This window comes from Papio anubis, chromosome 11 (genome assembly GCF_008728515.1).
Source record: "Papio anubis isolate 15944 chromosome 11, Panubis1.0, whole genome shotgun sequence".
NCBI classification, from domain to species: Eukaryota; Metazoa; Chordata; class Mammalia; order Primates; family Cercopithecidae; genus Papio; species Papio anubis.
Window position 1 is genome coordinate 60077740 of NC_044986.1, and position 72089 is coordinate 60149828.

General features: G+C 40.0%; 1 long non-coding RNA gene across 1 annotated transcript; it reads left to right on the top strand.

The window, feature by feature from the left end:
• The first annotated feature begins 12367 nt into the window (after nucleotides 1–12367).
• LOC110744136 lies at nucleotides 12368–40584 on the top strand. The gene is made up of 3 exons (XR_002524340.2): nucleotides 12368–12637; nucleotides 22682–22807; nucleotides 35943–40584. It is a non-coding gene; the product is annotated as an uncharacterized LOC110744136 (long non-coding RNA).
• The last annotated feature ends 31505 nt before the right edge of the window (nucleotides 40585–72089 follow it).

A 72089-nucleotide genomic window follows, 5' to 3' on the forward strand; every position in this document is an offset into this window, starting at 1 on the left:
AAAAAGTAGAAAGAAGCCAAATGTCCCTCACTTGACGAATGGATAAACAAAGTTTGTTATATCTGTATAATGGTATACTATTCAGGCATTAAAACAAATGAAGTTATAATATATGCCGTAAACATTGATGGACCTTGAAAACATTATGCTAAATGAAATAAGCCAGACACAAGTATTGTGTGATTCCACTTATATGAGGTACCTACAGTAGTCACATTAGTAGAGAAAGTAGAATGGTGGTTGCCTAAGGCTGAGGAAAGGATAGGGTGGGGAATAGTGTTTGACTACTAATGGGTACGAGTTTTATTTTGGGGTGATGGAAATATTGTAAAATGAGATTGTGGTGATTTTACAAGTCCATGAACATATAGGAAACCATTGAAATGTAATTTAAATGAATAAATTTTATGATACGTGAATTATGTCTCAGTAAAGATGTTAAAAATATTAGGGATAGATCAGAGGTTCATAACCCGGGCTGCATATTACAATATTTGGAGAGGCTAAAAAAAATATCAGTTCCCAGGATCCCACTGCAACCACTGAGATCTGAATATCTGAGGGGTGAGGCATGGCCCTGGGCATTTGTGAAGCCAGGATTGAGAGACTCTGTACCAGTTGATTGAGGGATTAGATTTTAACTTTTCTGTCTTTTAAGAACTCGCTGAATAGGCACCCAATTTTGTTGTTTTTAATGGTATAAGGCTGCATGTCCAAATTAATTTCCTTTAGTTTTTCTTGGAGACAGAACAGTGGTTGAACTATATGGTCTTACTAGAAACTTTCCCACTTTAGGATTTTATAATTAAATTCATCTTTTGCAAATGTCATTAAAAGATACAAATATTTGTTCTGGTAAAGCCTGATGCTTTAGTACAACCAGAAACATTCTGTTCATTGACTTTTCTTATTTTTTTCCCACTGGCTTTCTTAAGGTATAACTGACAAATAAAATTATGTGTATTTAAGATATATAATATGATGATTTGATATACATTTATATAATAAAATGATTACCATGTTCAAATGAATTACCACATTCATCACCTCAGAGTTACCATTTTTTTTTTTTGTGATAATACTTAAGATCTACTCTCAGGAAATTGCAAGTATACAATACAGTCATATTGACTATAGTCACAGTGTTGTACACTAGATTCCCAGAACTTCATCTTAGAAATGAAAGTGTGTCCACTTTGACCAACATCTCTTCATTCTGCCCTCTGCACCATGCTTCCCTGCACTACTAGAAGTCACCTTTCCATTCTTTTTTTTAAAAACCTTTATTTTAGGTTTGGGGATACATGTGAAGGTTTGTTACATAGGTAAATATGTGTCATAGGGGTTTGTTGTTCATATTACTTCATCACCTGGGTAGTAAGCCCAGTACCCAATAGTTGCCTTTCCCCTCCTCTCCCTCCTCCCACCTTCCCCCTTCAAGTAGACCCCAGTGTCGCTTGTTATCTTCTTTGTATTCATAAATTCTTACCATTTAGCTCCCACTTATAAGTGAGAACATATGGTATTTGGTTTTCTGTTCCTGCATCACTTTGCTAAGGGTAGTAGTCTCCAGTTCCATTCATGTTTCCACAAAATACACGATCTTGTTCCTTTTTATGGCTGCATAGCATTCCATGGTGTATATGTACCATATTTTCTTTATCCAATCTGTCATTTCTGGGCATTTAGGTTGATTCCACATCTTTGTTATTGTGAGCAGCGCTGCAGTGAACATTCACGTGCATGTATCTTTATGGTAGAGTGATTTATATTCATCTGGGTATATACAAACTAATAGAATTGCTGGGTTGAGTATTTCTGCTTTTAGCTCTTTGAGGAATCTTCATACTGCTTTCCACAATGGTTGAACTAATTTACACTCCCACCCACAGTGTATAAGTGTTCCCTTTTCTCTGCAACCTCAATGGCATCTGTTATTTTCTGACTTTTTAGTAATAGCTATTCTGACTGGTGTGAGATGGTATATCATTTTGGTTTTGATTTGCATTTTTATAATGATCAATCACTATTATATTCTTTGCTTCTATGACTTGAGCTTTTTCAGATTCAACGTATAAGTGAGACAATGCAGTATCTGTCTTTCTGTACCTGGCTTATTTCACATAGCATAATGTCATCCAGGTTCATCCATGTTGTCACAAATGACAAGATTTCTTGTTTTTTTATGACTCTAAAGTATTTCATTGTGCATGTACTACATTTTATATATCTGTTCATCTGTCGACAATTATTTAAGTTGATTCCATATCTTGGTGATGTGAATAAAGCTGCAATGAACATGGAAGTGCAGATACCTCTCTGACATATTGATTTCATTTCCTTTGGATATACAGTTATGCACCAGTTAATGATATTTCACTCAACCATAGACTATAAATATGATGGTGGTCCCTTAAGATTATATCATATTTTTACTGTATCTTTTCTATGTTTAGATATGTTCAGGTATGCAAATACCATTGTGTTACAATTGCTTACGGTATTTGGTACAGTAACATACTGTAGAGGTTTGGAGCCTAGAAGCAACAGGCTATACCATATAGCCTAGGGGTGTAGTATGTTATACCATTTAGATTTGTGGGAGTGTATTCTATGATGTTTGCACAATGTAAAAATTGCCTAATGATGGATTTCTCAGAATGTATCTCTGCTGTTAAGTGACACATGACTGTATACCCAGAAGTGGGGTTACTGGATCATATGTGTGTTATATTTTCAATTGTTTGAGGAACCTCCATACTATTTCCTATAATGGTTGTATCAATGTACATTCCCATCAACAATGTACAAGAGTTTCCTTTTCTTCACACTCTTGCCAACGTTTATCATTTGTCTTTTCGATAACAGCTATCTTAATAGATGTGACACAATGTCCCATTGTAGTTTTGAATTGCATTTCCTTGATGATTTGGGATATTGAGCACATTTCCATATCCCTGTTGGACATTTGTATGTCTTTGGAAAAATATCTATTCAGATGCTTCCACTTTTTTTTTTTTTTTCTCTCTTGGGTTGTTTGAGTTTCTTGTATGTTTTTGACATTTATCCCTTATCAGATATATGATTTGCAAATATTTTCTCCAATTCCACAGGTTGCCTTTTCATTTTGTTACTTGTTCCTTTGCTGTATAGAAGCTTTTTAGTTTGATGCAGTCCTATTTCTTTATTTTTGCTTTAGTTGCTTGTGCTTTTGGTGTTATAGCAAAACAAACAAACAAACAAAAAATCATTGCCAAGACCAATGTCGAGGAACTTTCTCTCAATATTTTCTTATAGGAGTTTTATAGTTTCAGTTCCTACAATTAAGTCTTTAATCCATTTTGAGGTAATTTTTTTGGTGGATCATATGTCAGTTTTATTTTTAATTTTTTCAGGAAAAAGGGTGTACAAAAAGGGCTCAATTTCATTCTTTTGCATGAGAATTTCAGTTTTCCCAGCATCATTTATTAAAGAGACTATCTTTATCTTGGCCAGGTGCAGTGGCTCACACCTATAATCCCAGCATTTTGGGAGGCTGAGGCGGGAGGATCACTTGAGGTCAGGAGTTCGAGACCAGCCTTGCCAACATGGTGAAACCCCATCTCTACTAAAAATACAAAAATTAGCTGGGCATGGTGGTGCATGCCTGTAATCCCTGCTATTTGGGAGGCTGAGGCAAGAGAATTGCTTGAACCTGGGAGGCGGAAGTTGCAGTGAGCCAAGATCACACCACTAGCACTCCAGCTGGGTGTGAATCTCAGTCTCAAAAAAAAAAAAAAAAAAAAAGAGTATCTTTTCCTAATTGTGTATTCTTGATGCCTTTGTCAAAGATTAGTTGTATATGCATGGGGTTATTTCTGGGCTGTCTATTCTGTTCCACTGATGAGCTGTGGACTTGTGATATACGGATTTTATTATGTTGAAGCAAATTTTTTCTCCATTTAATTGAGATATTTTATCAGGAAAGGATGTTGAATTTTGTCAAGTGCTTTTTCTGCATTTATTGAGATAATTGTGATTTTTATCCTTCATTCTGATTCTGTTAATGTGGTGTATTATGTTTATTGGTCTGCATATGCTGAACCATCCTTGCATCCCAATTAATGTCTGTTTTTATGACAGTACCATACTGTTTTGATTACTATAGCTTTGTATTATAGTTTAAAATCAAGAAGTGTGATACCTCTGCCTTTTTCTTCTTACTTAAGATTATTTTGGCTATTTGGAGTCTTTTGTGGTTCCATACAAATTTTTGGGTTTTAAAAAACGTTTTTTGTAAAAAATGCTCTTGGAATTTTAAGAGGGATTGCATTGAATTTGTAAATTGTTTTGGGTACTGTGGATATTTTAACAATATAATTCTTCAAATCTATGAACACCAGATATCTTTCCATTTGTTTGTATCTTTTTGGCTTTCTTTTATTGGTGTTTTAGACTGCTTAGTGTACAGATCTTTCACCTCTTCAGTTAAATTTATTCATAAGTGTTTATTTTTTGGTATCTATTATAAATGGGATTGTTTTCCTAATTTTTTTTTTTAGAGAGTGTATAGAAACACAACTGATTTTTGTATGTTACATTTGTATTCTGCAACTTTACTGAAGTCATTTATTATTTATAACAGTTTTCTCGGTGGAGTCTTTAGGATTTTCTATATATAAAATTATGCCGTCTGCAAACAGAGGTTATTTAACTTTTTCCTTTCTGATTTGAATGACTTTTATTTCTTTTAATTGCTTAATTGTCTGGGCTAGTAACTCTAGTAATGTTGAATAGAGGTGATGAGAGTGGGCATTCTTGTCTTTTTCCTGATCTTAGAGGAAAACTTTCAGCTTTTCACCGTTGAGTATAATATTACTTGTGAACTTGTGCTGTGGCCTTTATTATGTTGATGTACCTTGTTTCTCTATTTAATTGAGAGTTTTTATCAGGCAAGGATGTTGAATTTTGTCAAATGCTTTTTCTACATCTATTGAGATAGTATTGATTTTTATCCTTCATTCTGCTAATATGATGTATCATATTTATTGATCAGCATACAACGAACCATCTTTGCATCCAGGGATAAATCCAACTTGATCATGCTGTATGATTCTTTTAATGTTGTATAATTCTGTTGAATTGGTTTGCTGGTGTTTTGTTGAGAATTTTTGCATCTGTATTCATCAGGAATATTGACCTGCCATTTTCTTTTTTTTATAGTGTCCTTGTCTGGCTTTGGTATGACGGTAATGCTGGCTTTGTAATATAAACATGAAAGTGTTCTTTTCTTTCAGTTTTTAAGAAGACTTTGAGAAGGATTAGAATTAATTCTTTAAATGTTTGTTAGAATTCACCCAGGAAGTCATCTAGTCCTGGGCTTTTCTCCGTTGGGAGGTTTTTGATCAGTGCCTCAATCTTTTTACTCACTGTTAGTCTATTCAGATGTTCTGTTTCTTTATTATTCAGTCTTGATACGTTGTCCTTTTCTAGGGATTTATTCATTCTTCTAGGTTGTCCAATTTATTGGATAGTAGTCTCTTATGATCCTTTGTATTTCTATGGTATCAGTTGTAATGTATCCTTTTAAATTTATGATTTTATTCGTTTGAGTCCTCTCTCTTTGTTTCTGGGTTAGTTTAGCTAAAGGTTTGCCAGTTTCATTTCTCTTCAAAAAACCAACTCTTAGAAAATTCTTAGTTTTGTTGATAATTTTCAATTGTCTTTCTAGTCTCTATTTCATGTATTCTTTCTCTAATCTTTATTGTTTCCTTCCTTATGCTAACTTTGGGCTTAACTTGTTCTAGGTTTTTCTAGTTTCTTGAGGTGTAGTGCTAGGTTGTTTATTTAAGATTTTTTTTTTCTTAATGTAGATATTTATCAATGTAAACTTCCCTCTTAGAACTGCTTTTTCTGCTTCCCATAAGTTTTGGAATGTTGTTTCCATTTTTGCCTCAAAATACTTTTTGATTTTCCTTTTGATTTCTTTATTGACACATTGGTTGTTAATGAATGTGTTATTTATTTTCCACATACTTATGAATTTCAAATTTTCTTCCTGATATTGATTTTAAATTTTATACCAGGTGGTTAGAAAAAATACTTAATGTAATTTCAGTCTTCTTAAATTTATTAAGACTTGTTTTGTGGCCTAGCATATGATCTATCCTCAAGAATGTTCTGTATGTGCTTGAGAAGAATGTATATTCTACTGCTGTAGGTGGAATGTTCTCTGTATGTCTATTAGGTCCACTTGGCCTATAGTGCTATTCAAGTCTTCTAGTTCCTTATTGATTTTCTGTCTGGATGATCTACTCATTGTTGAAAGTATTATTCTATTCCCTTCTATTCTCCCTATGCTAGTATTATTATATTCCCTTCTATTTCTCCCGTCAGTTCTGTTAATATTTGCTTTATATATTTAGGTGTTCCAATGTTTGGTGCATATATATTTACAGTTGTTATATTCTCTTGATGAAATTAATGTCTTCATTATTATATAGTGACCTCATTTGTCTCTTGTGACAGATATTGACTAAAAGTCTATTTTGTCTGAGGCAAGTATAGTTAATCTTGCTCTCCCTTGGTTATCATTTGTGTGGAATATCTTTTTCCATCCTTTCACTTTCAGTCTATGTGTGTCCTTAAAGTCTCCTTTGGGCAGCATATTATTGTATCTTGTTTTGTTGTTGCATTCAGCCACTCTGTGTCTTTTGGCTGGAGAATGTAATTGATTTGCATTTAAAATAATTATTGCTAGGTAAGGATTTACTATTACCATTTTATTAATTGTTCTCTGTTTTGTAGTAACTTTTATCCTCTTTCTGTCTTCCTTTGTAATTTGTTGATTTTTTAGTGACATGCTTTGATTCCTTTCTTTTTCTCTTTTGTATGTAGTGGAGGTTTTTCTTTGTGGTTACCATGAGGCTTACATAAAACATCTTATAGTTATAACAGTCTATTTTAGGCTGATAACAACATCAATTGCATATGAAAACTCTATACTTTTACTTTGTTCTCTCCTACCTTTCAGGCTATTTTAGTAAAACTTTACATCTTTTTATATGGTGTATCCATAAATAAATGATTATACCTATAGTTATTTTGAATACTTTTCTCTTTCAACCTTTACACTAGAGTTAAAAGTGATTTATGCACCACCATTACTGTATTAGAGTATTCTGAATTTGACTATATATTTACCTTTACCAGTGAGTTTTATACATTCATATGTTTTTATGTTGTTACTTAGCATCCTTTTGTTTCAACTTGAAGAACTCCCTTTAGTTTTTTTTTTGTAAGACAAGTCTGATAAACCGCCTCAGCTTCTGTTTGTCTGGGAAAGTCTTTTATCGCTCTTTCATTTCTTAAGGACAGCTTTGCCAGGTGTAGTATTATTGGTTGGCAGTTTTTTTCTTTTAGCACTTTGAATATATTAAACTACTCCCTCTTGGCTCCTTCCAGGTCCCATGGTGGATGGTGCTGGTAGCAGAACCAAGGCCAAATTGGGCTGTAAGCAAGTCCACAGGGGGATGGCGCTGTTTCTGCATCTGTAGCTGGGGTCATGGTCAATGAGTGTACCACCTGGGCATAGACCTGCATTCTCAAAATGGCCCTCCTCAGTATTACAGCCTCCTACTTGGACCCCAAAGCTCCCATAAAGGTACTTTTGTCTGTTGATAGCTGACAAATTAATGTTTCTGTGAGGAGATATGAGCAAGGACCTCGTATTCTGCCATCTTGCTGACATTACTACCTCTGTTCATTCAAATTTACTTAATAGAGGTAATGACACGGATACTAATATGAAAATTTTCATGCCAAAATCATACTTTCTATTTAGACAACATAAAATGGTTAATACTGTAATGAAACAAACTTTTGTTTCATTATTGTCTTCATCATTATCACCATGATCCAAAGCAATTAATTGTCAGTTTATTTTCCACACTGGCAGGAGCAAATCACACCTATCTTTTTAGGTGAACCACTGTGTTTCCTGAAGAATGGTAATAAAAGTCCCTGTTAAAGTCTTCATGAAACCCAACCAGCACTTTTTTTTTTTTTGAGGCATAGTCTCTCTCTTTCGCCCAGGTTGAGTACAGTGGCGCGATCTTGGCTCACTGAAACCTCTGCCTCCTGGGTTCAAGTGATTCTCGTGCCTCAGCTTCCCGAGTAACTGGGACTACAGGCACATGCCACCATGCCTGGCTAGTTTTTGTATTTTTAGTAGACACAGGGTTTTGCCATGTTGGCCAGGCTGGTCTCGAAATCCAGGCCTCAAGTAATCCACATGCCTCAGCCTCCCAAAGTGTTGGAATTACAGGCATGAGCCACCGCATCTGGCCCAGAACTTTTAAAAATTGCAATAACTTTTTAAAGAATAGAGGGATTGGCCAGGTGCGGTGACTCATGCCTGTAATCCCAGGACTTTGGGAGGCCAAGTCGGGTGGATTGCCTGAGCTCAAGAGTTCAAGACCAACCTGGCAACACGGTGAAATCCTGTCTCTACTAAAATACAAAACATTAGCCAGATGTGGAAGCAGGCGCCTGTAGTTCCAGTTACTTGGGAGGCTGAGGCGGAGAGTCACTTGAACCCAGGAGGCGGAAGTTGCAGTGAGCCGAGATCATACCACTGCACTCCAGCCTGGGCTACAGAGGGAGACTCCATCTCTAAAAAAAAAAAGAAAAAAAAAGAAGAAAAGGAATAGAGGAGTCACTGATATCTTGAATTTTGCAGTGCAAAAAAAAAAAAAAAAAAAAAAAATTGGAAAGTTTCAATATAAACATATTAGAATAGAAAATGTCATCATATTAAATTGGATTTTGGAGGGGCAACTCTGGTAGCATGAAAGGAGGAAGAAGAAATAAATTTGTATTTATTGAGCTTCTACTGTGACTCAGATTCAAAGCTTAATGCTTTATATAGAGCATATCATTTTATTCCAGCCTCTATCATCTTGGTAGGGAAGCACTGTCTTTTTGTTTGTTTTCAGATGAAGAAATGAGGTCGGGGGGCCACTTAATTTGCCCTAAGTCTCAAGCTTGTAAATGGAGGTCCTGAGATGTGGTCCCGCAGATGTAACTGTGTTGTCCTGTCATTCTGAAGACAGGCCATATTGTGTTTTATAGCTTTGTATAGGAAAAAGCACTAAACATTAGACGACCCCAACTTCAAATTCTCTGTGGTCTTGGGTAAGTCACAACCTTTGCATCCCGTTCTCCTAAGATACGAAGGTGAACGTACTTGTCTCATGGGATCGTTAAGAGGCAAATGAGTTAATGTAGGTAAAAGTCCTCAGCATCTTGCTTGGCATTGCACAGGTGGGACATTACAAATGTCAGTCCAGTAGCTTGGAGTGAATGTGGAGTAGCTGAAGTGGAAAAAGTGGCCCATCTTGGTAAAATCCTCAGCCTCACTCTAATCTTCTTCTTTGAATTCCCTCCGAATGAGGGACAGGCATGAAAGCCCAGGTTGACAAAGGCTCCCAGTTGGTTCTGGCGCCTGGGTAGGTATTTTGGTTTTCAAAGGAATTATTTTCCTGGCTTGAGTTCTTTCAGAAATCCATTAATTTATAAATCAATAGAAATATATCCAGCACCTGCTTTGTGCTAAGTGCCCTGGGGAATGTCTCTGCCTTCAAGGAACTTAATGTATAGTTGCAGGAGGCAAAGCAAACAAACGCAAAACAACAGCAGTACCAAAGAGATGCTATTCATATTTAAAAAATAACTGACATAGTAAAAATTCAAAAGTACTGAAGGTAGAAATTAAGTTCCTCTCCCACCCCTATCCTTCTTTCCCTGGTTCTCTTTCCCTCTAATCAGTTGCTTAGTGCTCTCTGAGAGACTCTTTCTATATAAAGACATATAGGTCCATATAGCACCTTTCCTTTTACTAAAATACCAAATGAGACATACTATAATACTCTTCTGTACTTCGCTTTTTAAAATTCATAAAATATCTCAGATATTGTGCTGTATCAGTACATATTGATCTCCCTCATTCTAATGGAATTCTTTTATATGAATATAGCATGCTTTATTTAATAGCCCCTTATCAATGGTCTTTTAGGTTGTTTCTAGGCTTCTGTTACCTGAACAATGCTGCAATAAATTCTCCTGACAAAGAGCTATAATTAAGGGCTAAATTGTGTGGCTCAGACTGTAAGTGATTCTGATTTCACAGTGTGGGTGCTAATGGCATTTTGGGTGAGACAGTTTGGGTTGTGCAGAACTGTCTTTCCCCTTGCATGATTTTTAGGTCCCCTGCCAAAGTTCCAGCATGCTCTCATTATTACAACCAAAAAAGCCAACCCCTGTCCCCCCAGCTCCCATCTCCAAGTGTTCTCTAGGAGGATGATATTACCAAGACTGAGAACTGCTGCAAGCGTAGGGAGTTAGAGTTGGAAGCCTTCTGGGGAAAAAGGCAGTCTGAGCCTGCTATGATTTCAGTGTTTGTGTCCCTTTCAAAATTCATGTTGAAACACAACGCTAGTGCAACAATATTAAGAGTGAGGCCTTTAGGTGGTGATTAGGTCACGAGGGCTTCACCCTCAAGGATAGGATTAGCACCTCTAAAAGGACATGAGGAAGTGAATTCGCCTCCTTTTGCCCTTTCATCCATCATGCGAGAACACAGCAACAACATATTGGAAGCCAAGAGCAGCCCTCACCAAACGCTGAGCCTGCCAGTGCATTGATCTTGGACCTTCTAGTGTTCAGAACTATGAGAAATAAATTTCTATCGTTTACAAATTACTCAGCTTATGGTATTTTGTTATAGTAGCACAAAAGCCCTAAGACAGAGCAGGACTTTGAGGATTTGTACAGGCTTTGGGACACAGCCTGCAAAGGGTGAGAGTTAGTCGTCTTATTGGGGGATTTCCCTTGTCTGGGTACCTACTCCTTTACTCCCAGAGAGAAGACGCAGTGTTTGTGAAGCCAATTGGCCTGGCAAGTAGTGCTTAGGCTTTAATGTGAGTCCTAGAAAGAGCTGGGACCTTGCTTCAGCTTCTTTGCCCAGGCTGCCATGTCGGCCCTGGGTTTGCCTTTGCTCACAGGTGTGGAGGTGCTGGCCAGGTGACTCTGTTCACTAGTAGAATGAAGAGGGCCATTAACACTGGATGGACTACTGACAGGGCTTGGGACAAATTATGCAATGCTTGAATTTTCACTCTACCGTTTCTGTGCCAGTGAATGACAAAGCCCTAGAAAGTTAAGGCTGACAGGTAATTTTTAGATCATCTAGACCCTCTCAAATAGGAGAGAGGGAGTCAGGCTAATGTGCTTTAGAAGGGAAAATGTCATAGAAGAGCCTGCAAGTAAGGGGTACTATGGACTAAGGGATAAGAATAGAGATGACTGAGTATGATGGACTTCATGCCAAGGGAAAAATGATCTAAATCAGTGGCTTACTAACTGGGTTTGATATCAGTACTGGAAAAGTAATGTAAGGAAGAAACGCAGATTTCTAGGCCCCACCCCAGCCAGAACAAATTAGAATTCTAGGACGAGGATCTGGGAATCTGTATTTTTACAATGATCCTCAGGTGATTTTTGTGCCTAGTACTGGTCTGACAATCAATCTTGGGAAACTCTGATTTAAATAGACTCAATCAAATAATTTCCGTATCACAAATATGAGTGTCAGAGGAGCCTGGGGTGCTGCTTTGCTGGATATCTGTACACTGGGCAAAAGGAGAGAGCAGATAATATGCTGGGTGGTTAATTATGTTGGCATTTATTCATTCTGAAATGTTTACAAAAGTAATTAGAAGCCAGATTAGGTGTGATGTTCACTGACCTTTAAGAAGAGCTTGGCATCAAACAACCAAAAAAAAAAAAAAAAAAAAAAAAAGAGGAAATGCCTATATCAAAGGTTAATCAGAGCAAAACACAGCCTGATTAGCTGGGGATCTCTAGCTTGCAAAAAGAAGGATTTTATTTGGTATTAAGAATAAGAATTAGGAAAAGGAAGATCATTTCTTCTAAGTCATTGTTTTTCTGGATTTGGAATGACTGTTTTCCCAGACCTGAGCCTTTCCTGGCTGGCCTAACAATTTTCTGCCTGACATTGTTGGGAAGATCTTTTGTAAATTTATAGCTCTTGCTCCATGTGGTTATAGCTCTTGCTCCATGTGGTTACATCACTGACTATTCTTTTTTTTATTTTTTTTATTTTTTTTATTTTTTTTTGAGACAGGGTCTCGCTTAGTCGCCCAGGCTGGAGTGCAGTGGCGCGATCTCGGCTCACTGCAAGCTCCGCCTCCCGGGTTCACGCCATTCTCCTGCCTCAGCCTCCCGAGTAGCTGGGACTACAGGCGCCCGCCGCCTCGCCCGGCTAATTTTTTGCATTTTTAGTAGAGACGGGGTTTCACCGTGTTAGCCAGGATGGTCTCGATCTCCTGACCTCGTGATCCGCCCGCCTCGGCCTCCCAAAGTGCTGGGATTACAGGCGTGAGCCACCGCGCCCGGCCATCACTGACTATTCTTACCTCATCTTCTAGAGACTGTATGGAACCTTACAAATGATGATGGCAAATCCTCCAGGACCCTATTGAACGGTTCTCTCCCTTGCCTTTAAGTTCTTCTCCCCAGCTAGGGTTCACAGGGCTACTTTCCTGACAATCGGGTGAAGCTGACTATATGACCTCAGGTAAGTCTCCCAACTCTACCTCACCTTTGCCCTTCCGATCCATTTTCTGCCCTGCTCTGCACCCTGGCGGCCTGCCTCCTGTAGACTATATAATTGGGACTTCTTTGCTAGCTGACTTCCTGCTGGCAGAGGAAGCAGGATTAACCAGCAGGAAGTCCCTGACAGGGGGTGCTAAGGTCTAGCCTAGATTTTCCTTGCCAGGGCCCTAGATGTTCCCATGGCTACAGCTCCCACTGCGCAGACGCACTGCGGCGGCTGGGGGCCCTCGCTGGGCCCCCGTAGAGCTATTTCCTCCCTTTGCACCTTGCCGCCTGCGTGCTGTGTTGGCTCCCTCTGTCGGCGGTCGCTGGATGCTTCATCCATGTGTGGTGGTTTTCTTTCCTCTGCACACCTCAGTACATACTCCAGCAGCTGGGAAAATCTTTTCAGTTGAACACGCTGTTTTTATCCCAGCCTGATAAATTTTTCTTGTAAAGCGGTCAAACAGGAAAACAAACCTTCCTCTGCCTGTCTCAGTGCAACCGTGAAGATCACGCGAGATAGTCCCTGTTGAAGTGTGTGTACTTCAGCAGTGCAGAGCGTTCAACTGTAGGGTGGCATAATAGTTACTGCTCTGGTGATTATTATTAAGGTCTGAGACATCTTTATAACCTTAAAGCATTTTGGACAGCTTTCAATATTTGATATTTGCACAGTAAATACTAATGGATTAATTCAGGGAGCTGGAAGTAGGGAGTACTGACAAGTACATCTACCTACTTTCAAGTGTACAGACTCATTATGTTTCTGGAAGTTACAAGACAGTCTGGTTTTATTTTCTCTGTTATTAATGAAAATTCCTCCCAGATTCTGGGAACAGGTTGATATACAGCCCTAGTTTTCAGTTACATCAGTTTTCATTTCTGTCTGGGTTCCACAAGTATTTTGTGGAGTTGGTGGAAGGTATGTTAGGGTTTACTGGCAAGATTTCAATTTAAACCGGGAAACATTGAATACATAAGTTTTTAAATCACTGCACATACGAGTCATAGTTTATTTAACCATTGCCTCTTTCCAGTTTTGCTCTGATAAAATGATAGAGTGATCATCTTTGCACTCACAGTAGTCTGCACATCATTCAACAGTGCCATCACTGTTCAGATCAGAGGCTGGTGGATACAGCAGTAAACAAGGCAAAGTCATGCTCTTGTGAGTTTATATTCTAGATGGAGAGATGGATAATAAACAAACACAATGAATAAATGGGGTAAAGCAGGGTAGGGGTAGTAGGGAAGAGAGGCAATGGGAGTTGCTATCTCAAATAGGGTAATCACAGAAGCCCCTCTGATGTGGAAACATTTGGGTAGAGATCTGAATGACATGAGGAAGCAAGCCAAATATCTGGGGGAAAGGCATTCTTGGTAGAGGGAACAGCCTTTGCAATGGCCTGAAGACAGGAATGTGCTTAACATATTTGAGGAACAGCAAGGAGGTCAATGGAACTGGAGTGGAATGAGTAGGGGGGATAGCAGTAAGAAGTGAATTAGCAGGAGAAGTGGGGGCAAAATCTTCAAGGGTCTTATAGACCAATATAAAGACTCTGACTGGTCCTTATGGTGATAGAAGACCTTGGTGGGTTTGAAGTAGGAGAGTGACATGAGGAGACTTTCATTTTAAAAGGCTCTCTTTGGCTGCTGTATGAAAATGTTCTGAAGGGGGTGGGGTAGAGTGAGGGTGGCGGGGTGGGAGGCTTTGGGGATAATTCAGGGAGAGATGAGGGTGGCTTGGACCAGAGTTGTCAAAATGAATGTCATGAGAAATGATTGGATTCTGGGTATATTTCAAAGGCAGAGGTGGCTGATTTAAATTATGGATTGGATGCAGGATATGAACGATGGGAGTTGAGGATGACTTGGGTTTTGCCTTGCATAATGCCTATTGAGGGATAAATAAACAAATGTTTAGTCAGGGCAGTGGTTCGTTCTTAAGTTGAGGCGACTTTACTCTCTAGGGGACATTTGGCAATGTATAGAGATAGTTTTGTTTGTTACCCTGGGGTGGGAGATGTGTGCTACAGACTTCTGGTGGGCAGAGGCCACAGATGCTGCTAAACCTCCTACAGTGCACAGGACAGTTCCCTTAACAAAAAATGATCCAGCCCCAAGTGTTGATAATGCTGAGGGTGAGAAATCTAGAGTTCCGGCGATCACTACATTTTTTTTTTTTCTCAACCTCTTTCTTCTCTTGGCTTTGTTCTCTTCTCCACCCCAGATGGGTTTCTTTGTTGCTTCTTATACACGTTAAGAAATGGCTGGCCCAGCTCTTCCCTCTACCCTCCTCCAAACACGACCTTTAAGCTCCCACATCCAAATTCAACTCACTATATATAGTCTCTTTGTTCCAATTCCACATTTTCGGGAGAGAGACATTGATATTCCCAGGTGCTCCTTCCACTTCAATCCGGTGTGTCAGAGGGCGGGTTCACATGGGCTCTTGTTTGCTTAAAAAAGACTGCAGGAAAGATAGTCTGGGAAGGAATGCAGGTCATATGAGAAAATTAACTGGAGTGTCTGTTGTATGAACTTGGAGAATTCAACCTGCAGATCTGACTCCTGGGGTCCTGCTTAACCCATAGAATTGTTCAGGTGTCTGTTCATTCATCCTAGTCGTTTTAAATTATAAGAAAAGGAAATCGTATGTGAGGAAAGACGGCTAAAGATCTCCTGGGCCATATTCAGAATCTGAGTTCCTACTGAGCTGGACATAAGGAGAAAGCTGCTTGCTGTGTTTTTCCTTTCCACTTCTAATTGAATTTGAATCCAGCTTATGTTTGGAGGAAGTCATTTAAAGCAACAAGCGTTCATAACTAGTGACTGGCATGAAAAATAATAGTGGGACAAGAGAGCGAGCATGGAATGCAATGTGCATTTATTGTGACATATGGCTCTCTTTTTGCGTTTCCACTGACTGTATTATCCAGGCAGGAACTTACTTTCAGAGAGAAAGTGGAATTCTGCAGATGGTAGCATATTGGAATCATTGTCAGAAAGAGGAGAGATTATATCAGACTCATATTGAATCAAACATTCATTTAAGAATTAGTCTGAGATAATTTTTCCATGCAGTAATGAGCATTTTAGTATTTCTAGCCTGCTGTTCCACATGACTAGCGCACAAAGGGATGTCTCCGAGGACCTCCAAATAGGGCTAATACAAATTGTCATAGGAACTGACTGACGATGGTGAGGAGAGAGGTAGCCTGCTCAGCCACAGGGAAGTGCCAGTGTGCTCCTGGCATGGGCAAAGCAGGAGACCTTGTGACCAGAATGTCTCCTTTACTCTTTCTGTCTGTTGGAAGTACCTGCATTTCTCAGACCATTGAGGTAAAGTTTTCAAAGTCCCTGCAGATGAGCAGTTATCAGCTAATAATTAAGGCATAAGAGGCAACTTGCACTTTTAAAAAACAGGTTTATTGAGATGTAATTCACGTACAATTCACCCATTTAAAGTGCATAGTTCAATGGCTTTTAGAATATTCACAGAGTTGTGCATCTATCATCATAATCGATTTTAGAACATTTTCATTACTCTCAAAAGAAAACCCATACCCATTTCTCCCAAAACGCCAGCCCTAGGCAACTACTAATTTACTTTCTGTCTCTATGCATCTGCCTATTCTAGAAATTTCATATAAATGGAATCATTTATATGGTCTTTTGTTTCTGGCTTCTTTTACTTAGTGTAATGTTTTCAGGGTTTGCCTATGTCGTAGCATGTATCAATACTTCATTTTTTTAATGGCTGAATAATATTCACTATATGGATATATCACATTTTGTTTATCCATTCATCAGCTGATAGACATTGGGATTGTTTTTATTTTTTGGCTAGTATGAATAATGCTGCTATAAATGTTTGTATACAGCCCATTCGTATTTTAGCATTAATTAGTCAACTCAAAAGTCAACTGCTCTAGGAAGTCTGCCATGATCTGCTCTCCTCCTTCTTTCTCCTTTGTCCCTGTCCCATTTAATTACTCTCCCTTCCCTCGGTATCTTGTATGTCTGTTATTCATACTTACTCTTTAGGGTCATGGTTTATTTATTAACTCACCTGTCACCTCTGTGAAAGCAAGAATTATGTCTTATTTTATCCCTAGCTCCTATTAATATTAAGTTTACAACTAGTTCTATTTCTCAACAAATTGCTGAATTTACATATATGGCCTTTGACAGTGAGTATTTAGATTTCACTCTTTAAGGAATTTCAGGCTCTCAGTTCAGCCTGAAAATTCCACATCTTTTTCTTTAGTCTCCCACTTATCTGTCACTCCCTGTGTCCTTTCTGGTTATGGCCAGGATCCCAAAGTGGCTGGAATCTGTCTGTCCTGGTCATTCATGATGAACCAGAGGGAGGCACCAAGGGGCTTCAGAAAAGTCAGATTTTAAAAAAATCTTACTTTGAAAATGTTAATCTTTTTGCATCTTACCTTTTATTTTTCCTTTTTGAGCTTTAAAGGGAGGGAAACACCCATTGGGGTGCTCCATGGGGGAGTTGATTCAGGGGAGCATTGGGGTAGGTAGAGAAAAACCCTCATAAACGTGTGGGGCTACAGGCAGAGGAGAGGCTTCTTGGACTTGGTAAAAGACAATATTGCTGTTGATGACACAGTTGAGGCTTCTCTTGAGCATCTGCTCAGCTGGAGCTGCCATCTTTTGCATATTTTACAGGGAATTCTCAGAGCTTCCTTTCAGTTTCCAGGCCTCTGTGTGGTCAACATGGCTTTTGAAGCTGCTGCAGCCCTTCACAGCCAAGAGACAAATGTCACATCATCAGGCTGGCTCCTGAGCTGCCATGGCTGGGGCTGCCATTCCTTGCTCTTAGGTTGGCTATGCCCCTCAATACTTTGTCGCCACTGTTGCTTACCATCTCAGAGCAATCACCTTCTGTTTTGGGATTGCTAGTTTGCTGGCTTGTTGCCTCACTAGAATCTCTGGTTTTGGAAAATCAAGACCTTGTTTCAGTTCTGTATTCACAGTGCCAAGCACAGTGCTGGGGACTTTGTAGGTTCTCAGAGACTGTTTTTGAGCATGTCACTTCTTGGCATTCTTTAGGGTCTGGTGAGGAGGTAGATCCAAGAGAGAGGGGTTCTCCAGGTGTGGGAAACAAGTATCTATGAACATAGAATGAGACTGGAGACATTGGCACATTTTTGCTTAGAGAAAGCCAATCTTGGAATTTAAACTTTTGTTCTGGCAAACTTGTCTAAGTGACCTTTTATTTCCTCTAGATGAATGGTATCTCTCTGTCTACTCATGGGGTGCTAGACCTTTGCATAGGGCTTCTGGAATGGTTTCCAGCTCTGAACTTTTAGAAAAGGCATGTGGCTCCAGAATTATCTTCCTTTCTTGATTTGGAATTGCCTCAGCTTGCTGAAGGCATCTTAAAGGACCTGTTTGTTTCCACCCTAAAAATAAATTCCTGGGCATGTGTATGTAGCATTTGGTACATTTTCCAAGAGCTTTTAGAGAATTTTTTCATGGGACCCACACAGCCCCATGGGGCTGGGGCCATGACTTATCCTTCTGTCATCTGGAATGCTGACATGATGCTGCCTACCTGGAAGACACTCAGTACCTCTGGTTTCAGGGAGAATGTGGCAAGGATTTGCCTTTTCTGTTTTTACGGAAAAGGCAATGAGGATGAAAGAGGTAATGGCTATTTAGAGGCAAATATAGTTTTTCTTTGCCTCTTTCACCATAGATTTCCAATCACCTTTTGATAATTAATTTGTGTTGATGGCATATGACTGCTTTAGATAGTTGGTATGTTTTGTTAATAAATTCATTTCTATCTTTTCTCTGGGCTCACTCTTTGGGTTTCCTTTGCCTTTCCATTCTCTTGCCCGTGCTTTGAGAGTGAGTAGCCAGGTCATCAAATCAGTGAGGGTATCCCCACAAAACAAAGCAAAGCACCCAAAATAACAAGGGTGATGTGTATCTGCAGGTTTGGAGAAAATCCAACCATAGTGGTGCTCACATACCAAATAAAATGAAATTCCAAGGCTCAGAAGCCCCATCCTTGTACTGTATAGCAGCACCAAGGGACATTTTCAGCACATAGGACACAAGGGATGACTAACATGGATTTCATCCTCTCATTCAAGTACTCACAAGTGATATTCATTCTGCAGTTAATCAAGTCCTACTTGACAGATTGTGCCATCTTTTCTGATGTATGCTTATTTTCATTGTCTCCAAAGACTGAGCTCTGTGAGGTCATGTCTTCCACGTCTATGCAGCTCTCACAGTGCCTTCCACACACTGAAACCCAATGAAATACTGATTTTGGACATTTGGATCAACTGGATATTTTCATTGGAATATCCCATCTTTAGTTCAAATTCAGTATGAGTTGCGTTAGTCCCCTCTTTGTTCAAAAGCAGTTTAAGTGAGCTTACATGTCATATGACAAGATAACACAAATTAGAGATGGGTGGGGAAAAATAAGAAAAACAAGAATAGGGCCATAGAGTGGATTCCCCAGAGGTACACATGCTGCAGGAGAACCACAGATTTGGCTTTACAAGACTAACAAAGATTAGTTACACAGTTCATTGTCCGTATAATAAAAGTCATCCAGTTTCTCAGAAATAGAACAATCACTGGACCTCAAGAGCCTAAAGGAGTTTCTTGAAGGATGTCCATAAGATTCACAGCTCTCCTCTGGCTTGGGCTATCCAAGAGGTAGATTTTAGAGTATAGAGAGGAATGAATGGACTGCACAGCTTCCAACCAATCCTTCCTGAATTTTATTTCTCCCATATGAGCTTTTGCTCAAATGCAGTTTATTTTTAAGAGAACATACCAATCTTTGTCCCATACTAGCTATTCCTTCTACTTCCCTTTTTCTGAAGGAAAGGAATAACCACACAGCCTCATAAGTCTGTATGACAATAGTTGTATATAGGACTTCTTTGCTCATTTGTTCCCATGTCCAACCAGTCATCAAAATCTGTTCCTTTCTTCCTTTCTCCTCTTCTCCCACCGTCCCTTCCTCCTTCTCTCCCACCCTCCCTTCCTCCTCCTCTTCCTTTCTTTTTCCTTCTCTCTTTCCCTTCCTTCCTTCTTCCCTTCTCCCATCACTTCCTTCTTTCCTTCATCACTTAATATATACCAGGAGCTGGGCTAAACAAAAAGACATGATTTTATGTAACAGTCAGCAAGGAGACTGTCCAATCAGAAATTATATCAGCTTTAGCATAGGAGCAAAATCCTCAAAGCCTTCCCTTGTGCCAGGTGTAAACTCTTCAGTTCTTGGATTTAGAAGAGGCATTGTTTCAGGGAGCTCCAGGAGGGCTAAGGTGGTGGGGCAGGCATGGGTTTGGGTGGGTCATGGTTTCAGGAAAGGGGTGCTTTCAATATTCACAAATATGGAAGCGTTTCAGTGTTTTAACAGCTGATAGAACTGCATTGGCAGATGTTGGCTGCATATCAGTCCTGAGAAAATGGAGTCACAAAGATAACTCAGCTGTGGTTCCTACCCTGGAGGATACTGTAGTTCACCATCTTCAGAATGTGTTTTAAAAACATCCTTTCCTCTCCCTGTTTGTTGCTACGATTGTATTTTAGACACTCACTGTCTCAGGCTTCACTGATTATAATTACCTCTTAATGGGTCTGTTGGATTTTAATTTTTTTCTCCTATTATTTTCCCTCTTTCCAATGTTTCATGTATGTGCTGTCAGAGAAAATTCCCCCAAATATTGCATCGACTATGCTATATTACTTCTACTCCAAAACCGGCCTTTCTGTTTCTTCAGAATGATATTTGAACTCTTTACTTGGGCATCTGAGTCCCTCAATTTTGTACCTGCACCGTTTCATCAAGTGATATGATGTCACCAAAGAAGGATAAGCCATGGTCCCCCCTGTTCTTAAGTACTTACAGTGGGTGATGTGGTATGGAAGAGATGTTTGTAATGATTGTTACACAGTAAAAGCAAATGGGGGAAACAGGTAGGTGATGGTGTGTGGGGTGATGCAGGCTGATGGTGTTGGCAGGGACAGTGAGGAAATAGTCTCTTTGAGTTTGATTTCTCTTGACAAGCTGACAACAATCAGTTCCTAGTCCAAAGGCTCTAATCAGTTCCTAGTCCCAGGTGGTTGAACCTGGGATGGATGAAGGAGGTTTGTCAACCTCAAAATGAAATTTGTTTTTCTTTCTGAGGTACAAACCAAGGATATGAAGGCTTTTCAAACTGTATGAACTCTGAGTAAATTCCAAACCGGGTTAGTACAAGTGACTTTGAAACTCACCATATTCTACCAGCTCCCTCAGCAAGTGAACTGCCAGCTTTGGATGCTTGTATGGCATCCTGAACTGGACTGGATTCACAGGACGAGTCTGCGGGAGAAGTATTTGGAGTCCTTTCTCTGAGCTGCTCTTTAGGAGAAAGCTTGGCTCAGTAGAACCTAAGCTTAGACCAAGAGAGATTGTTCCTACCTCCCATGTACTGAGAACCACTTTACATGGCTACTACAAGTTAGGCATTTTGCTCATATTTTCATACATGCTTTCATTTAATCTTCACTATTATCTTGCAAGCTAGATGTTATATTGAGACCCAAAGACTAATTTATCTGAGATCACCCCATGTCTAAATCCTAGAGTCAGGATTGTAGGATTACCAGAATCTATGCTCTTTCCACTCTCATTGTCTTTCTAGAGCTAATGCTTTTTGGAAGTGTTGGAAAGGCAAGGATTATACTTTTACATGGCACATTGGGAATGAGACTTTTAAGCCTCTAAATCCCACTGCTATTCCCACTTATTGATAAGGGCAGTTGAATGTCCATCTACCCTGGGAAATAAGGATACCCTCCTTTTTAGGCAGAAATTCCCTTATTTCATGGTTGAATGACCTCAGCAAGAACATCTCAGTCCTTCAGTCATATGCCTCTATATTCACTTCAGTGCCTTTTTTGGTTTTTGGCAGTGAAGTTCCTTTCAGACAGAGCATTATGCTCTCACTTGCCAATATCCCTACCATTATCTCTGGCTTGCTTTAATTTATGCTGCTGCTGTTTGGAATTTGATTTGAGTTGTTGTGAGGTTTAAACAGGATCATCCATGTAAAGTGCTTAATGCAGTCACTGGCACATTTTAAGAGCTCAATAAATGGCAGCTACCACAATGGTTTTCACTGAGCGGAGAGTACCTTGTAATCACAAGGTGAGCCCTCACTCTGGACTGCTTCTTCAGATGAGCATGGTTAGTTGGCAAGACTTAGAGGAGATGAGGCACAGGTCAGATGAGTTTTTAAACAGGTATGGTAGTCAGGAAGGGCCTTACATGTGTGATGATGTGCCCCAGAGGATTTCCTGAGCATTCAGGTGGACTCACCGAGACAGAGTTTAGCATATTTTGGCCCACGTCCCAAGTGTGGCCTACTGCCTGTTTCTCCATAACCTATGAGTTAAGAATTTTTTTTTTTTTACAGTTTTAAATGCTTGAACAAATTCTAAAGAAGAATATTTGTGACACATGAAAATTGTGTGAAATTCAGATTTCACATTCTATAAGTAAAGTTTTATTGGTACACAGCCATGCCTATTTTTTTACGTATTGTCAACAGTTGCCTTCACTCTGTGATGGCAGGGTGGTGTAGTAGTGACAAGAGACTATATAGCCTGCAAAGTTGAACATATTTACTATCTGGCCCTTTATAGAAAGGTTTGCTCCAGTGTAAGGTAGAGTGATTTAAGAAAGGGAGATAAGTAAACACTTAAACATATATAACTCAGTTTACAAAGCTTCCAAGGAGAGGCCCTGCTCACTTGGGCCATGAAATTAGATTCTGTCTGGTTTCAGTTCAGTTCAGTAAATAATTACTGAATGCTTCCTATATGACAGAAATATTCTCTGCCCATAGAAACCTCACAATATTATAAATTCATAGACTTATAGGAAGGAATGCAGAACTACCGAGGTTTAAGTTTAAATCCTGGCTCCATCGTTTACGAGTTGTATGTGCTGCTGAATTTCTTCTGTTTGCCTCTCTAGATCTACCCTTCTCTCTTCGATGCCCTGTTCTGGGACTGCAGAGGCTGACTCATGGATTTCACTGATGAGCTGTCTTGCTATTCAGGTTCCAGGTGGATTTGGCTGATGGAAGGAGAGGGAATCAAGGTAGTTATTCTTCCAGTTCTCTCTTTACCTATTCGTTGTGGTTGGCTACATGCCTCTACTAAATGCCACAGCTCCTGATGGAAGGCCTTTTCTTTCGATTTTGGGTACTGGTAACTACTCCCTCCTCTTTCCCTTGGGCTTAGAGTTGTAATAGGCTCTGATAACAATAGTTTTAGGCTGTTACAATAGCTCTTGTTGGTTTTCAAACGTCATTCCAGCATTTATAAACAGTTTGATTGAGCTTCAGTTTCCTCATCTGTAAAATTAGGATACCATGTGAGTCGTGATCACAGCACATATAAACTCCTAGCACAGTGTCTGGTCATGCAATAAGGGCTCAGTAAGTACTATTTGCTTTCTGCTTTTCTTAAGAGCTTCTAATTTCTTAAGAGGAACAAGTCGAATGGCTGCAGAAAAGTTTAAACCAAATTAAGTCAGTGATTTCGGGATTATTAGGAAAGGACACATTTGGGAAATAATTTGTAGGCATTGTAAGCAACACTTGCAGAGTCTGGGTGTACGGGATAAGAGAGAGGGAGGAATCAGGCACAAATTTGATTTTTCTGCATGTATTATTGTGTGGACAGTAGGGAGAGAAAATGCAGGGGAGTTTCTGTATTAGAGAATAAGATGAGTTTCGTCAGAACAAGTAGAATTTGAAATGCCTGTGAGATGACCAGGTGACAATGTTAGGTAGGTGGATGGCTGGGTGGCACTGGAGAAGGGTCTGGGCAGGCGAGGAACATTTGAGAATCATCATTATACTAAGAAATAGATAAGAAAGTAAAAGAGGCTGCTGTGTGTCATGGGTTTGGTGGGAAGACAGATGCTCTAATGCCAAAAGGACTAGACTGCAAGTCAAGTGATTTTACTTCTTTTTTTAAATTTCAATTTTTAATTTTAATTTTTTATAGAGAGAAGGTCTCATTCTGTCATCTAGGCTGGAGTGCAGTGGCACCATCAGAGCTCACTGCAGCCTCCAACTCCTTGGCTCAAGTGATCCTCCCACCACAGCCTCCCAAGTAGCTTGGACTACAGGTGCATGCCACTGCATCCAGCTAATTTCAGTACTTTTTTTTGTAGGGACGGACTCTTATTATGTTGCCCAGGCTGGTCTTGAACTCCTGGCTTCAGGCCATGCTCCCGCATCGACTTCCCAATGTACATAAGATTACAGGCAGGAGCCATTGTGCCCAGCTGGTTTTATTTCTTGATCTGGTTTGCCAGTCACTGGCTGTTTAACCTTGGAGACGTTACTTAGTTGTACTGACAGTCTGTTTTCTCCAGCAAATGTAAAATGAGAAGGTTGGACTATGTGATATCTATGATGCTATAGAACTTCCGATCTAATTGGGAGGCAAATCATAGAATAACTAGAGATTACTGATTGTGTTATCAAGCTCTTGCTGGAGGAAAGCCCCCAGAGACCCATGATCTTCCTAATCAATGGCTCTTGTTTAGTGAGAAGGCAGTACACAAAATCTAAGACTCAGTTTCATGGAATAATGATAGCAACAACAACAATGGCAATATTTATTGTGACTGCTTATTGTGTACCAGTTACTGTTCATGGGTTTTACATCTATTAATATTTAATCTTTGCAATAACCTTATGAAGTAGAGACTATTAGGAACCTCCATTTTACAAAAAACGAGAGCATAAAAAGGTCAAATATCCCACTCAAAGTCATGAAGGAAGTAAGGATTGAAACCCAAGCCACTTGGTTCCTGAGCCCAAGTATTTAATCACAGACTATCTGCTTGTAGGGAAAACCGTGAGCTCTGGGGAAATAAGAGGCAGAGGCATACACATTGGAACTAGTAATGTTTTTAGATTGACCATGGTTTTAAGAGAGGCATGGTCAGGAAGCAGACTCAGTTATGATTATACTTACCAGTTGTAGGAATCTTAGTTGCTGGCTAGTATTTTCACTATACTTGCAGGTAGTATAATAGATACACTTTTAATTGGTGCATTTTGGTAAGAACTAAAAAAAATTACATATTAACACGTGTATAATACATACTGACATATGTTAATATATGCAGATTTAACCTTTTGTGCACTTTCACTCCTCCTCCTCCTACCCCAAGAATTACTTTTTCTGAATTGTGCTTGTCTGTGTTACCATCATCTACAATGAAGGTAGGTGAAAGACAGACGACTCTTATCCTTGTGAGTCTTGTAAGGGTATTATTGAGGTCATTGCTTGCTTACATTCTATAAAGTCTCTCTTATAAGGACTCCGCAGGTGAAATTCCCTTGTGGTCTTGTTAATATTAATTGTGCTTCTTATACCAACCACTTTAGATATTTTTATTAGAGACCCTTTAGACAAACAAATGGCCAAGTTATTCCTTTCACAGTGGTCTCTTGAAAACATAAGAGGCAAATCTGTGGCCAATGGTAGTGTCTGTATTTATGCAGTTTTAACTTTATTCCTGGTCCCAGTTTGTGACCCTTTGTTTGCTTTTCTTTCTTTTTCCACCTGCTTTTCTTTTGTAGCATTTTCTTGTAGTTTATGGAACCATAACCGAGGCAGACTTTAAATCACTATCTGTGTGCATGTAACCCCACCCGCATATTCATGAAATGCATATCCACAGTGCATTTTGGACTCTCTCTCCAGAAGGCTGGCTTGCCAACACAGGGACTATTACGGTTCTATAACTATGCAACATACTTTCTGATAACAAGGAGGTCATCAAAAAGAAACTGATAATTAGGAGGATTATCACAGCCATCAATTTACAATCCCTTTGATGAGTGTTGGTTGCACTTAATGACTCACTGAAGATCAAGTCACACTCCCTTTCAGCAGTGAGCTTAATAAGCATTAGTGTGATGAGGGCAATGAGTAAACAATCATCTTTGTGATGATTACAATTTGGTCTAGGCAGGACGGAAAATATTCTTGACTGGACTTGCTTGACTGTGACAGGAGATGGAGAGGCAGAAGCCCATAGAGGAAAGGAGAGGGCTGGTGGGATTAAAAAATGTCAAGGAAATGAACTTAAGAGACTTGGAGTTGGGGTGGGCAGAGAATGTGTGTGGAGGATTAAAGGAAGTCTTACGGAGCTTGACTCAGAGCGGGAGTGAGAGAAGTAGCACACTGGTGTGTGTAAGAGAGCATGGCTCAGATTACTGGCTCCACTGCTTACTGTGTGACCTTGGGCAAGTCACTTGGCCTCTGAGTTTCACTTTCCTCAGCTGGAAAAGCAGAATCAAAAAGCACCTACCCCATAGAGTTGGTGAGGAATGAAATGGGGATAATTCATGTAAAGTGCTCTGATCAGTGCTTGGTGCATTTATGGGTATCCAATAATTGGTAGTGCTTATGCTGCTGCTGCTACACTGTAGAACAGGGAATGCAAAGGTTCTTAACTCAGGCTTCTGAGAGGATTGTGCAGCATTTTGAAAGTGGAAATGTAATTCTGGGAGCCATCTTACGTTATTTAAGCAACATATAGACTTATTACTTGTATTATGTATTATATGCCACATATTTTGTCTGTCATTTCATTTATACTGTGTTCTTACAATCTCATCTCCCCATATATTTCTGCACATCTACATATAAGCCTGGACACATAGTAGATGCTAAGTAAGGACTCATTGAGTTGATTTGAGGGGTGTACTTAATAAATAATATTTTGGAATAATGTAGACATTTGTGAGCTGGAAATTGCAAATGAAAATGTTATCATGAAAATACCACTAATAATACTAAGCATAAGATTATATAGGGTTTTTGACTTTTCTCCACTTTTCCGTAAACACATTAGTCCTCATAAGCCCAGTGAGGTGGACAACATGCTACCATCAGCTCCGTTTTACAGATGAGGAAATGTGTGTGCCAGTGAGGTTCAATCTTGAGCTTAGATGCCACAGCCAATAGGCGATGGAGCTGGAGTCAGAATTCAGGTCTTCAGACACCTCCAGCAAAGAAATGGTTGTTCATACTGTTTGGAGTCAGGAAACCTGGGATCTGTCATTAACTACCTAGGAACCTGTGTGCAGTTTCTCTTCTTCACCTGTAATGTGAAGGAGTTTACGAACTCAACTTTCACAGGGTCAGATACCTGTGAACTGCAGGTGGATGCAGAGCTAGGGGAGTGGGAAGAACTGTGAGTAATTGCAGATCCCTGCCCTACCTGAAGGGGGCAGCTGCTGGTCAGTTCAGAGATGCCTGGCGTGCAGGAAATGAAGGCCCCCACATGGACAACACTAAAGTTTTTCAAGAAAAGCCCTAAATTTGGCTTTTTATATGAGGTTCCCAATTTTAAGTATCGATAACTAATTCAAATGAAAAGCAGACGCACACATTACAAGGGCCAAATTAAAAAATATGCGGGCCAAATCAGGCCCAAATTACCAGATTGCACCATCTATATGAGATGATTTTCAAGGGCCCTTTGAGCTCTAAGAGGCAATGAAAAAGGCCAATAGCTTCCTGCTGAAAGGCAGGAAATTATTTATCTCTACTCATGGTCAAAACTCATCATCTCTGTTTCCATCAGAGAATATTCCTTGGTACCAGGGGGTGATACCACCCCAAGCCTCCAAGTTCTCACTTGCGCAGAGGAGATGGAATTACCATGCCACACTGCAGTGAGTGACAGATGTAGATGCAGGGGAGAGAAAAGCAGACCTGGGTTTAATTATGTAAATCTATGGCTACGCTTTAATAAAGCACTGCAATAAAACTGTCATAACTGCCAAGTTTGGGAAATAGGATGAGCGAGGTTTTCATTCCCAGCACTATATTTGGGAAGGAAAAAAATAAGAAGAAAAATGCAGAAGCGCTGATTCATCTCTGAAACCCTTCAGAAGCATGTCAGAGATTCCTGGGCTTCTTGCCCCTGCCAAACGACATTTGCAGTGACAACTGGTGCCGAAACCCCAGCAGCCCACACAGAACTCCTTGGGAAAGGAGAAAACTGAAGTTTCAAGGTTGATGTTTTTTAATGAGCTCTCAGAGAGACAAGCTTTCTAGTATTACCTGCCAACTCTTCCTCAAACTAGTCAGCCCTCTCTTTGCCTTACAACCCTGCTTCTGCTGCTTGTTGCTGGAATGTGACAAAAGGTGACTCGGGCTTGCTGTTTTTGAAAGCTGGCGGTAGCGGGCTTGTGAATGTGGTGGTGGGTATTTCTTTCCCCATCGGGTGGTGGGGGCTGGAGTGCTGTTCCCCATGTTTTGACTATCCAAATACATGCTTGTTTGTTTTGATTTCAGTATTTTTAAAAAACCCCATTTTCATATTATAGGGCTAGGAATTTCATGACCAGGACTCTATTGGTCATGAGCAGCAGATGCCCACCCTAAAGAGCTAAGCCACAAGGGCCCACAGGACTGGAATTCCCAGAGTAGATGCTTTGTACTTTATGGACATCCAATTCTATTACCAGGTTAGAGCTTTTGCCAATAAAGAAAACTGAAAGGGCAACCACTCTCTCATTTCTTCAACAAATAAACGAACAACTTGCATGGAAAAAGAGAGAGGGAGAATAAGAGAGAGGGAGAGAAACTATAGATTAAAATGGCGTTCTGGGCCATATGAATCAATGAATTGTTTAGGAACCTTATTTACATCCTAAATTAAACAAACTATTAAAATTTACATGCCAGTTAGGGAACAATGAGGGACTATTAAGGAATCATTATTATTATCACTATTTTAGATAGAGTCTCTCTTTGTCACCCAGACTGGAGAACAGTGGCCTGATCATGGCTCACTACAGCCTTGATCTCCTGGGCCCGAACAATCCTCTTGCTTCAGCCTCTCAAGTCATTGGGACTACAGGCATGTGCCACCACACCTCGCTGATTTTTAGTTTTTATATAGATACATGTTCTCCCTGTGTTGCCCAGGCTGGTCTCAAGTTCCTGGGCTCATGGGATCCTCCTGTCTTGGACTCCCAAAGTGCTGGAATTACAGGCGTGAGCCACCACGCCCAGCCTGAAGTTTTTACAGGTGATAATAATATTGTGGTTCTGTTTTTATCTTTTAGAGATATGCGCTAAAATATTTATGGATAAGTAATGTAATGTCTGGAATTTTAAAAAAAGTAATCTGTGGGGATGGAAGAGTGCAGCGGTGAGGTAGAGCCAGCTTGTACTTGTTGGAAAGAACTGATTGTCAGAATTTCAGGAATTTTGTGAGCTGGTGGTAAAGAGTCACTATTAAAAATTAAATTCTATGAACTTACACTTAAAAAAAATTTAAGAAGGTAATAAATACTCAAAACTTATCACTTGCTAGTTATTTTACTACAATTACTATGATCTGTGCTCTTGAAATTATTGCATTGATTCTATCTATATGGTGAAACTACTATCTAACTGTGCTTCTGCACACCTCTTTCCAACCTTCAGTTGGCACCATCATGTTGGTAACTTGAAGTCAGCCACAGAAATCCACAAACACTACAAATCAGGGGTTTTCTCCAGGGAGAGCTGATGGTTATGCATTTGCCACCACACTGCTGGAGAAGTAGGAAGAGTTCGGGTAATGCAAGGTAGCTCATAATTTGATAATTGTCTTGAAGCAGAGTGAAAGGAACATGGGGGCTCATTACATTATTCTCTCTACTTTTACATATGTTAAACTTGTCTATACTGAAAAGTTTAAAGAAATGTGCTAGTTCAGGCATTCTCTTGGATAGATAAATGTTGCAGTGTTGAGGATTCAGACAGGTAATGAAGACCCTGTGGTGCAAAGGAAAAAGCAATGATCCTAAGGGTAGGGGATTTGGATTCCTTGACTAGTTCTTGATGAGCTGTGGGACTTGAGGAAGTCAGTTAGGATCTCTGTGTCCCATAATTCCTCATACACAGTTTTCCCTTAATAATAAAGGTTTGTGGCATTCATGACAATCAGATAAGTGCAAGGATGAGTTAAAAGTACAGGTGAGATTGTGAAGACATAATGAAAGGTTGCAAAACAAGAGAATTATTCTTCACAACTTATTTCCCGTTTATTCTAGATGAAAACTCTGAGTCATTAAATATCTCCTTGAAACTTTTTCTCTAGAGTAATTTTATCTTCTTGGCTCATGGTGATGGATCTTTCTGGGGAGAGAATTACTTGAGATTAGGGAAATACCTGGAGCATAGAAGTTAAAAGTGCAGGCTGCCAAAAAGGAAATAATCCAAATGTCCATCTCCTGATGAATGGATACACACAATGTGGTATATCCATATAATGGAATACTATTTGGCCATGAAAGGGAATGAAGTACTGATGCATGCTGCAGCATGGATGATCCTTGAAAACCTCATGCTAAGGGAAATAAGCCAGTCACAAAAGGCCTTATTATATGATTTCGTTTATATGAAATGTTCAGAATAGGCTAATCTATAGAGACAGAAAGTTGATTAGCAGTTCTCAGGCCCTAAGGAATGGAGAATTGGGAGATGACAACTAAGGGATAAGGTCTTTCTTTTTGGGGTGATGAAAATTCCTAAAACTGATTGTAGTGATGGTTACAAAACTCTATGAATATACTAAGACCAAGGCCGGGTGCAGTGGCTCATGCTTGTAATCCCAGCACTTTGGGAGGCCGAGGTGGGCGGATCACCCGAGGTCAGGAGTTCAAGACCAGACTGGCCAACATGGTGAAACCCCATCTCTATTAAAAATACAAAAAAATTAGCCAGGCATGTTGGCTCAAGCCTGTAATCCCAGCTACTTGGGAGGCCGAGGCATGAGAATCGCTTAAACCCAGGAGGCGGAGGTTGCAGTGAGCTGAGATCGTGCCACTGCACTTCAGCCTAGGAGACAGAGTGAGATTGTCTCAAAATCAAAACAAAATATATATTTATATATACATACACTAAGACCATAGAATTGTATGTTTAAAATGGTTGAATTATATGGTATACGAATTATATCTCAATAAAGTTGTCAAAAAAGGTGCAAGTTCCCTGGTGTCAAATCCTGGTTTAATTTGCTTATCAGCTAGGGGATACATGGCAAGTTTTCTTAACATTCCTCTGCATATTTTCTCATCTATAAAATGAGGATAAAGGTGGTGCTTACCTCATGGGATTTTTGTGAAGATTAAATTTAATCCTTATGTAGAAAACATAAAAATGCTTACAGTGTGGCCTATACATGGAAAGAGGACAAGAAATGTTAGTTACTATCATATTCTTGTTACGGGGAAGAATAGAAAAGAGGGGGAAAGAGTCTGCTGATGGTATTTATTTACTTATTTATTTATTTATTTTGAGACCGAGTTTCAATCTTATTGCCCAGGCTGGAGTGCAGAGGTGCAATCTCAACTCACCACAACCTCCGCCTCCTGGGTTCAAGTGATTCTCCTGCCTCAGCCTTCCTGAGTAGCTGGAATTACAGGCATGTGGCACCACGCCTAGCTAATTTTGTATTTTTAGTAGAGACGGGGTTTCTCCATGTTGGTTGGCTTGTCTCGAACTCCCGACCTCAGATGATCTGCCCACCTCAGCCTCCCAAAGTGCTGGGATTACAGGTGTCAGCCACTGCGCCTGGCCTGTTTTTTTTTTTTTTTTTTTCCCCCACTATTTAATCATGGCCTGGGGAAGCAAAAATATAATGAAAGAACTTCAGGTAACACCAGCGTAGTGAATTGTAGAGTGACTTCCAGATGTCCTAACCCTTGAAACCTGTGAATATGACCTTATTTGTAAAAATGGTCTTTGCATATGTAATTAAGAATCTTGAGGTGAGATCATCCTGAATAATCCCAATGGGAGTTAAATTCAATAACAGGTGCCCTTATGTAAGAGAAAGCCAGAAGGAGATTAGATACATAGAGAAGAAAGCCATGTGAACATGTTGGCAGAGATTGGAGTTATGCAGCCCAAACCAAGAAGTGCCTGCAGTCAGCAGCAGTGGAGGAGGCAAGGAAGGGTTCTCCCCTAGTGCCTTCAGAGGGAGTACAGCCTGCTGACACCTTGATTTGGGATCTCTGGCCTCCACACTGTGAGAGTTGAATTTGTATTTTTTTTAAAAAACAATGAATTTTATTGTGTATATTCAAGGTTTACAATGACATGATGTTATGGGATACATACAGATAGTAAAATGGTTACTCAATAGCGGAAAAACAAATAACTGCTCTGAATTCCGCCTTCACCCCACAGAAGGAGGACTCTTTGGAGACACTCTCTCCACTGCCTTGAGGATCAATTCAGAGAGAACTCACACACTGTTCTCTGTGTATTGCCAATCTAATCAATAGGCAGTCACAACAAAGAAGATTGATGGAGATTGGAATGGAAAACTGGTGTGAACATTGAGGGGAGGGTTTGGTTGAACCAAATAAGTTAGACTCTCTTCTTCCCCCCCCTTAATCGTGTTAGATTTCCATGTCTTAGGGGAAGCATCACTTTTATTGGCCTTTAAGAGGGAAAGGTTGTATGATCAAATTGCAGATGTAATTGTTAAGCTAAATTAAATTGTCAGGAGCTCAAAGAAGGCTTCTCTGTTGATTGGAGCTCAGTTCACTCGACAAGCAGTGTATGCTTCTGTGATCTTGTCCAGATAGCTGACATGGCCTGTATGGAGGAGGTTAGCCCTCACTTTGGTTTTTTAAAACCTTTTAGAGGACAGGCTGAGTGTCAGGCTATATCTATTTCTTTTGACTCATGGTTTGCAGGGAAACTATTATTGCATAGTTTTTCTGGTCTTGGACAACCATTGTTTTATTAAGTGGCTTCTGAGATCTGGACACCAAAGGGTTAGATGACTGTCAGGAATTCCATAGTAGCAGAAAATAGAAAGCTCTTATTGTTTTCTTTATTTTTTATTGCTAAATTCCATTACACATTGGTAACAACTCTCAGGGCAGAGCACTTCAAGGTTTCATTGTGCTCCCTTAGTTGTTAGCCAACTGATCTTTGGTGCTAAGCCTTCTTGTTGCTCGCAAGTTAGTGTTTGTCATTCCTGGGAGAGGTTCTGTTATTTTCCAATTGAGCTTTCTGAATGCTGCTTTTTTACTTTTCTTTTTCAATATATGTATTTTTTGACCCACAGCAATACTTTTCACCTTTTCCTTCCACAGACCATATTTGAATTTATAGTATTGTGACAGAGGAAATACTACTTTATCTCTTTGCCTATTAAGTGGAACATCTCAGTTTAAACCACTTCACATCTGTATTTTCATCATACTTGATCCTATTATAATGTGTGACATTTCTAGAGGGACTTATGGTGGGCTCTGGCCCCACTTTGAAGCCAGTTCTGCCTATCTGGGTGGCCTTTCCTGGACTCATTCATATGACTGTGTGCAAGTGGGATCTCTCAGGTAAAGTACTTCTTTTTAAAAATACAGGAGCGTTCTTTGAGCTTGGGCCTTATACAAAAGCTAAAATAGTTGAGAATGACTGTATAAAATGAACTTACATTAAAATTTATAATTATGAGAGGTAGAATCTCTATGGAAGCTAAGTCTCCTTGTCCCTTATGATCTACATAAAGTGTGGTTCAAAGCCACATTCCAAGTGCTCTGGAAAAATCTTTCCCATCCTTCAGAGTCCTCTAATTCCTAGGTGCTTTTATTATTTCAGGCACTTTTGTCTCTGGCTTTCTGTCTCTGCAGGATTCCTATTCTTTTTTTGGGGGGGTTTGATGCTTGTCTTTTTTCTCTGACCGAGATGTGAGACTTCCTTACTTTCGCGCTCTTTCTCTCTCTCTCTCTTTCTGTCTGTCTCTCTCTCTCTCTCTCTCTCACACACACACACACACACCACCTGCACAATCTATTCATTCGTGGTCTTTGCATGTGGCAGCTTTTGCTGAAGGTTTGGGGAGACAAGGGAAGGGTTTTGTTGAGATCTATGAAAACAATCTCAGATTGCGTATTAGACATTATTAGCTCTTAAAATTCCTCTAGCGTTTTTGTCATGTTATTTATTTAGCCATCCTTTTCTTTTCCTCTCACTCTCTCCCTACGACATATGCAAATGTCTTGAGACATTTTCTGGTTGTTGAAACTGGGTGTGGGAGGACTGGTGTCTAGCAGGTTGAGGCCAGGGATTCTGTTAAACATCCTAGAACGCACAGGATGGCCTCCACAACAAAGCATGGTCAGGCCAATGTGTCAATAGTGGTGACGTATTTCTTCCATCTTGCTTCTTACCTCTCTTTTCTTCTCTCTTTATGAATTCCTGTTTATTGTGTAATGCAGAACACTTTATCGATCACACTTGTTGCTTTGTCTCTTTGGCTCACCTCACCACTATTGACATATTGGCCTGACCATGCTTTGTTGTGGAGGCTGTCCTGTGCATTCTAGGATGTTTAGCAGCATCCTTGGCCTCAACCTGCTAGACACCAGTCCTCCCACCCCCAGTCTCAACAACCAAAAATGTTTCAAGACATTGGCATATGTCCTGGAGAGGGAGTTGTGGAGGCCATCCTGTGCGTTCTAGGATGTTTAACAGAGGAAAACCATTTCAAACAAGAGTTCCTGCTCTCAGGATTGCATCTTTCACCTTTTTGCATTGTTCTAAATAAAAGCACTGCCTGTTCCTGAAAGGAAATCTGGGACTAGATGTTAGGCTCCTTTTTTTTTTTTTTTTTTTTTTAACCCTCCTGCTTAAGTAATACTTAATGAAGAACACTGTATGCCAGGAACTGAGCTAAGCATTTTATATACATTATGTCACCTAACCACATGCAGTTATCAAGTTATTTTAAGTGTCTACATATACACACATATATTCTTAACTATATGCATTATACATGCATGCATGTACATATATATGTATGCATACATACAAATATATGTTGTCAAATGTTCTCAAATCCTCTGGTCTTGTGATAGAATGGTTTAAGTGATTTATAAATAAACCCCATCCCAAGTACCATGTGGGGTGTCCCAGTACCTTCCCTGGGATAGCAGGTTTGCTGAGGCAGGTTTCCATTTCCTTGTCAGTCTCTGGGGTTGCCTTCCTGTCTGTGGTTACCTGCTATAGTCTGTGCTCCTGGATCCTGCACTCACCGACCTCTTGCCTGGACGCTACCCCTTCCCACCTTTGTCCTTAATTTCTGAAAGCACAATCAACACAAATCTGTTATGAATAGTAGGCTTTTTTTTTTTTTAAGGGTTTGTGGATAATGGAAAAGAAACCCAGCCCAGGGTAGGGAACAACTTAAAGTCCTTTTTCCTTGTCTTGTCATTTCTCTAGAATTTACCCATCTTTATTGAAGACGTTGAATTAAAGTTGAATATCAGACATCACTGATTTTAAAATGGCTCTTGTGCATTCCTTTGAGAATTTCTCACTGTCTGCTATAGGTGAAAAATAACCCCTGTAGGTTTTTAGTTGGAACAGACTCCTGTGACAAAAGGCAGATTAACAAGAGAAAAATAAACAGAAGTTTATTAACATGTATATTTCATATATACATGGGAGACACCCAGAGAATGAGTAATTCTCAAAGAAGTGGCTTTGAATTCCAGTTAATTTAACATCTTCAACAAAGAAGAGTAAATTTTTAGACAAGTGACAAGACAAAGGAAAAGGACTTTGAATCTCTAGGGACAGCATCTTGAGGGAAGGCAGGTTAAAGTTAGCTAGTAAAGATTGTTAATATAGATTCCTCTGGTATCATCTCCAGATGATGTGTACAAAGTAGTCTTCAATGGTTAACCTTTGTTCTCCCTGGTAGAGGAGGGGTGCACAGGATACCTTTTGGGATTGTAAATCTTTGTCCTGCTTTTACACAAATGGAAAGCAGAAAGGTTTTCTGTATCTGCTTCTTCTTAATTGCTCTCAGCTCAACAATCCTTCATATTTTGGGGTGGCGTATTCTGGTCTCCCACACTGCCTTTGTCATCAGTCCTGGGGGTTCTGCCATGTTATTGACCTCCTTTCTTCATCCTCCTCCTTTATCCCACCTTCCAGCCTCAGTCTGTAAGTCACACATTTCCAGCATTCTCTGTCATCCCTGACTCCTGCTGGTCCACACAGAGCACACTGAATGGATTTCTTAATCCTATCAGAGCCTGTATTCTAATTGTAGACAATAATGGCTGTTCTGTCTTTGACTATCTGATATCAGACTTTAGAATATGGTGTTTTCATTCCCCATGTTTCTGTTGCTTTAGCTGTTTCTTCCTAGTGGCTTTCTTCCACTGCAGGAATCCAGCATGAAAACACTGGAACTGGAGGAGGTGGAGCTGGGAAGTGCATGCCTGCAAGGTGTTTCTTGATGATATAGTTTAGTCACCACTGCAGGACCACACGCCAGAGCTTGAAGGAATCTTTAGACCCTTTTGGTTTTGGTGAAAAGAGAACAACATTAAAAAGTCTTGCTTCATAAATCAACAAACAATTGTTCTGGTTTTTTTTTCCTATTACGGTATCAGGCACTCTGGCAGATACAGTGGAATATTTGCTCTTTAAACATTCATTCTGATTCTCAACAATCTTGGGAGATAGATCAAATCATAGTACCATAACTTTACAGAATGAAGAAGAAACAGCAGAAAATAAAATGTCCTGCAATATTCACTGTTTTAATTGCTCCTTCCTCCACACTCTCCCGTCACTTTGTTTTTTCCTCATTGAGCCGCATATTTAATTTTACTTATAGTTAATTATTTACAGCTTATAGATGAAGAAACATTCCTAGTATAATAAAGCAATTTGACTAAAAGGAGATAATAGAATAAGGAAAAACATTTTACAAAGTATGTAAAAGCTTTTCAGTTATAATTCCTAATATCCTCCTGTAATATTTAAGGAAGACCCTTGACAATCAGATTAGATTTAGATGTGGATTTAACAAGCATTTAATTCAGCACTGATGATGAGCCAGGTACTTGGAAGTGCCTGTTAAAGGGATGAATGAATTGTGCCATATTCCTTATGAGTTCCTTAGGAGCTAGTATTTTTCTAGATACAAAGGTGAAGTTCAGAGAAGGAGAGTGACTTGCCCAAGGTCCCACGGCTAGTAATCAGCAGAAGAAGGATTCTAATGCGGATGACTGACTCCAAACCCTTAATTCCTCGGTATACTGCGACATCATTTGCTTCCTACATCAATTAATTAAGGAAGTGCTAGCCTCACAGACATTTGTTAAAAGGATTTTACTAATAATGCTGTTGCAAAGACGAGCTCCTTTAGCTGTATTCCTGGTAACCCACATATGTCTGATGGAATCCAGTTGGGATTTTAGAAAGAAACATAATCTACACGAGAACTTGCATGTGTGTGGCCTGAAAGCTGAAAAACTTCTGTGGTAGCCAGCATCCAGGATGACCACCAATAATCTCCCATTCCTGGAATTCACACCGTTGTGCACTCACCTCATATTAGCATATGGTAGAGGAGATGGTATATCCTTTCCAAAAGGAGGCATAAAAAAGACTGCAGCTTTGTTCTGAGCACTCTTTCAGGACTTGAGCTGGAGGAGGTCTCATAAGGGTCACCTTACATTTTCTTCTTGGCACCTCACCCTCATCTGTCCCTGCCTCATGCCCTGTCTTCAATCTCTAAGTCTGGGGGAGGTTGGTTGTCATGTAGTGAACAGCCTCATGGACAGGACTATGTGGCTGGGAACTCAGGCTTCTGGCCAGTGAGAAACAGAGGCATGGCAGAAACTATGTGAGTGAACTTGGAAGTAGATTCTTCAGCCCCAGTTGGGCCTTCACATGACTGCAACCTCGTGAGACTCCCTGAGCCAGAAATACCCAGCTAAGCTGCTTTCAGATTCCTGACACAACAGCTGGGCTCTTGCTAGCCTTCTTCTCAACTCACCATCAGGTCCACCTTTGTACATCAAGGGGTGTTGACTAGTCACTCCTCATTTGTTTCTTTTTTCTCCTTAAGGGGAAGTTACAATTTTAAATAATAATAGCTTTTTTCTCTTATCCTGATTTGGTAGGAACCTGTGAATACCCCAAATGTGCAGAGTGAATGAAAGCACCTGCTACCTAAGCTTTATATTTCTTTCCTGAATGAAACTCATCAACATCCTGCACAATCCCTTCAGATGCAGTAAGCAGATTTGTGAGTGTTGATGGTGATGTGTGCCCCATGGTGTCTAACAGGGCATGGTGCCAGCCCAGCAGTAGCAGCACCAGGAGAGCCCAGGACTGGAGACGGGGCCCCAGTTCTGATCCCATCTCTGTGCTCGACCAGCTCTGTGACTTTTATCAAGTCCTGTTACCTTTCTGCCTCATTTTTATCTGTAACAGGGAAATGAGATCATTATGAGGATGGACTGAGATAATAAATGGGACAATGCATTGAAAAGTACAAAGGGTAATACGAATGCTATGTAGTATTAATCAGGGTTCTAGTTATTATGACTGTGTTAAATAACCCATTACGTGATAGACAGCTTTAAGTGGAAATAAGGGCCTTCCCCCAACACAGGTGAATTTACAAAGTGGGAATGATTCCTCATCCTCAGTCAGGTCTTGATGGATGTGCCCATTCATGCATTCATTCACTCAAGAAATATTTACCGTGTGCCCACAATGTGTTAGGCACTGTTCTAGGCTCTTGAGACACCTAAGTGAACACAACAGATTAAGATCCTTGCCCACACAGAGCCTTCTCCGATGGGTGTTCAGGACAGGCCTGAGATGGCTGTGCTTCAAGCCAAGGGAGAATGGCTGAAAGTTGGAATTAGCAGTCTGAGGTTGGACCTCGAAATCCATATAGCTATTGTATTGGAAGAGGGAGCTCCGTGCAAAGGAGAGACAATGAGTGCAGGTGTTCAAGGAGACCTAAAGGAGTCAAAGTCTGGAGGAATTCCTGAGCCAAAGGAAAAAGTGACTGTTACAGTCACGTTTTGGGGAAATTCAAAATTTCTTCAAGGGAGAGGGTCTTGGTAAAAGAAAGAAATGTGGTAAAGGGACAGGGAAATGGGAGATGTTGATCAAAGAGTAAAAGTTTCAGTTACACAAGATTATGAATGAGTTCTGGAGCTCTAAGATACAGCAATGTGACTATAGTTAACAATAATGTATTCTACTGAAATTTGCTAAGAGGATAGATCTTAAGCATTTCTTACCACAATCAATCAATATGTGGTGATGAGTATTCCAGTTAGCTCATAATGGTGATTATTTTACCATGTATGCATATATCAAAACAACCAGTTGTTTACCTTAAATACATACAATTTTTATCTGCCAATCATACCTGAATAAAGTCAAAAAAGAAAGAAAGAAAATGAGTAGTCAATCCTCCCCCTGCCACCCGATGATGAGTTGAGGAGTAGGGCTAGCCAGAACTGGATTGCTTTGCATCCCAGAATAAGAAGAAACGAGTTTCCTGAGGAGGACCAGTTCAGCAGGAGGGGTAGGTCACCTAGGGCAGAAGATGAATGTGAGGCTGAATGGTGAACTTGGGCCACAGAGTTAAGAGCCTGATTGATCAGGCTAAGGATTTAGAACATTATTTTTCATGCAATGGGGATTATGGATAATTCAGAGTAGAGGAATGATATAATCTGAGCAGATTCATCTGGCAGCAGGGTGTGGAATCAACTGGAAGGAGAAGAGGTGAAGAGATCATACTGGAAGGAAAAAGAGTTTATGATTCTTTTTGTTATGGACTGAATTTCCCCCCTCCTCCCAAATTAATGTATTCAAGTCTCAATTCCCTGCATTTCTGAATGTGATTGCATTTGGAGAAAGGATCTTAAAAGGGGGGTGATTAAATTACAAAGAGGCTGCTCAGGTGGGGCTCTAACTCAATAAAACTGGTATTTTTATAGGAGGAGGGAGGTGCATGCATAGAAGAGTGACCAAGAGAAGAGGAAGCAAGACTGTAATCTTGGACTTCCAACTTCCAGAACTGTGAGACAACAAATTTCTGTTGTTTAAGCAACCCGGCTGTGGTGTTTTGTTATTCCAGCCTTGCAAAGGAATCCAGATTCCTCCCTTTTCAGAGGAGCATGGGTTTTCTATCCTGTAATGTGAAGCAGTTCCTAATCCTAACTATGCATTAAGACTCCCTGGAAAATATTTTTAAAGATACCGATTCTTAGGATCCACCCATGAGTCATTTAATCAGAATCTCAGAGTTAATTTTCTGGACATCATTCATCTTTAAAAACACTCCCAAATGGTTCTGATGTGCAGACATAGTTGACAGCCATGGCTTTAAGACAACGGAAAAAGCAAGTCAGTTTCTTAAGTGTTATTGCCGTATCTTCACAAAAATTTAAAAGGGAAAAATATCCTGACTGCAGGTGTGATAAATAAGATTTTAATGCTTAACTAGATGGTAGTGAACTCTCTTAAAGTAAAAGAAAATGCCTGATAGAAACATAAGGTGGCATCTGATGCAGGTCATTTGGTTTGTGGATGGTGTAGACTAGAGCATGTAGTTAATGTGAAAACTCTGTAGCCAGGTCTTCCTGTTTGGTCCGCTTTCCAGCCAGGTTTAAACCCCGTTCAACCTTACTAGCTGTGTGACTGATTGTAAGTTACTTAATTTCACTTTGCCACGATTTACTTCTGACACATGGTAAGTATTCAATTAATGTTTGATATGGTTTGGCTTTATGTCCCCACCCAAATCTTAATCCCAGGTGTTGAGGGAGGAACCTGGTGGGAGGTGATTAGACCATGGGAGAATAGTTTCCCCCATGCTATTCTCATGATAGTGAGTGAGTTCTCATGAGATCTGATGGTTTTATAAGTGTTTGCCAAGTTCCTCCTTCATTGGCTTCTCTCTCCTGCTGCCATGTGAAGAAGGTCTTTGCTTCCCTTTTGCCTGCTGCCATGATTGTAAGTTTCCTGAGGCCTCCCCAAGCCATGCAGAACTATGAGTCAATTAAACCTCTTTCTTTTATGAATTACCCAGTCTCAGATAGTCTCTTTACAGCAGTGTGAGAACAGACTAATACAATGTTAGCTTTTATTAGTGATACTGAAGAATGCCAGTGCAAACCCAAAGATCATGATGTGCTTGTTTGGTCACTATTGATTAGTTTTCTAATTAGTTAAGCTAATGTTAAGATTGATCAACAGACATCCAACTGGTTCAGAATACACCTCCAGGCCCCTTCTGTGGATTTTCCTGGAGGTTTGGGGTTTTATCAGAATTTTAGGGATTATCTTAGTACATCAGAAGGATGCCCAAAGTGATATAATAGAAATCAGTTTCAAATGGTTTCAGAATTTACAGGTATATTACATATAAATATTTCTTAGGGAGTTATGGGTTACCATCAGGGTGAATTACTGGGCAAATTTTCAGAAGTGACTCTTTCATGTTCTCTAATCTGAAGGGCCTTCTGAGGTAAAGGAATCAAAATTTTCTGTCCATTCTTCTCTTATTTAACCCATAGGGGGATTTGGGGGATCTTTCTGGAGCATGGTAATGGGACTTCTATGGTTTAGTGCACCTTTCTTCTCTGTGCCCTTCTTGGATCCCAGATGGCGTTTGGGTAAACTCTTCTCTCTTCTAAGCACAAGATACTTTGATGAAAGAACAGATCACTGTCATTGGCAATTATTTCCTCTCAGCAAATGGTTTTTGCTGTTTTGAGCTATTGAACTTGGAATTCTGTGTCTTGCTACTGGAGTCACCTCTTTTAAAGTATTTTATTGAAGTGGTTGGTTTATCTGCAAGATATGACTAGGCTTGTTCCCTTTATCTTAATGTCTAATGAAATTGGAAAATTCCTTTCTGGTTCCTAAGAAGGAGATACAAATCAGTGTGGGCTAGAATGGGCTGGGCCTAGTGTAAAATCCTGAGGCCACCCTGGTAGCGTGGGGTGGAGAATTTTTCTTCCCTTAAGTGACTGGACTGTGAGCATTTGGCAGGCAGAGACTGAACTTTATAGGCATTGTATTTCCACAGTGACTAGCATGGGTGTCTGCACTTGGCAAATGACCAATAGATACATGTTTCCTCAAAAAACTGCTTGGTTTGGATGTTTGACCTGCCATAGTTTCTTCAGATACAGTAGAGAAGACCGAGGGCTATTTTTTAGAGCCTTGTTTCTGTGCCAGAGGTAGAAGTACTTAGGGGATAAGCCAATCATCAAAGAGAAAGCTGAATCCAACTCCTTGTTCAAAGACTTCTCTATTAGAATAAGAAGAGTAGAATAATTCCCCAAAAGAATAGTGGAAGAGGACCAAATAGCAGACATGCTCTTCTAATTAGAGCTTTTAGGCCAGGAAGACCCCAAAAGTTGTCACACTGCCTGCTTCTTGCAACCAGATCAGGCTAGATTTATGACGGCTGAGATACATAATATCTGATTGCATCTGTTTACATTGGGGCCTTCTTTGCCTTAATCTATGAGTTTGTCTGTGTACTAAATCATGAAAGCTTTCTGTGTGCTTTTCAACGAAAGCATTTGACTTCCTTCCAAAGGGAAGTACGTAATGAGTAGACACATTCCTCTTTCCCCTAAACGCAGCTGAGCCACTTAAATTCACTTCCCTTTTCTCTTTTTCCCTCTCTATGACTCCTCTCCTTTCCCTTTTCTGTTTCTAAAATAGGCCATCAAAGTTTAATTGCTCAGTACCTTGCTAAGTGTTTGAATTCTCTGGGGGCATATACGTGTTTCCAAAAACAGGACTGAATCTGATCTGGATGAGTTTCAAGCAAGTAGATGTTGTGGTTTGGCAGGAAATAAGGGAAGCCTTTTATTGAAGGTGTCAGAATGGCATCACTGTCAGATCAGCAAATTTGAATAGCTCTGAAGCACTGGGGAATGGGCGATGTCTTGCTGATAACGTGGGTAATATTTCAGAATAGGTGATAATTACTAAAGTGTTTTGAATTTCTAAAGAACTTAAAAATTACTCTGTAGGGCATTCAGTAGGAAAAAAGCTGAAGAACTATGGGAGTTACAATAGAAATGTAAGGGTAATGTGAAATAAGACAATTTCAGATAATATTGCTACGATTACCATCATGACCACAACCACCAGCACTAGCACCACCACTGCCGTCACCACCACTGCCACTACTAGCTAAAAGTTATGGGGTACTTCGTATGTTCCAGGCACTATGCTAACTGCTTTACATTGATTCTCTCACATTATGTGAATTATCTCACATCAATCTTATGAGCTAGGTACTACTATTATTCTTATTCTACACTTGAGGAAGCAGATGTTAGCAAATTAAATAATTGGCTTTTGGATCTCCAGCTTCAACATTCTGGAGCCAAAACTTAAAGCTGTGTTTATTTGCACAAAGCTCATATTCTTAACTGATATGCTATTTAAATATAGCCCATACACACACACACACACACACACACACACACACACATATATATATATATGTTGATTCAATGTTAGAAATTATATTGATTAGGTAAGATCACTTTCCTTAGTATTATGAGCATATGTGGTGTGCACATGTATGTGTGTTTGAATGCACTGTGCTGGTGACAAGGTAAGTTATAGAAATGGACAAAGCTATTAACCTGAGTTTGGGAAGGCAAACTCCAGCAGTGGGGATTAAGGATGCGTCTCCCTCTTCTCCTGAGAATGAATCATAAATGTGGTGTCCTTAAATCAGAATAATTGAGACCGAGAGGGAGAATGTTAGAGGGCTGAACACATTTGATTCAAGGAAAGTGGTTCTGGCATTGGTCCTTGTTTGGAGCAAGATGTTTAGTTAGATTGTGGCCATGTGGTAAGTGACAAGATGTTTCTCACCATATGGAGGTCAGAAACAAGAAGGGAAGAAGTTCAAGCAAGGTGCCTGCAGACACTGCCAGCCAAACTGGAGCCAAAGGCAAGTTATCATGGTGGCCCTCTGAGCAGTTTTGTTTTTAACTGCATGAATTATTTTGTTTGTATTTTCTATTAATATATTTACATTCTGTTTATTTTCACCTTTTCTATCTTCCTTCAAGAAAAATTATTTTTGAAAAATGCCAATTTGTTTCAGTTCTGCTGAGAAAGAGAAAAAAGTATAGGCGCAATTAGAATCCAGTTGGGGAGGCACTGAATTCATGGAGACTGGAGTAGTGGTATTAGGAGATAAATAAAGGGTAACTCCAGGGGAAAGGGGGGAATTTCCAGGGAAAGGTAGCAGGAATTGCTGATGTAGCCACTCCTCTGCCATTGAATTTCCTCCACAGAGGTCTACATTGTTAGACTTTTGGAGGATTTTTGTTTGATTTCCTTTAGGCATGAGTCTTTAACAGAAAAGAAATTTAAAGGTTACATGGATCACTTTATCTAATAAAGAATAAAGAAAATGAAGATAAATTAACTTGCTAAATAAATAAAATGTATAGAAAAACTGTAAAATGAATTTTATATAAAATAAACTTTGTTTCTATAAATTAGTGATTTTTAACTTCTTTGTTTTGAGATTTGTTATGAGGTATGTTATAAATAATCTGTCACCAATAATAAAGGAAAGAAGTTTGCAAATGTCTTATCGATATTTTTTGTATAAATTAGAGTAAAATTAAGGTTATATCAGTCAGGATGGGATAGACTTTGTGTGGGAACAAACAGTCCCCAAGGTCTCGGTTGCTGAAAACCGTGAAGTTTTATCTTGTTTATACTGTGTGTCTATTGTGGGTAATCTGGGGATCTTCTCAGGTTATTCACACTCAGGGATAAAATCTGATGAAACCTTATATGGAACGTCTCCAGCCACTATGGTCAGCGGAAGGAAGCAGGCAAATCCCTCACTGGCTCTTGAAGGTTGAAGGAGACACATATCACTACTGTTCACATTTTATTGGCCAAAATAAGACATATAAACTTGCCTAACAAGGAGCAAGAAGGGAAAGTGCGATCCTCCATGTACTTAGAAGGAGAAGAATTAGAATATTGAGGAATAGCCTGAGGACTATCTAGAGGTTAATTCCTTTACTGCTGTGAATCTTACCCCTTTGTGTTCTGCAATGGCCATCATGAGGTGGAGGTTAGGCTCCCATCCAGGAATTGTGCCTAATTCATAAATCATCAGACTATTGCCAAAGCCTGCGGTAGGGTCTTCATATGAATATCACCCTTCATGTCTGCCCTGGGGACTAAGATTTTGAACTCCTGCCTCAGATAAGGAGAGGGGGCTCAGCTGTACTCTCCAACTGCTGCGGTTTGGAAGATCCCTGAACTGTTCAGTGGGAGAGAAGAGAGAACAGGAGGACCTCCCATCACAGAGCTTCTAGTAGCAATATTCCAAACTTTTCCCTTAAGGGATTTTCCAAGCCTCATCATCACTTACCCAGCTAAAATCTGGGGCTTGAATATCTAACCTTGTGATAAACTTTCTATCTCCACTCTTTTTTAACAGTTAACATTTACTGAATGTCTGTTGTGTGCCAGCAGCTACTGTTTTAAGCACGTGATATGTATTACCAATTATTATTTAATCCTCATAACAACTTGGGGAGGTGGATACTGTTATTATCCCCATTTTACAACTAGGCACAGAGAGGTTGAGGAATGTCCTAGTAAGTAGGACAATCCTAGTAAGCTGGGATCAATCCCAGGCTGGCTGGCTTCAGAGCCCACTGCACGGCCTTTTGGCTACTAGCAGATACTGTATTTGGAGGAAATGAGCTTCACTGAAATGTGGATATGAACAATGAAATGCTCAATGATGCCAATAGCAACTCACAGAAATTCTTAAAGACTAAAATTCTCACAGTCTTATACTCTCCATTGAAATCAATAGGATAAAACTGATGCAGGTGTATGCATGGTCCAGCAGACACCTTCATCTTCTAGAGAGCCAAGGCAGAGCAAATTTACATGCCCGAGTGTTAATAGAGCCTTTGTCATGACCAGCAGGTGATAGATTTCCAAAGGCCTAAATTCATTATCTTGTGCACACAGGGCAAAGCTTATAGGCTTCTGTAGGATATCATTATTGCAAAAGCAAACTTAAACATTTCTTAAAGCAAAACAGGACTGCCGAGAAAAAGGGTGTTATAGTCATGAAATAACCATCTCTTTCTCTTTCCCCGTGGTCCCTCTGCATATGTATATCAACAAACACATGTGTGGAGAACTTACACATTGGTGTGCTGGTAAGTGTTCAACAACTGGTTCCTGGTTATCTGGGGGGAAAAAGCCTATTTATAGTGGTTGCCAATTTCTATGATGTAAATATTCCCACCACTGCCAATTTCAAGTTACCAATGTGATATCACTGAATGCAGAATTGGAAAGAGATGCTAAGAATTGGCTCTCATGAGCCAATATGTACTGGCTCCAGTCCACCAATGACATTAAGTGGGAGAGAAAAGATACTCCATAGCTCAGAGTCGCAAAAAAAAAAAAAAAAAAAAAAAAGTGGGATTTGAGACTGCTTAACTGAAATGAATCCACCATCATATCAAACTTTTAAATGAGAGCTGTATTAATTATTTTTATTCTAGAATTAGTGAGACAAATCTTGTACTTTGGGTTATTCTCTGGGAAATGTACTAAAACTGTGAGAGCTACCACCTTCAAGAATTAAAACTCCAAAAGAGAGAGTGAGACTAGGATGTGAGAGCCTGAGAGTTAGGAGGGCTGAGTGCTGCCTGTGGTAGCTGTGATCCGGGGCATGTTATTTATCTTAAAGTGTAAACATTCTTTTGGATTCTTCTGGTGCTAACAGTCTATGGTTTTAAGTCCAGTTAAAAGGGATGGTGAGAAGAAGAGCCTAAGGTATATGAATAGCAAGGGGCGCAGAAAATGGAGAAACAGGAAGAAAAAAAGACTGAGTGGGGGTACTGTGAAAGAGAGATGAAATTGAGAGAAAGACAAAGAAAAGACCTAATATTTATTGAGAATTTACTATGGGCTACTGGTTATGAGATTATGAGTGATTATGAAACTGCAATTATGTGATTACAAATCACTTACTTTCTCTTTTTTATTTTTATTGTTTTATTTTAAATGAGTTCCTGCATTGGCTGGGAAACGAATCTGAGAAGCACTTTATTTATTCTATCTAACTCAATTTCCATACCAACCTCATGAGACAGTGGCTATTTTCTCTATTTTACAGATGAAGAAAATTAGTCTATAGTACAATTACTCACCCTAAGTTCCACTGCTAGTGAGTGGCTGACCTGGAGTTCCAAACGAGGTCTGCACTTCTGTAAATCCTGTGTTCTTTGCACCATGCAGTGCTGCCTAAATGAGCAGGAGGTTTGAGAGGAATGTTAGATTAAACTTACTCCCAGGGAGGCATTTGGACTATGACTCTTATGAATTATCCTTTGACAAGTTTGTTGATCTTCGCTGCCCTTTATCTGCTCAAATCTTTAAGTCTTAAGAGGTTTCCATCTGAATAAGATGATTTAAACAGCCCATAAAGGCAAAATTATTTCTTGGGATGATGCATCCATCCTGGGAACAATAGAATCCTGGGGTTGGGCAGGTTTGGCTGTGTGCTGAAGGTTGCCCTTTGGATCTCTCTGAGGCAAAAGTAGCAGAAAATAGGTATCAGCTGGGACTGGGTTAAACATCAAATACAGAAGATACAGAAGAGTAAAGAGAGGAAGAAGGAAAAGGAGAGAGAGAGAGAGAGAGAGACAGGGATGTTGATGCAATGGGCAGATTTTGTTGCCCAGTAAAGACTACATAATCAGAACACTGATTCTCAGTCTGTGAGTCTGGCTTAAAATCAAAAGTTAAATCAGACATCTGCTTTAATGAGTAAGAAAATATTGATTAAAAGGGCCAGACTGCCTCAGCTCCCAGCTCTGGATTCTTGCTGTGTTGACAGCACAAATCGATATCCTCTTGTGAAGGTTTAAGCTCTGATTTGTGAAATAAGAACTGTACCAGGTCCAATAAGAACCGTCATCCAGCAGGGAAACTGCAGTGGGCTCTGGTTCAAGGCAAGCACATTTACCATTCAGGCTGCTTTTATTCAGGGAGCAAAGCCCTAGGTCAGGGCTCCACGGAGCTTCACAAATGACCTGCTGCAGACTGAGCAGAAAGGCAGAGACTCCATGCGTGCACTATCTTTATTGTATTATATTTGCATGTATACAAATGTCCCTCTATTATATTGAGTGAGAGCCATGAAGTGGAATTACAGGCAGCACCCTGAGTGTATTTGCTGCTGAGCCGCTTGTATGACACAGTCCTGTCCTACATTTTCCATTCTGTAGGGAGGTCCTAAAGCTGAATGAATCTGTCCTGGTAATAGAAATGAACACGCCTCCTTTGTTCTTACCCACTAAATGGAAGGTTAAATATTTTCTGAGGCTGAAGAATGAACACACATTTAAAGTCAAACAGACCTGTCTCAACCCCCACCCCCCGATGAACTGTGTGACGGAGAGGAAATCATTTAACCTTGTTGAGGCTGTTTACTTGATTGATAGGTAGACAATTTCTGCTTCCTAGGACTGTTGCAGGATTCGATGAGATCTTGCAAAGAGGATATTTAGGGGAGTGCCTGGTGTACAGTAAGCACTCCATACATTGAGCACTGTAATAATCCCAATAATTATCTTAGGTTACTAATGACCTTATTTACATAAATGTCACAGCAGTAGTAGAGGTCTGAATAAAAGGAGAGTGAGCATTACTCTCTCCAAATGACTCTTTTATTTCTCATCCATCTTTCATTTCTGGCTTCCTCAGTCAAGACAGCCATTAACTAGCTTGGGGAGGGTTACACGTGTATTCATTTCCTATCATCAAAAGTGGAAAACAGAGTCACAGGTGTCGCCTCTACATTGGCCATGTGACTTTGGGGTCCGATGCTTGTGCTCCTGGTTCCCTTATCTTTTTTTGAGACGGAGTTTCACTCTTGTTGCCTGGGTTGGAGGGCAGTGGCGAGATCTCAGCTTACTGCAAACTCCACCTCCTGGGTTCAAGCGATTCTCCTGCCTCAGCCTCCCGAGTATCTTGGATTACAGGTGCACACCACCACACCCAGCTAGTTTTTTTTATTTTTAGTAGAGACAGGGCTTCACCATATTGTCCAGGCTGTTCTCGAACTCCTGACCTCGTGATCCACCTGCCTTGGCTTCCCAAAGTGCTGGGATTACAGGCGTTAGCCACCGTGCATGGCCTAGTTCCCTTATCTTTAAAGAGAGGGTGCAGTCGTAGGGAATTTGACATCCCTAAGGCTCCTCTTGTGGGGACAGTTCCGGATGGTTCTATGTTCTGTTTCCTGGCACTACATGTTTTCCTCTTAATGTCTGTCTGTGACTTGAAGATCTTCTCTGCTTTTTCAACAGTTTTTTGTTCCTCCAGGCTGGTGCCTTCCCTGACAGTTGCTGCCTGTTTCTTTCCATCTTCTTGGATTCCATTATCTAGCACTCACTGATGACTTCTGTGATCTTGAATCACGGAGTGATTATTCTTCTGTCTAATGTTCCTTGGTCACCACTCTTTGGGTGTTCTTCCCCAAATTTTGGATTTTACTCATTTTGGGGGTTAAATGACACTAAACAGTACCTCTGTCAATGGGGACAAATAGGGTGTTTTGCAGATGTTCAAACCAGGTTATTCGTCTAAGCTGCTTCACTGACCATTCACATTTTGAATGCGAATGATCAGTGAAGACCAGAGGAATACATTTCTCAGATGACAGCATTAGGAGCAGGTGTTCTTAAAAACAAACAAGCAAACACATGTAGGGCCACTATGGATTATTTAAGTGATTGAGTCTCTCTTAGTTTTTGTAGCTAGAAAGCTGAGAGCCAGAATTTGTGGCTCAGTTCTAGCAAGATTCTGTGTCAGGCATTTTATATCTTACTCTTTACTCTGAGTTTATTCTACTTTTCCTCAATTTATTTTTCCCTCATTCAAATTTCTTGTATTCATTTAAAAAACCTGTTATATTTTTGAAATGTGTGCCATGCCTTTTAAAAATAGTGAGAGGTAAATCAATGGATACATTGTGTGCATTTTGTGTAGCTGAGTGCTTGACCCAATTTCAGGGAAAAGCTGTCACAGAAGGCTTCCTGGAGGAGGTTGCTTAGGATGCACATACGTCAGCTATTGTGCAGTTCAGTCAAACATGAAATCCCCAAAGTGGCATGGAACTTGAGATCACAAGGTGTATGGAGAAAAATGAAATATAGAAAATCTTATGAGATATTTATATTAGGGTGGGAAACATTTGCCATATAATATAAACTAATCACAGGAGTAAAATTACATTATACCTCCACATTCAACAGGAGGAGGTGACACATTCTTTATACCCCAGATAATTAATGTAAATTAATATCAGATTTTGCCTCAATCAGCAGTAAGAACTTATTGTATGCTTCTGACCCTTCCTTTGGCCAATATTGCTGTGTTATGATCACAGGGTACCCACCTTGAGTGAGAAGCACAGCTGGATTTCTATTCACCAGTTCTGTGATCTTAAATTCTGATCTTCTTAACTCTGACTTTGACCTTAAGATCTAGCCAATCCATTGAGATTTGTCTTACTCCCTAGAATCAGCTCATTGCCTTTTCTCATCTGGGTGACATATCTTATCCCCAGTTGCTACTAACACCCCTTCTACCTGCTACCCCTAAATGGTCCTTGAATCCTATCCTGGCCCATATCATTTTCTTCTGCTGCTCATTCTCTAACACAAAGGCAATGGATGCATTTTAGTAATGGATCTTTGAGGATATTTAAAAAAATTAGGACTCAAAGACATAATGTTATGATATAGGTTGATGGACAACACGGTTAACCATTTTGTCAGGGCCTTATTAGTGTCCTTTAAAGATTTCAAGGTGGATTTTGAGCTACCAAATCCACTTAGAAAGCTTCCTTTATTACTAAGATCAGCAGAAGGATCTTTATGTGCCAGAGGTTTCTTTGCTTCCAGTGACTGCCTTTAGAAACCATGAGTGCTCTTTCGCCACCTAGACCTGTTAGGGCACCACGATACTACACAGTCATTGCAAGCCTTTCCTAATCCTAACCCCACAAAACCCAGCTTTAGAGGAAGACGGGTTGTGAGCATCACCTACTAATGGTGAATCAAGTCATCAAACTAGAAGCATTATTTATGTATTTATTTATATATGTATTTATGTATTTATTTATTTACTGAGACAGAGTCTCGCTCTGTCGCCCAGGCTGGGGTGCAGTGGTGTGATCGAGGCTCACTGCAAGCTCTGCCTCCCGGGTTCATGCCATTCTCCTGCCTCAGCTTCCTGAGTAACTGGGACTACAGGTGCCCACCACCATGCCTGGCTAATTTTTTGTATTTTTAGTAGAGATGGAGTTTCACCATGTTAGCCAAGATGGTCTCAATCTCCTGACCTTGTGATCCACCCGCCTTGGCCTCGCAAAGTGCTGGGATTACAGGCGTGAGCCACCGCGCCCAGACCTAGAAGCATTTTTTGATAAACAAAATCTTGCTTTCAAAAGAATTCAAATCCTTTAATCATGGCACTTTTCATCCTGGCCCTCTTTTGCGTCAAGTTCATGGAAACTTCTAGATCCCACCATAACCTCCCTTGAAATTTATAAACTGCTGGTTATCAGGTGGTGCTATTTTCCAGACCTGAGAGTACATGAGGAATTTAGCTAACAACAGTCCCACAAATATCTGAGGACAGAAAACTGGTTAGAGGTCATATATTCCAGCAGACCTATTACAATATTGTGTTAGTCGGGGTTCTCCGGAGAAATAGAACAAAGTGTGTGTGTGTGTGTGTGTGTGTGTGTGTGTGTGTGTGTGTGTATTATAAGGACTTGGCTCATGAAATTGTGGAGGCTAAGACCCACCATCTGTTGCCTGCAAGCTGGAGACCCAGGAAAGCTAATGTGTAATTCAGTCTGAGTCTGAAAATCTGAAAACTAGGTGTAAATCCCAGTCCAGGGACAAGAGAAGACCAACATCCCAGCTCAAGCAGACAGGCAGGAAGAAGAGAGGAGTGAATCCCTTCTTCTTTCACCTTTTGTTCTATTCAGGCCCTCAATAGATGGGATGTCTACCTCCAGAGCCCACTCACTAACACTGATGCTTAGAGCCTATCAGTCTTGGTTCTTACAATCATTCTTTTTTTGGTTATATATTCTATTATTATTTTTAATTGACACATAATACTTATATTTATGGGTATAGTGTGATATTTTGATACATGTACACACTATCTAGGGGTCAAATCAGGGTAATTAGCATTTTCCCCCAAACATTTTTTATGTTTTTGTGCTGAGAGCATTCAAAATCCTCTTTTAGCTACTTGAAAAATATACAATAAATTGTTGTTAGTGATAGTCATCCCACAGTGCTTTGGAACACTAGCTTATTTGGAACACAGAGCTTATTCCTCCTCTCTAGCTATAATTTTGTATCTGATAGCTAACCTCTCCCTATTATCCAACCTCCCTTCCCTTCTCAGCCTCCAGTAAGGATGATTCTACTTTAAACTTCTGTCTAATAAATTTTTCAGCTTCTACATATGAGTGAGAATATTTGGTATTTGTCTTTCTGTATTATTTCACCTAATATAATGCCACCTCCTCCCCAAGGCTCATTTATGTTGCTGTGAGCTACAGGATTTTATTCTTTTTTATGGCTGAATAGTATTTCATTGTGTATATATGCCACATTTTCTTTATTCATTCATTTGTTGATGGATACTTAGTTTGACTCCATATCTTGGCTATTGAGTACAGTACTGCAATAAATATGGTAGTGCAGGTATCTCTTCAACATACTGATTTTTTTTTGATATATAGACCCAGTAGTGGGATTGCTGGGCCATATGGTAGTTCTACTTTGAGTTTTTTGAGAAGTCTCCATACTGTTGTTCACAATGACTGTACTAACTCACATTTACATCAACAGTGTATAAGAGTTTTCCTTTCTCTGCATTCTCACCAGCCTTTGTTTTTTTTGTTTTGTTTTTTTGTTTGTTTTTTTTTTTTTTGATAATAGCCATTCTAACTGGGATGAGATGACATTTCACTCTGGTTTTGATGCACATTTCTCTGATTAGTGGTGATGAGCATTTTTTTCATATATCTTTTGGCCATTTGTATGTCTTCTTTTGAAAAATGGCTATTCAGATCATGTGCCCATAAAAATATTTAAAGAGATTTATTCTGAGCCAATATGGGTGACCATGGCCCAGGATATATATTTGGGGGTCTGTTACTGGAGACTTATTGTGTTCTTTTGAAGGAGACTTTTTTTCTTGCTTTTAAAATGTTTCTTGTGTCCTGACATTGATATCTGTGCATCTGTTGGGACAGTTGCCTCTTCCAATTTTATGGAGAAGCTTTCATAGGGAAAGACTTTCCTGCAGGTGTGACCTATAGTATTGGTTGGGTATAGTGCTTTGGCTCTGGTTCTGGATGGTGCAGTAGTGTAATCTCTGCGTTATTTCTTCGGCTATAATGAATGTCAGAAGTGTCTGCAAGTGCTTCAGTGGCCTAGAATGAGAGTGTTTGTGGAGGCAGTGGCGTGGCTTTGCCAGGAACAAGGGCTACCAGGTGAACCCATCCTTAGGTCCTCAGGGTGTGTGCATGTTGGTTCTCGCAGTCTTGGGGGTGACTTCCCCACTGTGCTGGAGTGTCTGTTTCTTGGGGCTCTGGGTACATTGTGGGCTCAAGTGCTGGAGTTATGGTTGTACTACTGAGTCTAGCTGGGGTCATGGTATTGCAGCCTTTGTTGGGGCAGGATGGGGTGATGACAGGGCCTTAGGAATGTGAAGTTGCAAGGGTGTTGGACCCCAGGGCAGGATGTACGTTGGCATCCTTTAGGCCCTCAGAGATGGGGGCCTAACATGGGTTCCTTCTCTGGATCAATGCAGCCATGTGGACTCTAGGCATGGGAACTGTCGGGGATATCCCCCTTACCTTTTCACTGCAATGGAGAGTCCTTGCCTCTGACCAATTTTTGGCTGGGTGCTTTGCTTTCCTCTCTATGCTGCCACCCCAGGTTTCTGTGTTTCAGAAGGCTTGTATCACTTCCTTGCTGAATTTCAGTGTTCTCCCTAAGACATTCTACTGGAAGTGAGTTTTTTTATTTGTTATTTTAGTCGTTTGTTTTGGAGAAAGTTCATGTTGGGCACCTGTACAGCTATGGATCTTATAAGAATTCTTATTAAAATGTAATGAAATAATAAAATGTTTGAGATTTGCTTCATGTTAATCCAAAGTGGTGGGAAAAACTGAGTGGATAAATAAGTAAAATAAACTTGATCACATGATTCTTAGTAAACTGGGAGATGGGTAAATGGAGGTCATGATATTCTCTTTACTTTTGTATAGGTTTGAAATTTTACGTAATATAAGAAAGTGTGGTGAATAGATATATACTTACATGTTTTAAGTTAAAATCAACTTTTAAGGTTTGACAAATAAAAAGGAGTTTCAGATATTTATGTATGACCTTTGTGACACTCCATGCCTTTAGTCTAAGGACCGCAGCTAGAATCTTGCCCTCAACAGAGAACAATGAGGCACAATATTGGTTTCCAGTCACCTTTCTTGTATTTTCTCTTAAAGATGATGACCACACTTGCCTTTTTCAAATATCGTGGCATTTCTTCTGTTTCCATATATGTAGATAGTCACACAGCCTCTGCCCTTTCTACTTGAAAACCTCAGCAGGTTTTTCTGTTCCTCACAGTTTGGCAATGGTGCTTCGAAGGAACACACAAAACACCCTAAAAGATTCGGAGCAGATAGCAGTGGGGCATTGAATGAGATGGATTTAAAGAGCTAAGACAGTCAGTGGCTGTTATTTAGAGACCAGAAACAAATGTGAAAGTGGGAATTGAAAAAGGAGGAAGCAGAGACATTAGTAAAGCTGTTTAACGGGAAAAAAAGCCCAAAGTACATCGTAAAGGATAAAAATGTGGGCATTTATATCTTCATTAAGGAATTTATTAATTAGAGTTGAGTTGTTCACTAGTTTATAGTTCCCTGGGACTAGGACAAGCCTCTGAGAGGAGCCCAGGCAGAGAGCAGTCAGCCTGGATAATTATCATGGCTTGCCGTGGGGCTTTCCTCCAGCCTGGTAAACAATTTAATATCTGGCAGGTAGATGAACAGGCCTGGGATGCTCTACCCATCAGGCAAGACTAATTCCCAGACAGGAATCCTGGCCAGTTGCCAAAGTAGGCTCCTCCCTTCTTTTATTGGAAGTGAGAGAAGAGCTGAGTAGCCTTACCTGGCAATGGCCCAGGACCTCCAGCTTCTCCTTTCCTGCTGTGTGCAATGATCATTCCCAGATCCAAGGTGCTCATATTGATTCCGTGCCTCTAGGCCAAGATGATACACCAGGCACCATGCTGCCTGGCCTATAGCAGCAAAGAGTATTGTATGGTGTTTGTGACAGTTAGAGGGGAGCCTCCTGCTCTGATCCACTTCTTTCTGTTTCTTGCTTTTAGCTCTGTCTGCCACTGATGATCCCTTACTTACCCATTGGGCTTAATAATTTTATTTATTTTCATTAGCTCCTGAGTCTTCAGTCTTCCCTTAAGGAGGAGAAAGAAGAGACCAGGAATGGCCATGATGGTGATGTCAATGTGGGGTGCTGCTGGGTAAAAATATATAAGAGAAAGGTGAGAGCATGTTTGGAAATGGTAAGTGTATGTCCTACCGAAAGACAGTCAAATTACAGTTTCTAAATAATCCCTGGCCTGGGCACATAAAATGTATCAGAGAATGGATTTGTTCTGTGGGTCTGAAGTTTGGAACTGCTGGCACTGACTGCCATTCTTGGCACCCATTCCATGTTTTTGTGGGAATGTCATTTGGGCCTACTCAGTCCTCAGGAGAGGGTATGAGTGGGGCATCTGTGTTCATGTCTAGGTAGGGAGTGTCCTCTGATGAAGGTACACAGATTATCTACTCTCATCCTCATCCTGATAAATGCCAAGTGCCTGTGTGAGACAGTGGCTTTTCGGCCATATCAGCCTAATCTTTAATGGCAAAGAAAGAGAACCATAATTTTAGTGCCTAATTCCTGTCCCCTCCTACACTTGTACTTACTGTTTCCTGGTTCTGAGTTTTTCCTCTCTGTCTGTGTAAGGTCTGCTGCTTTGGTACCTCCTGGTCTCTGGTAAGTGGTTAAATACACTAATCCACACAAAGGTGCTAATGGCTTAAAGTTGTACTCATTCCAGCAATTATTTCTGTGGCTCATGGAAAGGCTAAGGCTTAATCCAAAGGAATCCTGTCTAATAGATTTCCACATATTTTAGCACAAAGGAAGTGAATCTATTTTGGGAACATTGTAGAAGTCATGTGGTGAATTCTTTTGATTGCCTTACTCAATTTACATTTTACTGTCCTCTATGAAGAGGTTAAAAAGCTAAAAACTATATTTCCAACACCTTTTTATAAACAGGACTCTGGATATAAAATAGATTTTTCCAATTAGATGTTTTTGTTTTAAGATATACAAGGTGGGAGGGAGGTAGAAGCCCTTTTCCTGCTTCCTGTTTTTGTTTTTATTCATAAGCAAGGATGGGGGAATGTGAGTTGTTTGGCATCAGCATTCCCGTGTCTAATCTCCAGCTTCCCAAGTATTGAGAGGTCATCATGGCAGCAGTGTCATCTTGATTCTGCTGTCTAATTCTTGGGCTCCAGCTACAAGTGGGTATCATTTTGCATTTATGTCTCCAGCGGCAGCCTCAGAGGTGGGCCAGTTTTCTATTGTTCTGGCAGTCATTCCTGGAGGCCCATCTTAGAACATGCTCCTTTAGCCCTTCCATTAATTTTGTAAACTCCGAAATTCCCTGCATTAAATATTTTCCCGCTCAAAATACTTAGAGCTCTTTCTGTTTTCTGTATTGAACCTTAATGAATAGAGATCCTTCAAATGGTTTATATCATACTTAATTTCTGAAGTTAATTCTACTTCTTAAGTTCAAAGATGAAAAATAAGGGCACCTTTCACAGAGAAGACCATGCCAGTGTAGAAATGGAGTGCTACAACTGTGGCATTGACTTGAGTCTGGCTCAGTGATCTAGTAATTTACTAGACCAGATGTTCCCCGCTATCAATGTCACTAATGTCTCATAGAAGGTTTAGGTCCCTGCAGATTGTACTGGCAACTAGGGTTTTTTTTTTTTTTTTTTTTTTAAACAGCTCTCTTGGTGCTACAGATAAGCTTTTTGGCAAGCAGATGAAGGTAGCCTAAATAGGTGATTGGCATGTATTTTTGTCATTGCCCTGGCCTTCCTTAATTGTTAAGATAGATCAGTGAGTAATGTAGTCATCTTTTCTAGTGGGGAATGCACTTTGGTATGGGAATGACTGAACTGAAAATGCAAGGTGAAAGTGTTGTTTTGTGTCAAAATGCTCATTTCTCCCATAACTGTTGAGTAAATGTAGCCATTAGTGTATGCATACAATTTCCCTTAATCCTCTGAGCGTTCAAGCAGCAGGTAGACACTCCCTGCTGAGAAACATATTTGAGTGAGATGAGCATTTTTAAAAGGCGCATGAATGTATTCACCATCTGGGGAGGCCAGAATTATTCTCCCGTGTTCAGCATGAATTCAGGTGACTTCGGGAGATGGGGAGCAGTGATGTTGCTCTCAATTTTTGCTGCCTACTGATTTCAGCTTTCCTTGTAGCAGCTGGAACTGAAGAATCTCCTGAGCAAACAGTAGCTTAAAGGCAGAACATCTTGGAAACTGGGAGATGACTCTGAAGGCTTTCAGACAAGGGATGTTCATAGGTGGCATTCATTTTTATACCAGAGGCATCATTCTTTCTAAGATGGCCCTGTAACCTTTTTCAGTTTTCTATAGAAACTGCTTTTTACATGTTTGGTTGCTACCCAGCAAAATGGCCTTGCCTCATACAGAGAAAACATCCCACTCACTCTATACCTTTTTATTTATTTCATTTAATTAACACTTAAGTAAATGATGATTACTATGCACCAAATATTAACTCGATTCTTATAACATTCTTTTGAGGTGGGTACTATTATTTCTCCCATTTTATAGATGATAAAACCAAGGGACAGAGTGATCAAGTAACTTATCCATGGGCACACAGCTAGTAAAGCAGGATTCAAAACCATGTTGTGGCTGCAGAGTGCCTGCTCTGAACCACTGTGCCATAGACTACTCACCTTGCCTTCATCTCAGAGAGCTTGCAATGTTGCCTTCTCTTTAAGTCCAGAGCTGCTGCATATCGTACAGATTGTTCACTAGCTGAGGAGACGCAGTCAAAGGATGTGGGAGCTAAAGTCTAGCTTGTCTTCTGTTTACCAAACTCTGTGTTCTGGTGCGCTGCTACTACCCAGAGACAGAGGAGTCTTTATCCAATTTGGACATAGGCACTGTATGGGGTAGCAGTGGCTCATACATTTCAAGGCTTCCTCCTCTACTTTTGTACTGAATCTCACTCCTTCCTGTCTCTTCTAATGCCTTAGGGCTTCCTTGACTTCTCAAGCATGGACAATAATTTGACCTGATGAATAACATGAAGCTGTACCTCTTGATGTCAGTTCATTATCTGCATAAAAGCCTTTAGGATACTTTGAAGCAGCTTTAGCGTCTCTTGCCTATGCCATAGAACTAATATTTAAACTCTTTCAGTATCTTATAGCCTTTTTCTGGGAATCTTTTGAAGTGTGGTAGGTCCCTCTAAATTATAAAACTGCTCAAAAATGAAAAGCAAAGTCACCATAAAGTTAAATTGAAGTATTCATTAAATCATGGAACCCAACTGCCTTATATAGAATTGTTTGGGAATTGGGAAAGTATGTTCTGAGTTGGATTTCAGGGTATCTGGAGAGCTTTTCCCTCTAACCTAAGGGGTTGATAATGTCAGAAGGAGCTGGGAAAGGACTATGGTGCTGACAGTGAGGTGGTGGCTGTTGGTATGACCTGGCCATCTGCTGCGTTCACAGGCTGTGTTCACAGGCTGATACACCTTTTCTGATTGGCCTCCTAAATCTGCTTTTGCCAACCTCCAATTCATTTCTAACACAGGCAGCCAGACTAATCTTCACAGAATGCAAATGTGATCATGGTACTCCTTAAAACCCTTGAATGCCTTCTCATTGCTATTAGTGTAAGATCCTTAACATGGCCTGGCCCCTGTCTAGTTCTCATTTGCGTATTGACCTGTTCTCCTCCTTTTCACAGTGCTTTAGACCCTCTGGTCTCCTTTCAGTTAGTTCTAATGTCTTAAGCTCTCTCCCATTATAGTTTCTTCATATGTGGTTTTTTTAAAAAAAATTTACCTAAAATGTTTTATTTCTCCTCACCTGGTTAGCTGCCACACATCCTTTGATCATCAACTTACATGTGACTTAGGAAAAAATATTAACGTACTGAAAGCATCATGTAGGTGTCCTTGAGAGCATCAATTGTAGATGAAAATTAAATGTTTAACACCTCTCTTCCTGGGGAAACTGTAGCCTCTGTTAGGCAGGGGCCATGTTTGCCTTATTTTTTTTTCTTCTGGTACCTAAGTATTGAATAAGTATTTGACGAATGAATCAAAGGGTAAATAAATGATTAATGAACTGAGAAGATTTAACTTCCATATGTAACTGTTTTCTTTCCCCACCTAGATTTCACATTTCATGAAGGCAGGAGCCATATCTTTACTCATTTTCATAGGCCCTGAACTGATTAGCCCAGAGCTTTGCAAATGGTGTGCCTCAATAAAGATTTGCTGGTTAATTAATTAATCTGCCAAGCTCAGATGAATTAGTTAAGGTATGGAAAAGTAAGGAAAAGGTCAGGATGAAATATACTGGATTATTCTGATGAAAGAGGGCAGTCTGGTGTTTCAAAGTACAGTGAATATTGGTCTCTGCTTATGTGCAATGATCAATACATTAGTAGATCCTGCCCCATGTTGAACCCTCTATTTTCAACCTGATTGATTGTTTAACTGCTGACTTTTGTCTCTACTAACAGTATTTGGTTAGCATAGGTAAAAGTCTTTGACCTGGGTTAGTAATAGTTGCTTTTTGTATTTATTCTTGTGTTTCTGAGAGTAATTGGAATTTTTCCCTCTATTTGTTGATATGCCAAGGACTATGTATAATAGGTAGCTGATTAAACAGGTTGTGAAGAAGAAAACAAGATGTCTCAGGTTTTTTCTTTTAATTTATTGATTTTGGATAGGGACTCATTTTCATGGCTTCAGATCATACATGTTGTCTACACAATTATCCATATTCAATTCTTCCTGTTGGAAGAGGGTAGGACAGAATCCTGAGCCTCTTATTCAGAGGGCACAATTCATCCTCCTATGCCTATTGATTCTGACCTAAATTTGTATTTTCTTTTCTGTCTTTTTTTCTTCCTTTCTACATTAAAATCTGCTCCTACCCCATGCTTGGAAGAAAGACATAAAAGCTGCAAAATAATTGGAATGGATTTTCCATTTTCTCTTGCCCTATCTGAATTATCATCATCATCCTCATTTTCATCATGATCCTGTAGTCCCTCCCATCTTGTAGCATACTACAATTCCAAAGCCCTTTCACGTACATTTACCTCACATGCTTTCCCCCTCGACCTCAGTTGTTGCTCAATTTATAGCTCAGGAATCTTGGACTCCCAGAGGTAAAGTGGCTTAGCTAAGGTTATATGGCTAGAGAGTGAGTAAAACTGGATATATTTGCCAGAACTCTTCCAATTGAAAGGAATAAAAATCAAATTTTGGTGAGCTGCCAGCCTAAGAGAAAAAGAATATATTGCAAAGAGTTTGGAGTTGTTTATAGAATGGAAGAAAGAGATACAGAAGCCAGGTCAACTTTTGGAACTGGAGCCAAGAAACTTGAAGCCTGTGGGAATTTCTCACACCTTCTCATGTCTGCCAATTTTGGGGTATTGGCATCATCGAGTCAAACTTCCCCAGGTAGTAGGGACATGGTTATCAGTGGGGCTGCCATGTATAGTGTGCAGTGTACAAGTGTGTTCCACCCAAGTGTCACAAATCATACCACACTCAAAGATTTGTATGTTTATTATGATAAATTTCCAGCAGATGGCACTCAAGGTTTTTTTTTTTATTTTTATTTTTTGTGTTTTTATTTTTTTTTTTTAAACAAAAGCACTTTGAGGAAGAGCACATTTTTCCACTTTGCAGAAAGACTCCTTAGGGGGCACTGGGGATGCTGCCTTACAACAGCTCTGAGGTTACATTCTTCCTGGTTATAACAAAGGAGAAAGATAAACCTTTCCTAGAAGCTCCAGCAGAAAGAACCTAGACAATAACTCTGATGGACCTGGCTTGGGTCCTACCTTGGACCAATTTCTATGTCTCAAGTGAGGCCCCAGACATCACAATCCACATACACTTTTATTTTCATATATAAAATTCTGACTGCTGCCTACAAAATGCAGTAGATCCATGTGTAATGACAAGTATAATCTCCCTTCTTCAAGACAGCTGTCCGAAACTATCACCCAACTACTGCATCTATTACCAAGTGCAGGGTCTTGGGTGATATGCATGCTATGGTTTGACTGTGTACGTTTTAAAGTTCAGGTGTTGTCAATGTGATAGTATTAACAGGTGAGGCCAGTAAGAGGTGATCTAATCAGGAGGGCTCCTCCCCTCATAAATTGGATTCAGGTCCTCATAAAAGAGGTTTCACACAGCATTCTGAGAGTTTATCCTCTGTCTTCCACCATGTGAAGATGCAGCATTTCTTCCCTTTCGAGGATGCAGCAATGAGACACCATCTTGGAAGCAGAGACCAGACTCACACCAGATGATAACCAACTGCTGCCTTGACCTTGGACTTCACAGTCTCCAGAACTGTGAGAAAGAAATTTCTATTGTTTATAAATCAGCTAGTCTGTGGTATTTGGTTATTGTAGCACTAATGAACTAAGACAATGCCTCTCAGTCAGGTCAGATATAGCTGCTGGAGATTCAGAAATCTATGGGTGTTGGGGCTAATTTAATTGTTTCTAACCCATCCAAGGTACAACAATACAGGAAAAACAGAATAGCTACACTCCAGAAAATATGTCATAGCCCACTCAATAGGACTGTATGCCATATTCATTTTTTACTCTCTGTCATTTTTACTCTTTACTTTTAGGTCTCTGGCATTCTTTTTCTTTTTTTTTTTATGAGACAATGTCTGGCTGTGCCGCCCAGTTTGGAGTGCAGTGGCATAATCTCATCACGCTGCAACCTCTGCCTCCTGGGCTCACGCCATCCTCTCATCTCAGCCTCCCAAGTAGCTGGGACTGCAGGATGCACCACCATGCTGGGGTAATTTTTGTATTTTTTGTAGAGGCAGGGTTTCTCTATATTGATCAGGCTGGTGTTGAACCCCTGAGCTCAAGTGATTCACCCATCTTGACCTCCCAAACTGCCCGACCATTTGGCCAATGGTCATTCAGTCTTTTGGCATCTTTTCCTTGGTGGTTTCCCTCCATGGCCACAATAGGTAGAGGGGCTTCCCATGGAGGGTAATATTCTTTGAGAAGCCCCCTTGCTATCTTTGTGGTTACAGCAACCCAGGGGATTACCTTGGAGATTGAATGATTAAAGGCTTCTAATTTAGGAATTTCTCCATCAAAATATCTCTTTTAAAGAGCTTGTTAAATTTCAATGTTTAGTTCATTTGAATGGGCTCTATTGACTTGTAGCCAACCAGAAATCTTATTGAGTCATAATATTTGTCTCTGGACCTTGCCTTTGAAGGTTTTGTTTTTTAGAAACAAACCTATAGGACTTTGCCTATCCTTCCATGGCCTCTTTAATAACTTCTCCCTTGGCCCCTGCCTCAGGGCAACTGAAGCAATAGGCTGAAATAAAACGGAGCTCATTTGCTCTCTGGCTTCTGTCTACATCCCAATCATTTATGCCTCATGATGAAAAAACTTACTATTCTTTCTCAGGAAGAGGTGTACAGCAGGAATTGTTTGGGAGAAGCCTGGGTGACCAGCCTTTCCCATTTCTGAGTTATTCCTTAGCATCCCCTCTCCTTGTCAGTGCAGTGACTTTACTGTGGGGCAGAGGGTTCATCTTTGATAGTTTTGCAGGTAGCATAGCTGTCTGACCCTCAGCAGCTTTGGATCACTAGCCAAAGGCAGAAAGTGCCTCTGTTTTAACACCACATACCTATTTATTTTCTCCTATCTGCTTTAAGAAATGCCAATTTGGATTGAGACATTTTCTTCTTGAAGGATCTTACTGAAGGCGATAAGTATCCAGCATGTTCTTATTTTTAAAATATTTTTATACCAAACCACCGAAATGTTATCATGGTCTGTCTGCAAAGATACAGCAGGTGATGGTTAACACCTGCTTTGTTTTCATTTAAGGAGGACTCTGCCTTCCCAGCTGGGAATGGAGGGATCTTGCATTCATCTCTACCTTATATCAACTGAGCCTATCCTACTTTTAAGGGTCTGCCATTTGTATTGCCCCACATCTGGGTATTAATTTCTATTAACCAGTCATTCTTGTGTTACTGGTGACAGTGACTCAATTGTAACTAGCTTAAGAGTAATTATTGGAAAGACACTGGGTAACTTAACACAACAGTTGCAGGGAGAGGTGGCTCTGGAAACGTCTATGACTGGAGCTTGGGATTTGGGAATTGACTATTTCCTATTCCAGATCCTCTCTGGATGCTGGCTTCATTTGCTCTTACTCCTCTACATGGCTGCAGGAAGCTCTGGGTGACGTCCTTACACCTCACAACCAAAGAGAAAAGAGGGATTCTTCTCTTCCTGCTCCATGAGGAAAATGCTGGAGAAGGGCTCTGATAAGCCTGGCTTGGATCAATCATTGGACCTGAGGGGTAGGGTCCTGTAATCGGCTCAGCCTGGGCCATCTGCTGCCCCTTTAAGCCCCAGGTGGGGAGAGCTGGTGGACAGGCAGAAGGAAGCCAGCACCCTAGGTACCTACTCACTAGGCTCTCAGCACAGAGCTCTGCCACCCCACCTCGCTGCCTTTGATATCACTTAACCGACTCGCTGGCTTATTTTTCAAGTACTGAGAATTCTAATATCCTCTGTGTACTGTGATAGTTGCCGAATTCCTGGCTAGCATCATGTTTGTTCTTATGGGTGGTCAAAAATAAATACTCGAGTAGTTTTGAAACCATACCGTAGGAACCGAGGATGTCCTTTTAATAGTAAAAATGAAAACCATTATCCTTATCCTCAAAGACAACCAACTTTTCTTAAAAATTACTGCCTTTGTTTTTTTTTTTTTTTTTTTGATGCCATCCTTCTGGCTTTGGGAAAACAGTCACGTTCTGCCCAGATTATGCTTTTGATGAATGTGGTCTCTGGATATTCAGCTGGGACAGTGATCTACAGAGACAGCAATTGAAATGGCCAATCACAGGAGCCACCAAATCATGCCTGAGTGCAGGTGTGTGATTAACAGCAGGTGCTGGAGATGTCCGAGCTGGCAAATTGGAGTCTTCCTTTCTCCTCACCTTAGTGATGCTTTAGATTTCCTTGGAACTGAAATTTCTGCAGGAAGGTAAACTTTGTCACAAACAGCTGCTTACTGGATACTTAAAATAGGCTGCTTTGCAGTGGGAGTTACTTTTTAAAGTCGTATCTCCTGTCTTTCTAGCTTGACTGTGAACCCCTTGGGTCCTTGGGGCCAAGGACCTGAGTTTATATTTCTTTATATACCCACTCTTCCTAGAGGAGTTTTGTGTATGCAGAAGGTGTTTAGCCAGGGTTGGAGGGTTATTATGAAGGCAGGTCAAGAGGTGGAATGTTGGCACCATTGGCTTTAGAAAGTGGATAAAAAAGGCTCCCCAGTCTCAGGTGAATGGAGAATTATGGCTATGGAATAAGCATTGATCTAGGAGCCAGTAGGTATCTGGGTTCTGGTTCTATTTTGAATTCTGACTAAATTTTTGAGCAAGAATAGTTGTTAAACATTTGATTGAGTGACTATTAGGTGCTAGGAGCTGGGAGTAACAGTGCATCTGATAGACATTTCCATGAAGCTTTCATTTTAGTGGGAGAACACAGAATACCAACAAGATGCTAAACAAGATAATTAGAGATAATCAGACATCCCATGAAAGAAGAGGGATATGATGGAAAGTAACTGAGGACACCTTTTAGGATAGGGAAGAAAGGGGTAAAATTGAATGAGAGTTAGGAATGTAGCCTCAGGATAAGACAGAGCTGAGTTTGAACCTCAACCTCTTCCACTTAGCAGCTGTGTGTCCTAAGCAACATTATGTAATTCCTCTGAGTCTCAATCTTGTCTAAAAAAATGGGGCTATGCACTTAGTTATAAAGGTGATATAAAGGTTAAACTTTAAAATCATATAAAATTAATAGTAAGGACTTACTATGATGTATTTTGGCCAGTGTCCTCTGGGTTGTGACAAAATGGTTTTGAATGCCTTTTCTAGTTCTAAATTTCTGATTTTTGTTGTCCAATATTTTTCTTTAAAAATAAATAAGAAAAGGAAAAAAGGAAACCCTTCTGATTACTTTCCAGGTTCCAAAGACTTTCAGTGAAACAGAAGATGTGTAATTGTCATTTCTACTTAACTTTGCAATCTTCTGAGCTGAGTGTCTTTAAATAGGAAGAAGCAGCCATAAATCTTGCAAAGTTCAAAATCCATTACCTAGGGATATGGTTAATGTCTCCCAAGTTGATGTGTAATTATCTTTTTAAGAACAGAGCTGGCTAAAGAAAGCTTTGGTAGGTTTTTAAAATCAATTCCAAAGCAACCATTAAATCAACAGTTATTCAGATTTAATTCATTGCATATGGTCCCAGGTGTGGGTGTGACAAACCAAAGGATTTGTGGGATGAACAGTCAGATTTTCCATCTCTCTGTATTAACATGTGAGCAGAAGAGAATGAATGGCTTCTTACAACCAATAATTAAAGGACCCTGAGGCACACATCACCCTCATCAGTGGCAGGGCTAAAATACCCAGTCCCAGTGGGCTGCAAGGCAGGCCATCGTAGAACAACTCTAGGCGAAGAGGCGGACACCATGTGTTCTACTCCTGAACTTCCTACTTTCCTACTGCGTGAAACTGTGCATCCCATATCTCTAGCCTTTTGTAAATATTTTAGGTATCCTATATCTACAGATGTTATTTATGAAAAAATTCCACGTAAGCTGAAATCTCTACCTTGGAAAGCCTCTTCTTTTGTTTCAAAGCATTATCCCAGAAGACCTTTGTTTACATGTTTATATAAGGGAGAGCTTATAAAAGAACTAATCACACCTATCAATGTACTTCAGTTGGAACTTAAGGGTGCCAAACACTCTTTGCTACTCCTGTATTTGAATGGTTGCCAGCTAAGAACAGACAATCTGAGACATATGGGTTTGAAATGAAGCTTTATTAGCTGCCTAATAACTGCCCTTCCTCCATATAGTCTCGATGTAGTTGATTTAACTCTGTTGAAGGATATAACTTAGACCAAAGGCCCAAATTGAGCTTCCTACTCCTCCTACCCTCAACAAATTCAGGGCAGCTGGATGCAGATTGTGGCTGGTATGGTTTATCCACTTACCCAGTTACTGGCATGGAAGCTGGGGAATGGCAGATCTCACTGGCAAGGACAGTTCCCGGTGGGCCAACTGCATAGTGACAAAAAGGAAAGGAGAAGGAAGTGTTCCTGGACCAAACCGAGGGTCGGGCTGCTCATTCTCTTGGCCCAGTAACGAGATGCAGATGAACTAGGGAAGAAGACAGTTTTTATTTCTGTAACTGGTTACAGGGAGAAGGCCTGGAAATTATCGCCAGACCAACTCAAAATTACAAAGTTTTCCAGAGCTTATATACCTTCTAAGCTATATATCTACGTGTAAGTGTGCATTCATCTAAAGACATAAGTTATTAACTTCTTCTAATCTATAACTAAGGTCTTCCTCTGAAGCCTCAGTAAATTCACTCAATCTAAATGGGTGCAGGTGCCATGGGTGATTACCCTTATCTTGTCTCCTATTAAATCATGGAGGTTTGGGGAGTTCCTTCAGAGCCCCAGTAAACTTGTTTGTGGAGGCCTGGAGTTTCTTCAGACCCCTAATAAAACTTGTTTAATCCGAAATGGATCCTGTTAAGAATGCCTTCATTATCTTGTCATGCTTCAAGGCCCAGGCAAAATTCTTGGTGGGCTTTTGTTACATTTCAGCCTTTATATGAGGGTACTGGCTCTACCAGCTTTTAATATTTTACCCAACCACTTGGTCAGTGCTGAAATAGTTGTCATGGAGGCCTGCTTGGTCAGTTTTTAGTGAGACCTGGCCTGCCACAGAAGTGCTGTCATGAGAGAGAGAGGGAGATGGGGTTGGGGGTGGGTGGAGGGGGAGAGAGAGAGAGAGAGAGAGAGAGAGAGAGAGAGAGAGAGAGAGAGAAAGAATTTCCTGTTCCTGCTTCAGAGCCGCCTACCAGTCCAAGGAGTTTCTGATGGGAGGGAGATCCCATGTCTCTGCCTATAGGAAGAGCTAGCTCTTTAAAAACTCTCAATTTTCCTTACCCCTCTCAGTTGACTTTTCTTTCTAGGTGTTTATACCTTCATTTAGTCCAGGTTCCTAGGTGCCCCACACTCTGGTTTCTACCTGGATTTGTCCTCTTGGGTTGTCTCACTCTGCATGTACTTTCTCACTCTCCACTAATGCACCTGACCCCTGATCTATTTCCTCAGCTCTCTATTTCATCTCAAAATTAGTTTCTTCTCTAATGTTATGCCATGATCAAACATGAACGTTTGTCTTTTCAGAGTAATCTTTGAAGCCTTAACACAGAGTTGTGATTTATATGAGAATTTCAGGTTTTGAGGTAGGCAAATGGGGAAATGTTTTATGCACAGAAAATTTCTCTGTCCCTCTGCCCGGCATGGTGGCTCATTTCGGTAATCCCAGCACTTGGGGAGGCTGATGTGGGAGGATAGGTTGAGCACCAGGAGTTCAAGACCAGCCTGAGCAACATGGCTACATCCCATCTCTACAAAAAAATACAAAAATTAGCTGGTATGGTGGTGCGTGCCTGTACTAGTTACTTGGGAGGCTGAGGCAGGAGGATCACTTGAACCCAGGATGGTTGAGGCTGCAGTGTGCTGTGATGGTGCCACTGCACTCCATCCTGGGTGAGAGAGTGAGACTCTGTCTAAAAAATAAATAAATAGAAGGACAATTTCTCGCCCCTCAAATCATGGAGAAAATGCAACAGCCTGATCTGCTTATACACAAAATTGGCCTGGCCATGCTAGTCTCCCGTAGCTAGATTTTCTCATTTCCTGGACCTCTGTTAAGGTGAATCAAATTGATTTCAAAGTCCTTCAAGGAAGAAGAGGAAAGCTTTTCTCAATCTGACAGTGTCCAATTGAGTGTGAGAAGGAGTGAAGGATATTTAGTGTAAAGAAGAGAAACTATTGGGAGGCATGCTATCTGTTTTCATATCTGAAAAGGTGCTATCTGGAGAGGGTTTATTCTTTTATATCCAAAGAGTATGAGTTAAAGAGGGGCAGATTTGGGAGCTTTACGTAGGCTGGCTTGCGGACATGGAAAGCTCTTCATCCGGGGAACAGGCTGCCTTAGCTTCTGACCTCGAATATGCTGAAGCAGAGACTAAGTGACTACCTGTCACGATGCTGCAGGATGCCTCCTGTGTGTGGAATAAGGTTTGACTGATGACTTCTAGGGCTTCCTTCCCATGCTGAGATTTAACGGCCCTCCGTGTCCTCTCTCCTCTGCTAGTTGTCTCTACTGCTTAAAGTCTGGAGGAGCATTTGAAGAAAATGACTAAAGCTTCAGGCTTCCACAGTTGCCAGATTTCTTAGCTTAGTTAAAGGCAAAACAACTCCAGGAGGCCTTGGCTGTGAGATGTTATAAAAAGCTTATGTATATATATATGAAAACCCTGGTGAACCAAGGGATATTGCCCTAATTTTGGAATTATGCCTTAAGATTTACAGAATTTTCAGAAAATTTGTCAGCCTGCATCATAGTCTGTTTCTGATAACTATAGTCTTCTAGTTCTTAATACCTATGGTTCAATTTTTATGCAAACTTTTAACAATTGATGTATATATAGGGAGATACACAAGTGTAAAGTGTACAGCTTGATGAAACCCCACAAATTGAACACAGTTGTGTAATCTCCATGAAGATAAAAATATGAGATTATATCTCAAAAGCCCCTCCTTCCCACATGTATTCTTTTCCAGTCTTTATCCCACCATGTTCTCCCCAAAGGTGAAAACGTTCTGATTGCTAGCATTAAAGGTAAATTTTGCCTGTTTTTGAACGTTATATATTCACGCAAGCAGCATATGTGCCTTCCAGTTGCTCTACATTATTATTTATTAATTTTTTTAGAGATAGTTGTCTTGCTATGTTGCCCAGGCTGGTCTCGAACTCTTGGCCTCAAGCAGTCCTCCTGCCTCAGCCTCCCAGAGTGCTGGGATTACAGGTGTGAGCCACTGCACCCAGCCAGCTCAGTGTTCTTTACAGCACTTGATATTAGTAGGTCTTTTTTACTTAAGCCATTTTGGTGGTGTGTAGTAGTCACAGCAGTTTTTAAATTTTCATTTCCCTGATGGCTAATGAAGCTGAATGCCTTTATCAGTGTTTGTTGGCCATTCAGATATCCTCATTTATAAAGTGCCCGTTCATGTCTTTTGCTCAACTGTCTACTGGATTGTCTACTGTGTAAACATTCTTAATGTATGTTGAATCTGAGTTCTTTGTTGGCTATATATTTTGTAAATATTTTTCTGCTATTTGTTTTTCATTTCACTTTTTTGATGGTATATTTTAACAATTTTTTTGTGTGTTTTAGTTATTTTTTTAACATAGTCTAAATATCAATCATTTTCTTTAAATGCTTTTTGTATACAGTTTCTGAAATCTATTCCCTAACCTCCAGATTATGAAGTTATTTCATCTAGAATCTCTGTTGTTTTAAGTTTTATATTTAGATCTAAAATTAACTTGGCATTAATGTTTTGTCTATAGTAGGAGATAGGGGTGAGGGTTTCTTCCCCCTCTCAGAAGAATATCCAATTTACTTAGCACCATTACTGAAAATAAGCTCTTCTACCCACTGCTATGCAGTGCCACCCTTGACATAAATCGATTCTCCATAAACTGTGGTCCTGTTTCTAGACTTTCTCTTCTGCTCCAGTGGTCTATTTGTCTATTCTGTCTTAATTACTAAAGATTTATAAATCTTGATATCTGGGTAGTGTAAATTCTCCCATTTTGATCTTCCTTTACAAATTTGTCTGGGCTATCCTTGCTCTTTTGCATTTCCACGTACAATTTTGAGTCACAGAAAAAAAAGATAGAAAAAAATTTTGAATCAGTTCTCAATTTAAAAATAAAATAAAATAAAATATAAAACACCCTGCTGGGACTTGGAGACAACTGACTTCTTATACCAGTATCTCTTTCAATCAATGTTTTATAGGCTTCTATGTAGAAGTCTTGTACATCTTTTATTAGATTTATTCCTAGGTGTTTAAGTTTTTAAAATGCAGGTATAATGTCATTTAAAACATTGTTTTCTATTTATTTGCTAGTACATAGAATATCATTTTTTGGCCTTTTATCTAGGAAACTTGCCAGATTCACTTACGAATTTCAATGCATTATCTGTAATTTTTAAAAATTTTCTACTCACACATTATTGTATCTGCAATGTGACAGCAGTATTCTTCTTGTCTTTCAATCCTTCTGCGTTTTCTTTCTTTATTGAACTGAATAGAATCCCTAGAACAGTGTTTCCCCTACTTGGTTTTCAAAAGTAAGTTTCAACTTGCCAAATCTTCTTCTCCTGAATTGGATAGCTGCATATTTGTGTTAATCCTTTTTGTGCTCTTCTAATATATGAGGTAGAATAGGTCATTTTATGTATCATTATTTCATGGGTAGAGAAGCACAGGCCCAGTGAAATGGAGAGAGCCCTCTGGGGTCAAAGAATAGGTGGGTGCAGCACTAACCATGCACAGCAACGGTCCTAACTTCTATGCGGTGCAATGCTAAGGCTGAGACACTGTCCCTGGTAAGTCTGATAGTTTTTCTTGCTTTTTAGTTATTAAATAACAATCTTAACTATAAGTCCCAGGATGGGCCATCTGCAAGCCGGAGAACCAGGGAAGCTGGTAGCATGGCTCAGTCTAAGTCTAAAGGCTCAGAACCAGGGAAGCCAAAGCTGAAGAACCAAGAGCTGGGGATGAAGTGTGGGGGGACTGTAACAATCTTATAGCAACATTAAGTGTATATTTAAAAAGAAAAAGAAAAAATACATATAATTTTGTCATCAAGAAGTTGCCTCTCTTTTCATTTTAGTATGTTTCCCTCTGCTTTTACTATATGATATGCTTGTTAAATTGACGTGCTTTAGAAGTAATAACCCTTTTAGACAAGCTAACAGTAACAGAAATGTAACAAAGGTGGAATTTATTAGAAAAATCTTAAATTCTGCTTTTCTTTGGAAAATCATAGTGGTGGTAGCTATTGGACTATTCAGACTTCTTTCTATTTTGATGCAGTGGTTGTAGTGTAAATTATTTTGTCTTGATTTTACTCTGGGGCTTTTAGAATTCGATTTTGCTGGAGTGGGCTTTGATTTAACGCTTGTATGCGTTATAGGTATTAGAAAAAAATCCCATTCTTTCAAAAGTCTTTGGAGTACCAACAAACTAATTAAAGCTACCCAGCTAAGTAAATCCATTTTCGATTACAAGTAACATGGTGAGTTTTTTTAAAAAAACATAAAGTTTGCTAGTTACTTGAGTTAAAACAAAACAAAACAAAACCCAATCTATCATTCAAAATGTTTGGTGTTCACTCAAAGTATGCCCTTAGATTTAGAAATGTTTCAGTGTTTTTTTAATTGCAAAAACCATGGATTAGCTCAGATGGCTAGAATAAGTGACTAAAGGGTGACATAAATTTGAATGGTAGGTAGACAATTAATTGAGTTTCTGTGTTTCACGACCTCACAGTCACATGAATGGATCTGTCGGTGGTTACTGAATGCCTAGCATTGTCACATAGAAATGTTTAATGTGATTTTATGTTCCTTAGTGATTAATCAAGCGAAAGTGTGGATGGGTCATTGCATCTTCAAGTTTAGGGAAAACATTTTAATGCTTGCCACACTGGATGGTTCAGTAGTAACACTCATATGTAAAGGGCAGGAGATAATTTTTCCAGTTCCTGCTTTGTCACCAATTAAAAAGTAGGGCAAAAGCTTTCTGATCCTAGGTTTTCTAATTTATAAAATGTGGTTAATAATACCTGCCCTGCTTATCTTTCAGGTTTTGAGGTGAAGGCCAAAATAGAAATTGTAAGTAAACATGCTTTTGATCACAATTCTAATGATAGACAGAGTTTTGGTCTTCTGTCTTTTATGTTTTTATATATTTGGTGACCTAGGTATTCAGCTGAATACTTGAAGGTGGCATTCACCTATACTGATAAATTGTGACTAG